Raw genomic sequence first — 60,948 nt, forward strand, 5'->3', positions numbered from 1 at the left:
TTGGGGAGTGAAAAAGGTAACCTCTAACACTCAGAGAAAATATGGAAAGCTACCCCAGAAGTACACTTGGAAAGTCAGGAATGAAGGAAGAGCATCAGAAATGGAAATATCTGTGTAAACACAATTGATTATTCTTCTCCTTTTGAGTTTTTTAAAGTATGTTTGATGTTCAAAAGCAAAAATTTTGATGAGGATTTCAGTGTATTCAGATGTAACATGTAAGACAGCTGTAACATAAAAGAAAGTTCAAAGAGACCTGTTTATTGCTGTGATGGTTTGAAGCTGTATGTTCCCCAGAGAAATATGTTCCTAAATTTAATCCATTCCTGTGTGTGTGAACTCATTTTAAGTAGGACCTTTTGATGAGATTACTTCAGTTTTTTTTCAGGTGTGTCCCACTCAACCAGGATGGGTCTTAATCCTGTTACTGGAATCCTTTATAAAATAATGAAATTCAGAAAGAGAAAGAGAGAGGGAGAGAGAGAGAGAGAGAGAGAGAGAGAGAGAAGGGAGGGAGGGAGAGCCACAGTAGGTAAAAGACTGAACCTGGAAGAGAAACGAGAGACCAGTAGACCCCGCCATTGCCTTGCCATGTGACAGAAGAGCCAAAGATGGCAGGCTGCCAGCTTCAGAAACACCACAGTTTCTGCAGAGAAAGCAATATCTTGATGATGCTTTGATTTCGACTTTGTTTTAGCCTCAAACCCATAAGCTAATAAATTGCCATTGTTTAAGCCAACCCATTTATGGTATTTATTTGAGCAGCCTAGGAAATCAAAGCAGTTGGTAAGATTTTAACATTGCCCTTATATTGGTAAAATACTGATTCTAACTGGACTGTGGAAAGTTAAGTTTGCATATTGTAATCCCTAGAGGAACCTCTAAAATCTATGCAAATAGATATAATAAAAAAATAAATTAAAATGGAATGCTAAAAGATGTTTAAATAACCAGAAAGAAGTCAGGAAAAGGCAAACAGGGACATGAAAAAGAGGGGACAAGAAGAAATAAAATACTAAAATAGCAGACGTTAAGTTCAAACATATGAACAGTTACATTATATACAAGTGGTCTAAATCCATGAATTATAAATGAGAATGTCAGAATGGATTAAAAAAGTTGTTAAACTAACTATGCTGTCTAGAAGAAATTCATTTTAAATATAATGCTGTTTCATGTACACACAATTTAAAAGAGTTGGAATGGGTATCTTTTCATCAGAGTAGGCATTAGAGAAAAAATAATTACCAGGGAAATAATTATAGGGACATTATATACTGATAAAAGGGTCAATTCATGAGGAAGACAAAAAAATTCTAAACTTGTACACAGCTAATAAAGGAGCTTTAAAATACATGAAGCAAAAACTGACAACACAGAAGGGGAAATAGATAATTACAGTTGGAGACTACAACACTCCTCTGTGATAAAGCAAGCTGATGGAAAATTAGCAGGAATATAAAAGATTGAACAACATTATCTAACAACTGAATCCAGTTGTCATCTTAAGACACACCATCCAAAAAGAGCAAATATTTATTGTTTTCAAGTGCACATAGAACATTCACCAATATAGACCATAACTTGGGTCATAAAAATAATCTTAACAAATTTATAATAATTGGACTCATTCAAAGTATATTCTTTGACCATAATGGAACCAAACTAGAATTCAATAACAGAAAGATAATAGGAAAATCTCCAAACACATGAGAACTAAACAGCATGTCATGACCCATGGATCAAAGAGGCAAGTCTTAGGGAAATTAAAAAATGTATTGAAATAAAATAAAATGAAAACTTAATGTACCTTTTAAGTGAATCAGTGCTTGGAGGGAATTTTATAGCATTAAATGTTTATTGAGAAAGAAGAAAGATCTCAAGTCAGTAATCTAAACTTCCTTCTATGAAATTAGAAAAATAAGAACAAAATAAACCAAGAGCAAGCAGAAGGAAGGTGTGTTGTTTGCAGGGATTATGTACCCTAGAAAAGCCATGTTTTAATCCTGATCCATCTTGTGAAGGCAGCAGTTTCTTTTAATCCCTGTTCAGCACTGTAGATTGGAAACTTGATTAGATTATCTCCACAGAGGTGTGTTGTGCCCAGTTGTGGGTATTAACCTTTGATTAGAGGAAGATTAGAGGGAGATGTGACTCCGTCCATTCCAGGTGGGTCCTGATTAGTTTACTGGAATCCTTTAAAAAAGAAAACATTTTGGAGAAAGCCACGAGAGAGCCAGGAGAGCCACGAGAGGCCACACAGCCAGAGACTTTTGGAGATGAAGAAGGTAAATGACCCCAGGGGAGGTTCACGAAACAAGAAGCCTGGAGAGAAAGCTAGCAGAAGTCACTATGTTCGCCATGTACCTTTCCAGTTGAGAGAGAAACCCTGAACTTCATCAGCCTTTCTTGAGTGAAGGTAATGTCTTGTTGGTGCCTTAATTTGGACATTTTTATAGACTTGTTTTAATTGGGACATTTTCACAGCCTTAGAACTGTAAACTTGCAAATTAATAAATTCCCTCTTTTGAAAGCCGTTCTGTTTCTGGTAGATCACATTCTGGCAGCTAGCAGACTAGAACATGCAGTATATTCCAAAGATATCAAAATGTCAAATGCCAAAGATAAAAAGTGCATTCTGAAAGCAGCAGGAGAAAAGTGACTCATCACGTAGAAGGGATTTTCATTAAGACTATGCTGATTTCTCATGAGAAACCATGGAGGTGAGAAGGCAATTGTGTATTGAAAGCACTGAAAAGAAAAATTGCCAGCCTTAAATTCTTTATCCAGAAAAACTGTCCTTCAAAAATGGAGGAGAGTTTAAGATATTCATGGATAAACAAAAACCAAGAGAGTTTGTACCCAAAAGACCTGTCCTACAAAAATTGCTTCAGATTGAAGGGAAAAGACAGGAGAGAGTGGCTTGGAGAAGAATGAAGAAGTGAAGATCTTCAGTAAAAGTAACTACATGGGTAAATGCACAAAGCCAATGGTACTGCTTTCTCAGGCGAAAACTCTATTCTTCATTGCCTAGACATGTTAGAATACCAATGAATAAGAAATAATATTTCCTTATAACCAACATGGACAAAATATAAAGAGGTAATGTGTGACAAAAACAATATAAAGAGGGGAAATGGAGGGATATGGGAGCAGAGGATGTAAATGCAATTGAAATTAAGTTGGTAACTTTTCAGTCTAATACGTTACAGACCTAGGTTGTTTAATTTCAAGCCTAGGGTAACCACAAAGAAAATAATTTTAAAAATACAGAAATGGAAATGAGAATGAGATCAATAAGTTACATGACAGAAGATCAATTATACGCACAAGGAGGCTGTATTAAAGAAAAAGAGTCAAAAGAGATATGACATATAAAAAACAAATGAAAAAATGGCTGAAGAAAGTCCTACTTATCAGTTACAACACTGAATGTAATGGATTAAACTCCCCAAACAAAAGACACAGAATTGCAGAAGGTATAAAAAAAGTGTGATCCAACTATATATTGTTTACAGGAGACTCACCTTAGATCCATAGACACAAATAAATGAAAGTGAAAGGATGGAAGAAGAGAATCCATGCAAAAGAGAGTTAAAGTAACTGTATTGGTATCAGACAAAATACACTCCAAGTTAAAATCTGTTGTAAGAGACAAAGAAGGATACTATATAAAAGGGTCAATCCACCCCAAATAAATAACAATCATAAACACTTATGCACCAAACCACAGTGCCCCCAAATACATGAGGCAAACACTGGCAAAACTGAAGGGAGATATATACACTACTACAATAACAGGTGGAAACGTCAATACATCACTCACACCAATGGATAGAACATCTCGACAGAAGATCAACAAAGAAACAGAGAATTTGAACAATATGATAGAGGAACTAGACCTAACATATATATATATATATATATATATATATATAAACACTGCTCCACAAAACAGCAGGATACATATTCTTCTCAAATGTACATGGATCATTCCCCAGGATGGACATATTACTTTACAAAACAAGTCTCAACAAATTTAAAAAGATTGAAATTATACAAAGAATCTTCTCTGACCACAATGGAATGAAGCTAGAAGTTCAGTAACAGACAGAAACAGGAAAATTCATAAATATATGCAAGGTAAACAATGCACTCTTTTTCAATGGGTCAAAGAAGAAATCACAAGAGAATTTAGGAAATATTTTAAGATGAATGAAAATGAGGACACAATATATAAAAACTCATGGGACACCATGAAGGCAATGGTCTGTGGGAAATTTATAGTTGTATGTGTTTACATTGAAATGAAGACAGATCTCAAATCAGAGACCTAATTGCACACCTGGAGGAACTAGACAAAGAACAGACAACTAAACCAAAGTGAACAGAAGGAAGAACATAACATTGTATAGCACAAATAAAGGAAAAAGAGAATTAACAAAACCAAAGTTGGTTCTTTGAAAAGATCAACAAAATTGGCACACCTTTAGCTAGACTGAAAAAGAAAATGAGAGGATACAATTTAAAATCAGAAATAAGAGGGGGGTCATTACTACTGACCCCACAGAAATAAAAAGGATCATAATAGGATACTACAAACTACTGTTTGCTAACATATTAGACAACCTAGATGAAATGAACAAGTTCCTAGAAACACACAAACCTACAGTGACTTTATAGAAGAAAGAGAAGATCTCAACAGACCAATTCCAAGTAAAGATATTGACTCAATAGTCAAAAACCTCCCAACAAAAAAAGTTCAAGACCAGATGGCTTCATGGGTGAATTCTACCAAACATTCCAAGAAAAATTAACACCAGTCCTGCTCAAACTCTTCAAAAAATTGAAGAGGAAGTAACAGTTCTGGCTCATTCTATAAGGTCAACACCACCCTAATACCAGAGCCAGAAAAAGAGACCAAAAGAAATGAAAATTATAGATCAAGATCATTTATGAATACCGATACAAAAGTAAATTGAATCCCAAACAACACTGGGATGGAGTGGGATTTATCCCAGGTATGCATATATCTTTGGATATGCAAAAGTTTTTAATGTTGATGAAATCAACTGCATCTATTGTTTCTTTTGTTGCTCTTGCTTTTGGTGTCATATCTAAGTGTCCATTGTTGAATCCCAGATTGTGAAGATTTGACCCTTGTTTTAGTTTGCTAGCTGCTGGAATGCGATATACCAGAAATGGAATGGCTTTTAAAAGGGGGAATTTAATAAGTTGCAAGTTTTACAGTTCTATGGCCATGTAAATGTCCTAATTAAAGCAAGTCTATAAAAATGTCCAAATTAAGGCTACCAACAAGAGGTCAACTTTCCTCAAGAAAGGCCGATGAAGTTCAGGGTTTCTCTCTCAACTGGAAAGGCACATGGCCAACATAGTGACATCTGCTAGCACTCTCTCCAGGCTTCTTGTTTCATGAAGCTCCCTCAGGGGCATTTTCCTTTTTCCTCTCCAAAGATCTCTGCTTGCCTGGGCTCTGTCATGGCTCTGATGCTGTCATTCTGCTCTGTTGCTCTCCCTCTCTATCCAAAATGCTTCCTCTTTTAAAAGATTCCTGTAAACTAATCAAGACCCACCTGGAATGGGTGCAGTCACATCTTCCTCTGATCAAGGTTAATCCCCACAATTGGGTAGGTCCTGTTTCCATGGGAACAATAAAAAAGCTCCCAACTATTAATATTGAATGAGGATTAAAGGACATGGCTTTTCTGGGGTCCACCACAGATTCAAACCAACATACCCATATATTATCTTCCTAGAGTCTTATAGTTTTAACTCTTCCCTTAAGTCTCTAGTTTCAATTTGAGTTGATTTTCATGTTTGGTAAGGTAGGGGACTTTGGTGGATTAAACCGCGTACTCCAATTGGACCCGGTCTTGGTCTTCATCTGCTTTCTGGTGGGTATTGACTCATGGGAAGTCAGACCTCTTAGAGATATTACTCCAGTTGAGGGGTGACCCAACTGAATCAGATTGGGCTTTAATCAATACTACTAGAGTCCTTTATGAGCAGAGCGAAAAAAGAAAAGCCATGAGAAGCTAGAAGCTGAAAGTCAGTGGAACGAGGAAGAGTGTTTTGGTCTGCTAAAGCTGCTGGAATGCAATATACCAGAAATGGACTGGCCTTTAGCAATGGAGATTATTAACTAACAATTTGTAGTACTTAGGCCTTGAGTTGAAAATATCCACAAGGCATCAGTGGGATGATACCTGGATTCTGAATACAGGCTGTTGGCATCTGGGACACCTCTTTCACATGGGAAGGCACATGGTTGACATCTGCTTGCCCTTTTCTCCTGGTTTTTGTTGCTTTCTGATTCTGGCTTTAGTGGCTTCCTATCTATGTCTTGTGGTTCCTCTCTTAGCTTCTCCAGGGCTTTTCTCTGTGAGCTTCTCTTAGCTTCTGTATCTGTTTCACCCTCTTATAAAGGACTTCATGGGAGGACCAGGACCCTACCCTGGGCCACTCCTCAACTGAAATAACCTAACCAAAGGGTCCCACCCAAATCAGGTTTATACCTCCCAGGAATGGATTAAAAGAACATGAGCCGTGCTTGCTTTGGCAGCACATATACTAAAATTGGAATGATACAGGGAAGATTAGCATGGTCCCTGTGCAAGGATGACATACAAATTCATGAAGTGTTCCGTATTTTTTAAAACAAAATAAAAGAAAAGAACATGAGCCTTTCTGGGGGTATATACAATCCCTAAACTACCACAAGAGAAAGAAGACATTACCATGTGATGGAAAAGCCAAGGAATCCCAGTGATCACTTACCAGCAGCAGTGTACCACTGCGGCAGAGAGAAAGCCTCACCTTTCCCCTGCCTTGGTTTTAGACTTCTCCTAGTCTCAAAGCCATGAGCTGATAAATTCCTGTTGTTTATGCCAATTCATTGTACTGTGTTTGTTTCAGAAGCCAGGAAATGAATGCACCTTTTGGTAACAAAAAGTGGATTGCAGCTATTACAAATACCTAAAAATGTGGGAAAAGTTTAGGAATTGAGTAATAGGTAGAAGCTGGAAGAATTGTGAGGAACTTAATAGAAAAAGTCCAGTTTGCTTTGAAGAGATTGTCAGTGAAAATGTGGAAATTATAGGTTCTTCCAGGGAAGCCTTGGAAGGAAAGGTGATCCTTGTTACAAAGTAGCAGAGAACTTGGTAAAATTGTTTTCTCACATCAGATGGAGGGCTGAACTTGCAAGCCAAGAACTTGGATATTTATCTGAGAAGATTTCTTAGCTAAGAGTAGAAGATGCCTCCTAGTTTCTCCTTCTAGCTTATAGTAAGATGTGAGAGGAAAGAAATAAGTTGAGAAGTACACTCTTATACACAATGGAATCTGAAATTCATGATTTTGAACATTCTCAGTCTATCTAGGTAGTGGGTTCTGAGACTGGGACCAGAAGCCACTCCATCACAGAGAGCTGAGCTTACAGGAAGTGAGTCTCCAGAGGACAGTTCTCCATGTGAGATTTAACTGAACAACCCTTTGCTAAAGAGGATGGTTTGAACATAGATTCAGTCAGCCACTGCAGTGGAAGTCAGGATTGGAAACGCAGCTACGCAGGAAGGATCTGTGGAAAGTTCTTTTGTCTGGTGATTTATACCCCCTTGTATTGCATGCAAAACTGATGAGGTTTTTTGCAATATTTTTATGAGTAGAACCACTGGCAGTTTGGACTGAAAAGGACAGAGAAGGGACAAATTGAAGGAAGAGTGACTTAAGGGCAAATACATCAAAGCAGAGGTTTGCAACAAAAAGATCTCCTGGGGCCAGTGGAGTGAGTGGTCGACTCAGATGTGTGGAGAGGGCAGATTCATCCTTGTGCTTGGTGGGAACAGGCCATCTGCCCCAGTTCAAGGAGAGTGCTGTCACCCCAGTGTGTGGAGAGTTTGCAACCTGTTACCAGGAATTCCTGGAGAGCCTGGCTACCATTCTGATGCTGAGAGAGTGTGGGGCCTGTACCTCAGTGTCTGGGGAGAGCATTGATTTGCACAAGTGCTTGGAAGGTGCAGGCTGCTGCTCCACCAGGCCCAGAAGACAAAGCAGGAAGCCGCAGGTGACTCTCAGGACTTGGGATCTAATGGGGTTTGCTCTGCATAGTTTTGGGCATTTTGGGGACCTGTGATCTGTTTTGCTTCCAATTTCTCCCTTCCTGAATGGGAACATTTATCCTATGCCTATCTTACCATTGTATATTGGAAGCAGAGACCTTGTTTTCTGGGTTTCACAGGTCCATCAAACAGAAATTTGGCCACAGGGCAGACACACTCATAAATGATTTTGATGAGAATTTGTATTTAGGATTGCTCTAAGTTGGCCTAAGGCTTTGGGGACCTTGTGATGGAATAAGTGTATTTTGTGTGTGAGAAGAACACGTCTTTTTTGGACCCAGAGGGCAGACTATGGTGAACTGAATTGTGTGCCCCCGTTTGGACATGTGCTTGGTCTTGGTCCACATTCTGGTTGATGTAGCCCCATTGTAAAAAAGATGGGCAGAATCAGTCTGGACTTTAGTACAGATTTCTAGGGTCCTTTATGAGCCTAATGAAATTCAGACATAGGAGAAAAAAGCCATGAGTAGCTAGAAGCCGGAAGTCAATGAAATACATAAGAGAAAGAAGAGGGTATAGCCGTGTGATGGAAAAAACAAGGAATAACAGAGACCTCTGGCCAGTCAGAATGCTGTGGTCTTCAGGTAGAAATTTTGGCAGAAATGGGTAAACCCATCTTCAATATTATATGGAACTGCAGGAGCCACAAATTATGGACTTCTCCTACCTTCAAAGCCATGAGCTATTAAATTTTGGACTCCTCCTACCTTCACAGCCATGGGCTATTAAATTCCCATTGTTTAAGCCAATCCATTGTATGGTATTTGTTTTAGCAACCAGGAAACTAATATAGGGTTTAACGTCTTCTTCTGCATATGGATATGCAGTTTTTCCAGCATCATTTGTTTGAAGAGGCTATTCTGTTCCCACTGCATATACTTAGCACCCTTGTCAAAAATCAATTGGCTCTAGTTGTATGTGTCAGTTTTTGGACTTTTAGTTCTATTCCATTGATCTATTTGTCTATCTCTGTGTCAGTACCAAACTCTTGATTATTGTCTCATTATACAATTTGAATTAAGAAGTGTAAGTCCTCCAACCCTGTTCCTCTTTTTCAAGATTGTTTTGGGTAATTTGCAGCTCCTGCAGTTCCATATAACATTGAAGATGGATTTCCCCATTTCTGCTAAAAAGTCTGCTAGAATTCTAATAGGGATTGCATTGAATTAGTATATTGTTTTGAGTAATAGTAACACATTAACAATGTTAACTTTTCCAATCCATGAACATGGGATGCCTTGCCATTTATTTAGGTTGTCTTTCAGCAATATTTTATAGTTTTCAGTACACAAGTATTCTTAGTTAAATTCATTCCTATATATTTTATTCTTTTAGATGCTATTGTAATGGACTTGTTTTCTTAATTTCCTCTTTGAATTGTTCATTGGTAGTTTATAGGAACACTGTTGTCTTTTCTGTGTTGATCTTGTACCCTGCCACTTTGGTGAATTCATTTATTAGCTCTATCAATTTTCCTGTGGATTCCTTTGGATTTTCCTCATATAAGCTCCTATCTTCTGCAAATAGAGATAGTCTTACTTCTTCCTTTCCAATTTTGTTATCTTTTATTTATTTTTCTTACCTACTTCCTCTTGCAAAATCAGTATGATATTAGTGAAGGGACTGAACAAATAGATCAATGGGAAACATAGAGACCCCCGAATACACCCATATACATATGGCCATTACACAAAAGTGTAAAAGCAATTCAATAGAGAAAGGATATTTTTTCAACATATGTTAGATATACATTTGCAAGAATTGATATTTTACCTAAACCTCATACCTTGTGCAAAAAATTATTTCAAAATGTATTATTGATCTAAATGTAATGCTATAAAACTTTAAGGTAAAAACATAAAAGAAAATTTTCAACATCTGAGGTTAGGCAAAGAAATTACTGAATATATGACACCTTATATATGACACAAACAGAGTTATCTGAAGAAGAAAAAGTATACGTATACTTTTTTTGTCATTTCTTCTCTTTATTTTCCATAAGTCTGGCAAATATTATTATAAGTATTATTATAATTATTATATATAATTTATATATATTAATATTATATTATTTTAATACTATAACAATATCATTATATTATTATATGTAACATATAATATAAATATAATATATATTTATTATTATTATAAGTATTATTCCTGCTTGTTGTTTATTGACCTTAAATATGTATACTTTTTGACAATAAAAGAGTTATCTGAAAAAGAAAAAGTATCAATAAATTGTACTTCATTAGAATTAAAAACTTTTGATCTGCAAAAGACATTGTTAAGAGAATGAAAAGACAAGCTGCAGACTGGTAGAAAATTTTTGCAACTCACATATCCAACAAAGGACTTGTATATAGAATATATAAAGAACTCAAACTGAATGGTAAAACAAACAATGCAATTTAAAAATGGTCCAAAAGACTCAAACAGACACTTCAGGAAAGAGAATATACAGATGGCAAATAGCACCCATCAGGATGCTGGACAGAAACAGAATCTAATTCAGATATCTCAAGAAACTATAACAAAGGGACTATTTACAGCAACAAAGTGAGAGTCAGGGCCACCAATAAGAGGCCAATAAAGATTAACTTTAGTAGGAAGTCTTTCCAACCCTACACCTGAAAAGGCAGAAGCAGGAAATGGTGTTACCAGAGTCCGGTGAGACTGGCCACAAAGGGGCCACATAGGAGGAACACGTAATGCAGATTGGGGCGGGGGAGGGGGCAGATGCGCCCAATAGGCTAAGAACCCTGGCTCTGGAGGAAACAGTATGACTTGCAGGTTGCAGGTTTAAAGTTTATACTCACATCCTGTAGGACAGCACCCAGACCTCAAAGTGATACCAGACAAAAGAGGTGGGTTCTCTGCCCAATGTGCATGTTCTAGTTTGCCAGCTGCTGGAATGCAATACACCAGAAATGGAACAGCTTTTAAAAGGGGGAATTTAATGGTTGCTAGTTTATGGTTCTAAGGCCAAGAAAATGTCCAGTTAAAACAAGTCTATAGAAATGTCCAATCTAAGGCATCCAGGGAAGATACCTTGGTTTAAGAAGGCCAATAAAGTTCAGGGTTTCTCTCTTAAGTAGAAGAGCACATGGTAAGCACAGTCAGAGTTTCTCTCTCATCTGGAAAGGCACATGGTGAACGCGGTCAGGGTTCCTCTCTTACCTGGAAGACACATGGTGAACACGGCGTCATCTGCTAGCTTCTTCTCTCCTGGCTTCCGGTTTCATGAAGCTCCCCGGGAGGCGTTTTCCTTCTTCATCTCCAAAGGTCACTGGCTTGTGGACTCTCTGCTTCGTGGTGCTGCAGCATTCTCTGCTCTCTCTGAATCTCCCATTCTCCAAAATGTTTCCTCTTTTACAGGACTTCAGGAAACCAATCAAGACCCACTCAAATGGGTGGAGACATGTCATCACCTCATCCAGTTTAACAACCACTCTTGATTAAACCACATCTCCAGGGAGATGATCTAATTACAGTTTCAAACATACAGTATTGAATAGGGATTATTCTACCTTTATGAAACAGGATTTTGATTAAAACATGGCTTTCCTAGGGAGCATACATCCTTTCAAACCAGCACAGTATGTAACAGCCAATCCATGATACTGGGGTTTCAAAGAGAGAAACCCCATACTAGGAGAGCAGATGGCTTATTGGCCCAAATATTTGTCTCCCTAGTCTAAGGAGTTCAGGGATTTCATGGATTCAAACAAGGGGGGATTGAATTGTTACCATTACAATAGTAAGTATAAACAGGACCGAGAGTAGGCTAGAATAACCAGTACAATAGTAAATATAAATGGGAGTGAGAGGAATAGAGTTTCAGTAATTTTAGATATTCTACCTATTCTATAATATAAAAAGAGAAGCATCTATGTAATAACTCAGTAATCATAATCATTTAACTCTTAATTTCTTGGTTATAAGAGAATATTGTCTCCCTGCTGGGACCTTAACTGAGCCTGCATTAAGCTATTCCCCAGGCTCTCAGCAGCCCACCTGGGTGATGGGGTATGTTGGAAACAGAAGTGAAATCCAAGGTCATGCATGAAGCCCACTGCCACAATCTCTCACTGTAAAATTAGTTCCTTGGTAGAAAGTGAGGATGGTGGGTTAAAATAATGGAAAAGGCCAGAAAATGGGTCTGGGGCAAATGGAGAGTAACAGTCAGTGGCCTTCTCAGTCTGGGCTATGCTGTCCCAAGGCCCTGCAACAGGACTGCTCGGTCAAGGTACAAAGCCTAGATGGGCTTCTCCAGCCCTGACCCTGACTCCTCCTTCTGAAGACCGAAACCCCACCCAGAGGCCAGAAGGGAGCACCAGCTATGCCCTCCTTGGCCTTTTTCTCTCTCAGTCATCTCTCCCAAGCCTCCAGGCTTTCACCCAAGCGACTAGTGAGGAACAAAAACTCCTTGGTTTCATACCAAACCTCCCCTGCATATCAGTGAAGGCAGAGATGCCGTGGGGAAAGGTAGGGCGTTGTTCTGAACTTCTGCTCAGCGAGGAGGAATGCCACGTGACTCCTCTCACCAGCAGGTCCAGAATCACACCCACAAAGCCCTGTTACCCAGCGGTGAGTCATGATGGCCTTGGGTACATGTTTAGAGCATATGAGCTCTGCAGGCAGTATTAACTGTTCCTGTCTTCACCCATGATCCTAAGAGGAAAAGAACAGCAAAGGGATGGAGAAAAGCCAGTGGTCTGAAATAGATTTTTCCGCTGCCACCATCTTTGCTGCAGCTGCCCCCCTGGGGCCCCTGCAGTGGGCATGTGGTTGACAGGGCAGATTCAGCAGGCCTTCCCCAACACACCTCCCAGAGTGCCATTTCAGTCCCTTCCTCCATTGTGGGCTTGCGCATCTGCCACCCCAAACTTAAGTTTATAGGAATATTGCCTTAGATTTTACCTAATGAGCTGATCATGTCTTTGGAATATCATGGGAAGGATTAATGCTAGAAGATGGATCCACAGAGAAAAGGACAGTAATGTATGCCTGAAGCTGAAGAAAGAATTTGCCTCATTTCTTCCAGGGATTTAAGGATAATAGTATGAACTATATATTTGCCTCGTTTCTTCCAGGGATTTAAGGATAATAGTATGAACTATATATGGAACATAACACTACAGACAGAGCATTGGTTAGGAATGTCATCTCCTGATTCTTCAGCTTTGGTGTCTTCCAGGCTCCTTTCCCCATATTGTAACTGCTGGCTACTGTGCTTATACTGGTTATTGTAATGGTTACTTTACCTTGGCTCCACTCCTTTACATGATACTATAACTATTTATAATTGTTATCCTAATGGTTACTTTCCACTCCTTTACATGATACTATAGTTGTTTATACTTGTTATTGTGTGGGCTATTTTAGCTTAGTTATTTGTTATTATAATGATAATAACCCCACCTCCCCTTATTAGAATCTACAAAAACCCTAAACTCTAGGCTGGAGGAGACAGATTTGAAATTTCTCTTACTCCTGTCTCCTTTCTTGGCAGTTATGAAATAAAGCCCCTTCTCTCTGAAGCACTGGTGTCATTATATTGATTTCAGTGTGCACCAGGCAGTAAACCTGCTATTCTGGGCAATAATATCTGCCCTGAACTTCAGAACTACAGCTCTGAAAGACTTCTGAAAAAAATTTGCCTTTGTCAACTTAGAAATAACAAACTAAGCTGTAAGGCTATAAAGACATTTATTTGGGCTCTTAGAATTAAGTTTGGGGAGCACAAATTCAGGTAGCAACCCAAATCACGTCCTACCTTGGCATTTCCAGGCAAGGGTTTCTAAAGGAAAAGAAGAAATTGTTTGTGGCTGGTGGATATTTGGGGTACTTCAATTGTCCTTCAGGTTAGATAGTTAACTGAGTTCTTTATCTTGTGGTTTCTTTATGGTGTCCGGGTGTCCATTGGGTTTTCAGGAACATTGTGGCTTGAGGCTTTGCATTCTGTGGCCATCTGTAATGTCTGCCTGCCAACTAAGAATAACCTCCATAATGACCTCCCAACTCCATTTGAAATCTCTAAGCTCTATGTGCCAGTTTGAAACTATCATGTACCCCAGAAATGCCATGTTTTGATCCTGATCCAATCTTGTGGAGCTAGACCTATTGCTAGGGTGGAAGCCTTTGATTAGATTGTTTCCACTGAGACTGACCTACTCAACTGTGGCTGTGAACTTTTGATAAGATTACTTCCATGGAGATGTGGCATAGCCAATTGTGGAGATGTGACTCCACACATTCAAGGAGGGTCTGGGTCGTTTACTAGAGTCTTTTAAAAAGGGGAAGCATTTTGGAGAAAACTAAGATGTAGACTCTTGGAGAACAGTCGCTTCAGAGTCAACATGAAACCCAGGCATTTGGAGATGCAGAAAGTAAAAGCCCTCAGGGAAGGTATTTGAAACCAGACACCAAAGACCCCTGCAGACCCCAGTCCTGTGCCTTTCTACCTGACAGAGGTGTTTCGGACCCATTGGCCTTTCTTGAGTCAAGGTATCTTTTTCTGGCTGCCTTAGTTTGGACATTTTTATGGCTTTAGAATCGTAAACTTGAAACTTAGTAAATTCCCTTTTTAAAAGTCATTCCATTTCTGGTACATTGCATTCTGGCAGCATTTACCAAACGGATGTACCACAGAAAGTCAGTTTTGTTTTATTTCTTTTTCCACCTCCATGGCCCACCTTCATATAAAATTTGGCATAACTAAAACCAAACTCTTAAGTTCCTTCCTGATGCTGTCATGAGTTTTCTTTCTTGTTAGTGGTACTGAGACTTGAAACATTAGAGAAATACAATATTTTTTCTCCCTCTTTTCTTCTCAATTTTTGTATTGCACACTTCCCTTCATTCTAGTCCTTCACCTTCACATTGAAGTTTTTCAATAATTGACTCTAAGACCTCCCTGCTTTCTTTCCCAAGTCCTTCTCTAAAACTTCCTATCCACAGCCAGATTATTCATCTAGGATATTTTATATTTTACTTGTTATCTGGGTGCTTGAAAACTTTTGGTGTTCCACTGTCCTCAGCATTAAGCATAAACTCGTTACATGAGCAATTGAAATGTTCCCAGTCTACCTCTTACTATTTGTTTACCACTAGTTGCCTGCATAAATCCTCAGCTGCTGGTAAATCTGTCCTCTCATGCCATATACATTCCCACCTCAGGCAGTCAGAGAATTCGCTGATACCTAATTATTCTCCCTGAAGAGCTGCTGGTTTTTTACTTGTCTAGATTTATCCTTCTGCAAGTCCTGTTTCTTTCATGAAGACTTTCTTGGCCACCTTAAGCCTCAGTGACCAATTACTGGAGCAATTACAAATTACTGAATTTTTGGAGTATTTATCCTATAGATCCCACATTTAAAATACTACCTTGTCTTATCTGTACACAAATGCAAAGTTTTCTTTCTAACAGAGACAGATAATGTACTAAGAATTACTAAGATTTTTTAGCCCCAAAGTTCAGGGTAGAGATTCGAGAAACATCCTAACCTATAAAAACAGCAAACAAATAAATAAGCAGATGATATTGGTCCAGATTCCTCAGGTTGACGGGGGAACGAATCATTTCAACAAATAGGTTTTGAGCCACTATGACTCTGTGGTAGGCATTCTGTTAGATGCTGGAGACACAACAATGAGCAGGACAGAAATCAATTCTTTGGTTATAGTGTAGAGCATAATGTAACTGAGAAATTAACAAACGATTATGATTACCAAATCATTATATAGATGTTTTTCTTTCTGTATTATAGAATTAGGCATGTTGATACCTAAAATTACTGAAACTCAACTAATCGTACCCTTGTTTATACTTACTATTATAATGGTCATTTTAGCCTGGTCTCAGCCTTGTTTATACTTTCTAATGTTTATTCTAACTTTGTTTATGCTTACTATTGTAAAGGTAACAACTATATCCCCTCCTTGTTTGAATCCATAAAAACCCTGAACTCCTGAGGCTTAAGGAGAAAGGTTTTTGGGCCCATAGGCCATCTGATCCTCTGCTTTGCATAACATTAAACTTTTTCTCTCTTTGAAACCCCAGTATCATGGGTTGACTGTTGTATGCATAGGGCAGAGAACCCACAGCTTTTGTTCAGTACCAGTAATCAGAGGAGAGATGCTGGGAGGCAAGAAAGCCAGTTGGGAACCTCATGTGGTAACACCCAGCAGAGAGAAGCTGGAGTTGACCTAACTCTAGTAGTGGGAGAGATGAAGAGGAGTGGATAAATGTCAGGGAGGCTTAAGAAGCAGAATTGTTAGAACTAATGTTAGCTGTGGGTAGTGTGGCGAGGGTGAATGGGTGTTGATACCATTCATTAAGAAGGAAATCAGGAGTACAAGCTAGCATAGAGAAGATCATGAAGCAATATCAGTCATGCTTCACTAGATGTCCAGGATATGCCTGTGTAAAGATGTCCAGTTGGCAGTTGTGCCTGTTGGCCTAAAGTTCAGGAGAGAAATACAAACTGAAGATAGAATTTGGGACTCTTCATGGTCAGTGGAGACCAAACATTCATGTAAGTCCAAGAAGATAACCAGGGGAAAGCGTATGTAGAGTTAGAAGATAAGAAAACCAGGCAGAAGCACCAAAGGATGTAAGTATTTAAAATATGGGCAGGATGACCTCAGGAAAAAAAAAGAGAGAGAGAGAGAAATGTCCAAGGGGCAGGAGGGAATCTGAGAGAATATGGCATTGCTGAAGTAGGTCAACAGTGTTACAGGCTGCAAGAAATGGGCCTGGATTTATTGAGGAGGAATTTTTTTTTTTAATCTTCTTGTTAACACCACAATACAGTGATTCTAAGACTTTTTGGTCTTAAAAATTATTATGTTCTCTTACAAATTATTGAGGACTTGAAAGAACTTGTGATTATGTGGACTATTTCCATTAATATTACCCTATCTGAAATTAAAATTAAGAAAAATTTAAACAAATGTATTGATTTATTTTAAAATAACAGAGAAACCTATTACAGGTTAATATAAAATCTGAAATGAAAATAACTGTATTTTCAAACAAATAGAAGAGTGGTATTGTTTTACATTTTGTAAATCTTGTCAACATCTGGCTCAATAGAAAACAATTGAATTCTCGCTTATGCTTCTGTAGTCAATCCATTTTGCTCTTACTCATCAAGTGGCCTCTGGAAAACTCCACTGTACGGTTGTGAGAGAATAAGAGTGCAAGAAGAAGTATTAATATCTCCATCGGTAAAATGGGGAAACAGGTTCGTAAGGGCAGGTAATGTAACAGGCTGGGACTAAAGCCTAGATAATCTGGCTTCAAGCATGAGGCGTTCCCCACCGTAGTGCAGCTGGGAAACAACTGATGAAACAAAAGAGCTTTACGCCCCTGGGCTCAGTCCGTTCTCGATTACAAAATGGGATGGTTAGGCTGGAACCAAAGAGAAGAAAGTGCCAGCGAAGTCACACAGTGTGCGCATGCTCTTGGATGGAGCACGCTCACCGGCGCAGCAAGCTCACCGGAAAGGCGTCTAGGAATCTAGGTCCGCGCAGACGCAGAGCTACCTCGCGGCGGAAGTGGGGCTGGCGGCCGCTCCGTGTGTAAAAAGTGGCAGCGCGGCACGGTGCGCAAGCGCGGCAGCTCTTCTGGCGGCAAGGTTAAGAGGCGGACCGTGGCGGCCCGCTGGGCTCGGAGCTGAGCTGGTCAGGATGGACGAGGACGTGCTGACCACACTTAAGATCCTCATCATCGGCGAAAGTGGGGTGGGCAAGTCGAGGTGAGGCGGATCTGGGGCGGCGGCCGGTCTGGGCGCGGTGACGAGGGCGGTGGGGCAGTGTCTGCGTCCTGGGCCGCGACGGGAACGGTCGCTGGCGGTGGCAGCCGGCCCGGCGGCTTGGCCCATGCCCTCGGCCTCTCCGCGCGGACTCGCTCCACGCGCCTTCACGGTTCCCGGCCTAGAACGGTCCCGAGTTCCCTGGAGCGCCGCTTCCGCCACCGTGAGACTAAGGAAAAACAATCCTGAGGGCCGCCGCTCGGCCCCGGCTTGCGGCCGGGAGCGCAGGGCGTGGCCGTCCGTCCTGGGCCCGAGTAAGGCCGCGGGGGACGCCGCACTCTGGGCCCTGACCTGACTAGGGGATTTCTCTCGGGGCTCCTCTGCATACGTAATGTCCCATTCTGGAAGTTTCATTGCGCCTTAGATCACAGCCCTGACCTATTTTGGCGCAACCCGTGTGGCTTCTTCAATTTTTTTCTTTAACGAGTCGGATGTGAAAGAAGTCATTGGTCTTCTAACTGCTTAAAAAAATTCACTTTAGCCCAAGATATGAGTGCTTAAACTATGGAACACCTTTGGAAGTAAAGTGTAATTGCTGCTTCTCTTTCCGCCACAAATATATGTACGTGTCTTTTATGTCCTGACACTTTCTTGGGGGAAAATAATATTGACAAGAGTTAAGAGTGGAGAATATGGGTGAGACATGGGTGCGTGTGCGTGTTGCCAGAGGGTTGTGAGTCCATCTGAGACTCGGAACAAAGTTCTCCCGGTGAAGTCATCGTTGCCACCTGGTTATGAGTAGATTATATTCTAGGCAGACTTGATCTTCCAGCAGTATTCAGATTCGAAGGGCCAGAAGCAATTTCATATCTTAGCTGTAAAAGCTGATATAGATTATCTTTCAACTCATTTTTTAAATTACGTTGTCTTACTTTCTTAGATAATTAAGAGTTTGAAAGTTTATTCTGTAACATGTTCTGAAATTTTATGTAATTTTAAAGTATGAAAATATGTTTTCATCCTTTATTGTGCTCTGCATTTACTTGGAGTCAGGGGGTGGAATAGTTTAATGAAACAATGGGGGCTAGCAAAATGGTATGATTCTCGGTTTGTGTTACTTAAAGCGCTGATAAAATCATTTTCATGGTTACCATCTGTTACACGTTTTTGAATGTTAAAAAGTTAGTCCATCTGTTGGACATTGTCCTGAGAATTCCAAAGCCTTGTCACTGTTCTATCTCTTCTTCATGACAAGCAGCCCTCGTTTAGGTTAAGGTATATGAATGAAATTGCGTTTTTGAAGTCAGGTAGGGTCTAGTGTCATTTCATCTGGTCAGCCCAATACATGGTTGGCTGGTACTTTTTCTAAATGTACTGGGTGGGTGATTGGCTAAGCTGTGTGAAAATTTCCTGGAGGGTTCACTGAAAGTACAGTGTTGATGTAATCAAAGGTCCTCCCTTTTGAGTAAGGTGTGCCAAGTGGATTTACTATTGATCTCCCTAGTTTGCTCTCCCCAAACAAGCTTACTTGGACCTGGTCTGTGCTGAATTTTTTCTCAGTACTTGGTGAATTACCAGTACTCAGTCCCAAATTTTAACTTTTAAATGACTTCTTTCAAGAAATCTATCATTTGGAGGAAAAGCTGGCTTATTTTTCTAGCTAGATAGGCATTATTTTTCTGTGTGATGTATTGTGGAAAACAATCTTGAACACTTTTCTTTCTGAGTGAGAGTAAATGACTCAGCTAAAACAGAAATGTAGGCTATTTAAGGCGGGTTAGTAGAAAAGCATTGCTCACGGATATAAATTCAAAGCATTGGTCTAACCAATAATTCATTTCTATTTCTTTAGAGATATGGACCTAGTGGAAGTGAGAATTATCACTTGTGTTGAGAAATTATTGTACAACAGAGGATAGTTTAATTAGTCCAAATTAGTGGATTATTTTTTCAATTTATTTCAGAATGTTGGTGTGTAAAGAGTATGTGTAGCAGCCAGGAGATCAGGATTGAGACTTGTGCCACCACTTGGGTGACCTTGTGTATGCTACTTTAACGCTGGGCCTTAATTTCTTTATTTGAAAAGTGAGGACATTGGAATAGGAACTTTACAAGCCCTATCTGATGTTAAATGTGTAAGGTTCTTTGCTTCTGTGGCTAGGCCTGGTCAATGTAGTAAAGTGTATCAGGAACTGGAAGGGATTATAGAGATCTTCTGATGTTTAGATTACTGTCTCTCCACCCATCTTCCAGCCTTTTGATGAATTTCATTTGTAAATTGAGAAGTACATATTAGTTATAACCACACTATCTATTATACATTTGGTCTTCTCTTAAGTGGACTGGTGGTGGTTATTCCTTCTGTCCTTAGCACTACATTGAGAATATTTTGCTCTTTAATTTTGGAAGTATAAACGCTTGAATATACAAACTTTAGATTAGTGGTTCTTAATCCTTTTGGGTTGCAGATTCCTTTCAAAATCTAATAAAGGAAATGGACTCATTTTCCCTGCTTGGGAAAATAAATCCATAAACTCTCATACATTTTGTGCCTCAAGTTCAGAGCTGCTGATTTATACTCAGTTTGTATTAAAATGTGTTGCTTGTGCCATACCAGTTCTCTGCCCTTCCTCATAAAGTGCCGTTAATGACCAGGGTTGTGTAAGGATTAGTGGTTATACAAGGAATCCCCCTGGCTTGGGGTCTGGCACATTGTCCATGCTCAAAAAATAAGAGCCAGTACCATCATTGTTTTTGTGTTGTTGTTACTACTATTCTATGAGGTTATGTTAACCTATGTTTTAGTAATAATAGTTTCTGTAGTGACCAAGTATAGATAATGTATTATCTATATAGATATGTATATTTTCTATTCTTAAATTTTTAGCTGAAGCTTCACTTTTATTAATTTAAAGTTTAATATTTAGAATTTTGAGAAGAAATTTTTAATAAATAGTCTTTTCAGATTCGTATTAGTGCTGTCACCTGCTTTGTGTGGAGGTAAATAAAAATGCTTATAGTCAAGAGAATTCAGTGTAAGTAGAAAAATCTGAAATTTGGCTCTGTTCTCTTTTGCTTTGCTCTTGTGGTACTGGTTTTATGGTAAATATAAGAAAGTAAACCAAGAACAATAGAGTTGGAATCCTTCAAATGTAATTAATAGTACTGAGTTTGGAAACTACCAGGAGGCCCTTATGTTTGGCAGTATACTCGTGGACAGGAAGAATCTGTAATGGCTGAAATTACAACCTATAGAAATGTTCATATAAAGTTTTCTGCAATTTAGATAGCTGATAGCGATTGCTTAGATTTCATTACATGGAAACAGGTCACTTCAACAGTCTTCTTCTTTTGGAGTTAATGTGAGGAAAGATTGATTAATTTGATAAATATAGAGCTTTAACGAATGTTTAGATTTTATGTTTGAAGAGCTTCTAATAATTAACACTTCTACCTTATATTACATACACTAATTCTGGGAGGTGTAAAATCTCAAGAGTACCGTTCTAATCTGTGTGTTTTACTTTTGTGCCTTATATACTAGTTTGTTTACCATTTCCTAGGTTTAGTCCTTTATCTCTCATCATAAGGCTAGCAGTTGTCTTCCTTAGATTTTCTAGCATTTCTGTCTGTATTAACTTTTCATAATACAGAGCAGTTCTTGTCATGCCTTTCTTTACATGCTCCCACTGCCGCCTTGATTCATGCACCTTCCCTACTGTTAGCCAGATGTGTGTATGCTCTTTCTGTCCATTTTTTTTTACTGTCTTTTCTTCTGACCTAGGTAATAATCATACTGCTTGCTACAAAAATGTTAGGTTTTCATGCCTTTTTGTTTGCACTTGCGTTCAGGAAGTATAATGCTGGATTTTTTAAAAAGTCAATATTTTTGTATTCTAAGAGAATCTTATATCCCCCCTTCCTCTAAGTCCGTTAAAACATGATGTATTGCTAATATTTTTTGAGAAGGACATGCCAGTACAGAAACAAACGGACAAAAACAAAACAAAACAAAACACCACCAAACCAATGCACAGACCTTTTCACACCTGGAGAGTTGTGTAGGGGAGCATGGGGAATATACTTTTTAGTAAACTACTTTGTTCTTGAGAGTCTTTGATTGCCTTTCCAGTAATTTAATTTCTCGGTGTATACCTGCACCAGGGCAGTATTTCTGGGAACAGACATACGTTAGCTGTTCTTATCTGCATCTAATAATTTGTGACAAAATGTAACATTCACGAGCATATTTATCAAATGATTGGAAAGAAAAGTCAGATTCCTAATCTGTCTTTTTACTATCTCTTCTAGCCTGCTCTTGAGATTCACAGATGATACTTTTGATCCAGAACTTGCAGCAACAATAGGTAAGCCTGTATTTAAAAATTCAGTTAAAATGCTGAATATTTTTTACCCTTTAGGCTGTTTTAGCTAACGCTTTCTACCTGCTACCTACCAGAAATGGAATGGCTTTTAAAAAGGGGAATTTAATAAGTTGCAAGTTTTCTAAGGCCTAGAAAAGGTCCCAATTAAAATAAGTCTATAGAAGTGTCCAATCTCAGGCATCCAGAGAAAGATACCTTGATTCAAGAAGGCCAATGAAATTCAGGATTTCTCTCTCATCTGGGAAGGCATGTGACGAACACGGCATCATCTGCGAGCTTTCTCTCTTGGCTTCCTGTTTCATGAAGCTCCCTGGGAAGCGCTTTCCTTCCTCGTCTCCAAAGGTCCCTGGCTGGTGGACGCTCTGATTCTTGTAGCTATGTCATTTTCTGCTCTCTCAGAATCTCATGGCTTTCTCTCTTGTCATTCTCTAGGTTTTTCCAAAGTGCTTCTTCTTTTAAAGGATTCCACTAACCCAATCAAGACCCACCTGGAGCGGGTGGAAACATGTCTCCACCTATCAAGTTGAATATCCGCACTGATTGAGTCACATCTCCATGGAGGTAAGCTAATTAAAGTTTCCAACATACAGCGCTGAATAAGGATTAGAAGAAACCATTGCTCCCATAAGGTTGAGTAGGATTAAAACATGGCTTTTCTAGGGTACATAAACCTTTTCAAACCAGCACATTCCACCCTGTGGACCCTAAAAAAGACATGTTTCTCCATATACAAAATGCATTCATTCCATAACAATATCAGAGATCCTTAAGCCATTTCAGTTAGAATACAAATACAGTGCGAGGTTAAAACTAGTACAGAGTCTCAAAGTCAGCTATAGGCATGGACAGTCCTAAGGCAAAATTTTCCTCTGGGTCTGGACCTGTAGAACGGGTGTGGACCTGTAAAACTCAAACAGGTTATTTGCTGCCAGCATACAGAGGAGGAATAGTCATAAGATACACATACCCGTTTCCACAGGGAGTAAGAAGCACAGGGGTCCCAGGACCTAAGCAGTTTCAAAAACCCACAGGGTAGAGTCCATTAGATTTCAGAGTCTGAGAGTCATTGATCTTTGGGGCTTTAGAAAGTGGCAGTCTCACCCTTTCCAAGGGCCTACACAGTGGCCTACCTCTCTGAACGCAACATTGGGGGACAGTGGAGAGACCACATTTTTCTCAGCACCACCCTCTCCAAGGATCGGGGCCTGTATCTGGGTTCTCGGCCATCTCTAGGATACATGCTCAACCCCCTAATGTGGTGGCAGCCAGACTCTCCCTAAGCCCCAGGGAGTGTGCTCCTCCTTCCCCAAGGCCTGAGGTGGCATGCCTCTTCCACTGCAATGAGGTGGAAGGCCCATCCTCTGCCTTTGGGGCAAATTTACTCTCTCCACCTGCTTGGGTGGGCCTGTTCTCCTGGCCTGAGGCATCTTTTTTTTAATTAATAAAACCAGTCAACATACAGTATCATTTTTTTCATCACATAGTTGTATATTCATCATGATCATTTCTTAGAACATTTACATCAATTCAGAAAACGAAATAGAAAGAAAACAAAAAATAATTCATACATACTGCGGTTTGGCCCAACCGCTAAGCTATCGGGGAACCTCTACTCCTCAGCTTCTCACTGCTTGCTAGACGACGCTGCCGCACGCAGAAAAGGGGCTCGAGCCGGGGGTCTGGGTCCAAGGGGCGCGCGCAGGAGACCTCGCTGCGGGTCTAAAGGACTGGAGGCCGAGTCAATTAAGGCATGAAGCGAGGTAGCTTTATTGTTGGTAGACGCTTATGCCAGGGCCGCCAGAAGCTAAAGGCTCGGTGAGCCCTGGATTATATACAGTTTGAGGAGAGGTGGAGTTAGGGCGTGGCCTCCAGGGGAAGGTAGCCAATCACACAGGGGGGACAGATGAGTGACTGTGACCATAGAGATGCTGTTCCTGAGTGTACCCATAGCAGAGGATGTTGGGTAGGTGGAGGACTAAGGAGAAGGCCAATAGGGTTAGAGAGACAAGGCTGCATCATCACTAGTCACCGGGGAGGCCTGTAATTCAGAGGCTTAGAAGAACCGGACGTGCCAAAATGGTGAGGGAGGGAGAGAAAGAGACTAAGCCACCAGGCCAAGAATAAAATTATGCCACAACATACCATACCCCCCATCCTTCCCATTCATTGATCACTAGCATTTCAATCTACTAAATTTATTTTGACATTTGTTCCTCCTATTATTTATTTATTTTTAATCCATATGTTTTACTCATATGTCCATAAGGTAGATGAAAGAAGCATCAGACACAGGGTTTTCACAGTCACACAGTCACGTTGTGAAAGCTGTATCATTATACAGTTATGTTCAAGAAACATGGTTACTGGAACACAGCTCTACATTTTTAGGTAGTTCCCTCCAGCCTCTCTGTTAAAGGTGATCTATTTAATGCGTCAGAATAACCTCCAGGATAACCTTTCGACTCTGTTTGGACTCTCTCAGCGGGGATTGATGCTTTATTTTGTCTCATTTCTCTCTTCCCCCTTTCGGTTGAGAAGTTTTTTTCAATCCCTTGGTGCTAAGTCCCAGCTCATTCTAGGATTTCTGTCCCACATTTGCCAGAAAGGTTCATACCCCTGGGAGTCGTGTCCCATGTGGGGGGGGGGAGGGCAGTGAGTTTGCTTGTCGTGTTGATTGAGAGAGAGATGGCCCGAAGCTTCTTGACTTCAGACCTCAGCCTCCATGGCTTTGCCTCTGAAGTTTTTTTTCCTCCAATGTGTCCCTTCTCTTAGCCCCCCAGTCCAAACTGGCAGTGGCCCTGTCTATACAGGTCCCACAGCACTGTCATTGGCTTTCTATGCAGTAGCCTTGGATCATGCCCATCAGACATAAGGAGTTTCCACAGATCCTTCCCGGATAACTCCATCTCCAATCTTGGCTTTCTCTGAGATGGCTGACTGGTTCCATGTTTGGTTAAATCCTCATGTGGGGCACTATTCTCTGGGGTCTCCCCTCCTGGAAGCCCAGAATTTTCCAGAGCATCAATTTCTGGTTTCTTTGTACCCAAGAGTTCAGTTCTCAGCTTATCTCTTTCCTGTCACATTGACTGTAAGCTGCGAGGAGAAACCAGGCTGCACTTTCCACGTTTAATTTGGAGATCTCTTCTGCTAAATTTCCAAGTTCACGCCTTTTAAAATCTACCTTCCAGCCAAAGCCACTGGTCAACTTTACCAGATTATCTGCTATTTTAGAACAAGGATTGCCTTCTTTACAGTTTGCAGTAACACATGCCTCATTTCTGTCTAAGGCCTTATCAACAGTATCTTCAGAGTCCACATTTCTACCAACAGTCTCTTCAGACATTCTAGGCCTTCTCTATCAAGCACTTCTGTTCTAGTTTGCTAGCTGCTGGAATGCAATATACCAGAAACAGAATGGCTTTTAAAAGGGGAGTTTAATAAGTTGCTACTTCACAGTTCTAAGGCCAAGAAAATGTTCCAATTAAAACAAGTCAATAGACATACCCAATCTAAGGCATCCCGGGAAAGATACCTTGGTTCAAGAAGGCTGATATAGTTCAGGATTTCTCTCTCAGGTAAGAAGGCACATGGTGAACACAGTCAGCATTTCTCTCTCATCTGGAAAGGCACATGGCAAACACAGCGTTATCTGTGAACTTTGTCTCCTCGCTTCCTGTTTCATGAAGCTCCCTGGGAGGTGTTTTCCTTCTTCATCTCCAAAGGTCACTGGCTGGTGGTGTCTCTCATTCTCATGGCTATGTCATTCTCTGCTCTCTCAGAATCTCATGGCTTTCTCTCTTGTCATTTTTACTTTTTCCAGAGTCCTTCTTTTAAAGGATTCCAGTGAAGCCAATCAAGACCCACCTGGAATGGGTGGAGACAGCAGCACCTGTCAAGTTTAATACCCAGACAGATTGAGTCACATCTCCATGGAGGTAAGCTAATTAAAGTTTCCAACATACAGTGCTGAATAGGGATTAGAAGAAACCGTTGCTCCCACAAGGTTGATTAGTATTAAACCATGGCTTTTCTAGGGTACGTAAATGTTTTCAACCCAGCACACTCTTAGAGTCCTTTTTATTTCTGTGGTGTCAGTATAATTTCCCTTTTTTCAGTTTTGATTTTAATTGTTTGTGTTCTCTCTTTTTTTCTTTATCAGTCGAGTAAAAGGTTTGTCCAATTTATTGATCTTTTCAAAGAACCACCTGGCTTTGTTGATTCTCCCTATTGTTTTTTTCTATCATGTAGCTCCACTCTAATTTTTGTTATTTTTTTTCCATCTTCGCTCTTTTAGTTTAGTTTTTTCTTCTTTGTTTAGCTCTTCTAGTTTTGAGGTTTGGTCCCTGACTTGAAAATTTTGTTTTCTTTTTTACTGTAAACACTTAAAACTATAGATTTCCCTTCCAGTACTGTCTTTGCTGCATCCTATAGGTTTTGCTGTATTGTATTTTCATTTTCATTCACCTCATGATATTCCTAATTTCCCCCATGATTTCCTCTTTTCGGTTGTTGAAGAGTAGTTGCTTAATTTCCATGTATTTGTGGATTTTCCATTTCTCCCTCTGTTATTTATTTCTAGCTCCATTCCTTTGTGGTCAGAGATATTTTTTTAATTTATTGAGACTTGTTTTGTGAATTAAGATCTGGCCTGTGCTGGAGATTGATCCATATGCACCAGAGTAGCCATGTATATTCTTTTCTTGCTGGGTGAAGTGTTCTTTGCATGTTTCTTTGGTCTAATTGATTTAGTGTATCACTCAAGTCTTGTATTTTCTTATTGATCTTCTGTGTAGATGTGCTTTCCATTATTGAAAGCGGTGTATTAAAATTTCCTGCTATTAATGTAAAACTGTCTCTCCCTTCAAATCTGGCAATATTTGCTTCATATATTTTGGAGCTCTTCTGTTTGGTGCATATGTATTTATCGTTATTACATCTTGTTGAATTGACCCCAGTTTTAGTTTGTTAAAGCTGCTGGATTGCAATATACCAGGAACGGAATGGCTTTTAAAAACGGGAATTTATTAAGTTGCAAGTTGATCGTTTTAAGGCTGTGAAAATATCCAAACTAAGGCATCCAGGGAAAGATACCTTGATTCAAGAAAGGCCAATGAGTCCAGAACACCTCTGTCAGCTGGGAAGGCACTTGATGACATCCACTAGCTTTCGCTTCTCATTTCATAAGACTTCCCTGGGGACGTTTTCTGTCTGTGTCTCTAAAGCTCTCTGGCTGTGTGGGCTCTGTTGGCACTAAAGCTTTTTCTGAAATGGTTCCCTCTTAAAGGGCTCCAATAAGCAACTCTGTCGTGAATGGGTGGAGACCCATCTCCATGGAAACCTAATCAAACCAACTAATCAAAAGTTACCACCCACAGGGGCGGGCCGCGGTGGCTCAGCGGGCAAGAGTGCTTGCCTGCCGTGCCGGAGGACCTCGGTTCGATTCCCGGCCCCAGCCCATGTAAAAAACAAACAAACAAACAAAATATAATAAAACAAGAAAATGTTTAAAGATGTTTCCCTTTCTTCCTTCCATCCTTCCTTCCTTCTCTGTCTTTCCTTCCCTTCCTCCCTCTCTCTTAAAAAAAAAAAAAAAAAAGTTACCACCCACAGTTGGATGGGTCACATCTGCATGGAAACAATCAAAAAGATCCCACCCATAATATTGACTGAGGATTAAGGAACATGGCTTTTCTAGGGTACGCAGCAGTTTCAAATTGGCACAACTCCTTTTATCAGTGTAATGACCGTCTTTGCTCTCGTAATGGTTATAGTGCCTTAATGTCTGTTTTATTTGATATTAGTTTAACTACACCAGCTGTCTTCTTTTTTTTCGTAACATGGGCAGGCACCGGGAATTGAACCCAGATCTCTGACATGGCAAGAACGAGCCACCGTTGCCTGCCCAAACACCAGCTGTCTTTTGCTTACTACTTTTATGATACATTTTTCCCATCTTTTTACTTTCAATCTACTTAATGCCTTTGAGTTTAAGATGTGCCTCTTCTAGACCTCGTGTGGTTGGTTCATGCTTTTTTTTTTTTTTTAATCCATTTTACCAGTCTCTGCATTTAGACTGAAGAGTTTATTTACATTTAAAGTCACTACTGGTAAGGCTGGACTTTCTTTGCCATTTTGCTATTTAGTGTTTGTAAGTCTTACACGTTTTCTGTCTCTCAGTTTTTCCATTAATGCCAACTTTCATATTTCTTTTATTTTTTGTGTTGTGCCATATTCAGTCCCTTATCATTTCTATCTGGATGTGTTTTCCATGTGGTCACCAGGAGGTTAAAAGTTCATATAGAACAATCACATTTGATTTGATACCACCTTGACTTCAATAGCATACACTACCCTGTTGGCCTACCTTTCCATCTCCCCACCTTGTTTTCACTTGTTACAAATTGATGGAGAAATCATAAAATGGCTGACCTTAAATCTGCCCTCAGCCCTAGCAACAGCGGTGACCAGCCCCAGAAATCTGTCCTCCACCTTAGCAACAATGGTGACCAGTCCCAGAAATCTGCCCTCCGCCCTAGCAACAGCGGTCACCAGTCCCAGAAATCTGCCCTCCGCCCTAGCAACAGCGGTCACCAGTCCCAGAAATCTGCCCTCCACCTTAGCAACAACGGTGACCACTCCCAGCCTGACACGTGTCCCTGCATGCTCCAGCCTATATAGTCCGGTGCACTTCCTCAATAAGGCAGATGCCTTCCGCTCTCCCCTGAGGGTTGTCTCCTGAGTCGTGTGCTGTGTGCTCTGTGTCTGTGTGACTGACTCAGTACGGCCACTTACCCCCAGCCATCAGCTACCCAACACAAATTATATCTTTGTACGTTGTATTTCCAAATCAGATTGACCATTAATTTTTCGTGTTTGCATTTGAGCACCTGTAGTAAGAAAGAATTGGAGTTACATACTAAAAAATACAATATAATAGTATGAGCATTTATAATTACTGAAGTAGTTACCTTTGTTCGAGGTCTTTGTTTCAAATTACCTTGAACCCTTTCAAGGTATTTCCCTTTACTTTCAGTTTGGAGAGCTCTCCATGTGCATTATTTGTGGGTAGGTCCCTCCACTTCTGTTTATCAGGGAATGTCTTAATCTCTTCCTCATTGTGAAAGAAAATCTCACAGGATTTAGAATTCTTGGTCGGCATTTGTTTTCTTTCAGCACTTTTAGGTATTTCAATCTACTGCTTTCTTCTCTCCATTGTTTCTGATGAGAAAATAGTACCTAATTTAATTGGGACTCTCTTGTATGTAGCACATTGCTTCTCTCCTGCAGCTTTCAGAATTCTTTCCTTGTACTTTGCTTTCAGCAGTTTAATCAGTCTGTGACTGATTTAAGTTTTTCTGTTTAGCCTTCTCTGGGATCCTTGGATGTGCACATTCATGTATTTTGATAAATCTGGGGAGGTTTCTCTCTCTCTTTTTTTTTTTTTTTAATATTCCTTCAGCCCTTTTCTTTCTTTTTTCTCCTTCTGGAACTCCCATCATGTGTATATTGGTATGCTTGATGGTGTCTCAAAGGTCTTTTAGGCTGTTTTCCCTTTTTATAATTCTTTTTCCTTTCTGGTCCTCAGCCTTTACTCACTTCAATTGTTTTGTCTTTCAGTTTGTTGATACTTTATTCTGTCAGCTCCAATCTACTGTTGAGACCCTTGGGAATTTTTCATTTCAATTATTGTGATCTTCAACTCCATTATTTCTGTTTGATTCTTTTTTTTTTTGGTGCATGATCCAGGAATTGAACCCGGGTCTCCTGCATGGAACGCGAGCATTTTACCAGTGAACTACCCATGCACCCTGATTTTTAGCATCTCTATCTTGTTATTAAGATTCTCATTGTTCATTGGTTGTTTTCTTGATACCCTTTAGTTCTGTTCCCCGACTCTCCAGCCACCAGCCTCATCCTAGCCCTTTTGTAGAAACTTCATTCTAGTCCTGCCTTTGACCAGGGAGGTACAAGAGGCTGGAAGAAAGAGCAATATCCCTGGTGTCGTCTCACTTCCAGCAGCACACTAGAGCCTGAGTGTTCTAGTTTGCTGGCTGCCAGAATGCAATATACGAGAAATGGAATGGCTTTTTAAAAGGGGAATTTAATAAGTTACAAGTTTACAGTTCTAAGGCCATGGAACTATCCCAATTAAAGCAAGTTTGTAGAGGTCAGGCCATGGGGGCTCACTGGCAGAGTTCTCACCTGCCATGCTGGTGACCCTGGTTCAATTCCCGGTGTTTGCCCATGCAAAAAAAAAAAAAAAGTCATTTTCAAGCAAGTCTGTAGAAATGTCCAATCTGAGGCATCCAGGGAATGATACCTTGATTCAAGAAGACCAATGAAGTTCAGGGTTTCTCTCTCAAATGGAAGGGCACATGGTGAACATGGGGTTCTGTGTTAGTTTCCTCTCCAGGCCTCTTGCTTCATGAAGCTCCCCAAAGGCATTTTCCTTCATCTCTAAATGTCACTGGCTGTTGGACTCTGCTTCATGGTTTCTTGTTATTTTTGTCGTTCTTCTTCGCTCTCTCAGAATCTCCAAAGGTCACTGTCTGATAGACTCTGTGGTTCTCTTGGCCTCGTGGCTCTGCTTGGCTCTGCTATGGCTTTCTCATTGTACTCAAAAGGCATTCTCTCCAAAAATGTCTCCCCTTTTATAGGATCCCAGTAAACTAATCAAGATTCACATAGAATGGCAGGAGAACGTCTCCATCTAATCAAGTTTAGTACCCACAATTGATTGAGTCACACCTCTGTAGGGATAACCTAATCAAGTTTCCAACCTATAGTGCTGAATAGGAATTAGAAGAAACCTATGCCCCTACAAGATTGATTAGGCTTAAAACATGGCTTTTCTAGGGTACGTTAATCCTTTCAAACCAGCACACTGGGCAAGGTCATCTCTTGCCTTCTGTTCTAGCCTTCTGTTCTCTGACTTCTTGGCCTTCTGTTCTCTGACTTCTTGGCCCACCCTTGCCTAGGTGCCCAGCCTGCCACCAGGGAGCCCTGCCTGCACAGCAGGAGCTCACAGTCCCACACAGCAGACAGGTGAATGATCAGGACAGTGAAGAAATGCTGCAGAGAGAACCTGTTGTCCTTCCAGAAGCTGCAAGACAAAGAGGAAGAGGATGAGGTGAGGAAAGTAGCTCAAATCTGTGTCCTTCTCAACTCCACAAGAGACACACACTCCACAGTAATGACACCTAAAACCCCCCTTTCCTTGCCCTTCAGCTCCTCTTACACTTCAGCAGCTCCAAATCCCTTACCATAGCTCCTTGGATCTCCTTCCTCCAGCCCACCCCTCGGTTCTTTCATATCTCCCCTTTCTCTATTCCCCAATTCTGTATTACAAAAGCCCAATGAATTAGGGCAGGAGAGGAGAAGAGCAGAACCTCTGCCAAAGCCAGCTTCTCCTCAGTGCACTGGAGAAGGAAAAGGCTGAGAATTCTTACTTGCTAATTAAAATTGAGTAGAGGCCCTCCCTGGATGTCCCCTGTGACTTGGTAGACTCGGAGAGAGCATGTTTTCCTTAACATACTTCAATCATAGTCTATACTTTGGAAACAGTACAACTACTCCCATAGCTTCTTTTTTGAAAAAATGTTTTATTAGAGAAGATGTGGGTTTACAGAACAATAATGCATAAAATACAGGTTTATTCCCCTGGGAGTTATGTCGGGCTCGGGATTCAAGACCTTTATTCAAGGACTATTTTGTAACAGAGTCTCATCCTTTTTTAAAAAAAAAAAAAAAATATATATATATATATATTTAATTTAATTTTTTTATGAAAAGAAGGAAGGAATGAAAGAAGTAGAGATAGAAAAAGAGAGAAAGGAAAAAAGAGTAAAGGAGGAGGGAGAGCAGAGGGAGAGAAGAAGTGGGGAAGAGGAAGGGTAATATTGGCAGGAGATTACCACATTCCCCATCTGCCCCCAAAATCTTCATCCAGATCATACTAAAGCAAAATATCAGAGGCAGTTGCATTGACTTTCCGTCTAGTTGCCGATCACTTCTTGGCCTATTTTCCAGAGCAATTCATTCGGCTTGCCCTTGACATTATTCTCTTTACCAGAGTCATTATATCAAGATCGTATACTATCTGTACTTTTGTGTCTAGAGTCTCATACTTTTATCATTAAGACTATATTTCTTTTGTTGATATAAAATTTATTTTTTCTGTGTTCCAAGAAATTATGATAGTATTCCATTATATTAATACACTACAGTTTATCTGTTCATCTGTTGAGGGACACTTGGGTTTCTTCTGCTTTTGGACTGTTTTGAATAATACTGCTTTGAATATTGGTGTGCAAATATCTGTTCAAGTCTGCTTTTAATTCTATTGAAATTAATAGTGGGGTTGCTTGGTCATATGGTAATTCTATACTTAACTGAACTGCCAGACTCTTCCACAATGGCTGGACCGTTTTATATTCACACCAACAATGAATGAATGTTTCTGTTTCTCCACATCTTCTCTAACACTTATTTTCTGTTTGTTTTGTTTTTTTAAATAGTAGCTGTTCTAGTGGGTGTGAAGTTCTATTTCATTGTGGTTTTGATTTGAAGCTTTATAATTTATACAGTGATATTATTATAAACTTGTTTGACAACACTCTCTTAAGTATAAATATTAATGAGTTTAGCTATTTTTTGAAAGATGACTTAATCCCAGAGAAAGGGTCAAATACTACTATCCTTGGCACTTGATAAATTAGGTTTTCTTGATTGTGACCTTTGGTATGGTCACTAGAGGGTGCCTTGAGATCAACTGTCTTTTATTGCTTTTCCCCTCTCCATAAAGGTGTACCTATGAGGTAGAGAAAAAGATGAACCTAGGGGCAGAGGAAAGTATAATTTAGCCTTAGGGCTGTATGGAAGACAGAAAGGGCAGGTCTTATTTACGATGCCTTGATATCAAGGTCTGGAGCTGTTCTAGTTCTTTTGGATCAAGAACTCAGCTTACCGTTCTACCCCAGAGGTTGTGTAACTTGGCATTATTTCTCAGTGCCTCATGCTTAATTTCTCTAAGGTAGTGAGAAATGAACAAAGGTGGTTTCAGCAAATGCTTGAAAATAAGCTTTCCTCATCTCTAAACTGATTTCCTTAGTACGAGTGTTTCTATTTGCATCGGGAGTCTTATCAGTGGAGCCATTCCAGAACATGGCCATCGACAACACTGAGAACCTTTTCTATCCCTTCTAGCCTTGGCTTGAATTAGTTGTGTTTGGTTCCCCCATAGAATATGTACTTCCCTAAAACAGTTTTAAGACTGTAATTGTATGCAGTAGGTATGCTCTGTCACATTTTCAGTATTAAATCACTGTTTAATGGGAAATTATTATGGCAACTTAAAAAATGTAAGTCATTGAGATTCCTTTAGGGAAAAATGAAATCCTAAGCATTTGTCTTTTATAATGGTCATAGGGCTAACGAGCAGCTTGCAGATCAGCACCAAACTTCTCATTGAAAAACAACAGAACAGATCTTTAGTCAGCACTCTTGCTGTGAGGCCAGTCCTGGAGCCATCTTGTGTTGGAAATCTTAATAATAGTTTAGTGCTCAGTAGAAATCTTCTTTCGAGAGAAAACTTAGTCATTTCTTCCTCACGCCCACGACCTTCGAATAACAGCATGGAAAACTACTTGACCAAGGTTAGTTCTGTTATCTTTTTTTCCTGGGGTTTCAGGTTTCAGACACAATTCTTGTTTTTAATTTGGTGAAATACTGTGCTGCTTAATTACTTGTGGACCTTAAGTAAATGTCATAATTATTTGTGCTAATGAAGAAAGGACATAGAAAATTTTAATTCTTTTTCAAGACCCTGGGTCTCTCATTTTTAAGAGATAGCCATTGTTAACTTCATTTAATAAATGTAACTAAACTGACACATTTTAAATTTCTTGAAAAGCTATATTTAGATTTTAGAAAGTACTGTTTAATAACCAGTACTTTGAGATGCTTTTACTTACTTTCTTGTTGATTTCAGGTTGGTTGTTATTCATAACCTTTTTACAGTTTTCCTTCATCATCCCAACTTTTCTACCCTTAAGTACAAATGAATGATTGGCATCCAAATATTTAACCAAAAATGGGTGCTGTTTTACTTACAGCGTTTTTATTTCAATTTTTATAAAATGTGTCTATTGCCAGGCAGTTGCACCATATTTTTAAATCAAGCAAATGTTTGAATTTTAAAAACGAAGTTCACTTATGTTTCTACATCTTGCCATCGCTTGAATGGCCTATGACTATTAGAGGGCATTGATAAGAAGAGTATCTTAATAGCAAAGAAAATAGCATTTGGCGATTAAAATATCTATTTCAGTATACACTGGCTCATCATTTTGATGGTGTTTTCATCTTCTACTCTAGGAACGAGTAACATAGGACAGTGTTAAATGAAACTTCGACCATTTTTTTTGGCTTCATGCCATTGCAAATCAAAGAGTTCTTCTGGAGCCTATGTTACTTTTCTCTATACTAGGAAGGTTTCTCAGCCTTGCTGCCAAATTTCCTAAAAATGAGTAAATTGACTATTTTAGTACATAAATGTAAGGTCCTAGCTAGCTTATATTTTTTCACCATTTAGTTAGCTTAATTTCATTTTATTTTTCTGAAAAAATGAGAAGGTTTCAGAGTCTACTTCAGTCATGACATTGGATTATTGGATACAGGTGAGAAAATGAGTGTCAAATACTCTTTTAAATTGTTAAGCATGATGTGAACTTAAAATGTTCTTATTAATTCTCACCAAAAAATCAGATAATGTATTATTTGAAAGAGTATGTAAATGCAGAAACAATAAAAAAGAAGGTATTTGAGGATTTTTTCCCCTTTAATTTTGTAGGGAAAGGGGTGTTTACTTTTTAGTATTTCTGCTAAGTTGGAAAGAATTTATTTTAAACTTAACATAGTAGTTTGAGGTATACATGGTTCCGTTGTGGGGCACGGGTTTGCCAGCTCATGCTAGACTTAATGAGCGAGATTAAAAAGCACTACTCTGTCAAAACAAAAAGGCATGTTCTTGGTGTCTCCATAACTGTTGTGTGATGCTGTGAAGGAGTTGCTACACAGTTGTTACCTACAGAATTCTTAGAGTTGCAGAAAGAAGGTACCTTCTAGAGTTGCTAGGAATTTATTTCCACTAGGAAAACCTAAATCAACATGATGAGAAGTGGTAGCATATTGTCTGATATGATAGAAGGGGATGGATTTTGGGTGGAGCATTACAAAACCACAAACTTTTAAAAAGGTTTTTAGCTATGACTCTAGAAATTAAAATGTTAAAGATAGCATTAATATTAAAATTGTTTATGAATCTTTACTTTGCAAGGTTTCGACATCTTGGATTATTCATACTGTGATTCCTATCATACCCAGCTTTTTTGTTTTCTCCTGGCTTTGATTATGATCAATTAGTCTCTAGTCTTGTGATTTCAGGTGTACTGCCTGTAGAAGCAAGTTTCCTCCACATTCATAATATTTACTGTATCTCTTACTTTGACATTAAGGTTGCTCATGCTGCTTGACATTTAGTGCTAATAGGAAACCACATATATATTTTGCTAATTTTTGTTTCAGATTTCACATTCTAATTTAATTCTGGGATACTTTATCCTATACATGAGAAGTAGTTTTACAGCTTTCTCCTTACTCAGTTCTATGCTAAAACTTGGGCCAGCCGCAGTGGCTCAACAGGCAGAGTTCTCACCTTCCAGGCCAGAGACCTGGGTTCGATTCCTGGTGCCTGGGCAAAAAAAAAAAAAAGAAAAGAAAAACTTAAAACTAGCCTGACAGATCACGAGCTAGATTTTAACTGAAAGAATTCTTAAGAGTTGAAAACTAAAAATATATTCCTGATAATTTTGTGAAAGAAAAATTTGGTTTAAAAATTTATGTTCAAGACTTGTCTAGTATGTTTGTTCATATCAAGTGCTGTATTCAGGGCCTGGCATGCAGGAGTTGCTTAGGACATGTTTAAATTTGCTTAAATTTTGGAAGACTAATTTTACATTGATTGCTCTTGTATTTTTGGTGCATTTTGGACACTTTTAAATAATTTCTAATGATTTATTTAAGTAAGTTCTCTGTCAAGTGATTTTTTTCTAAAGGTGGTTTTACAAACACATCAAAGTTAAAACAATTAATATTCATAAGGCTTTAACTTTTTACATGACAGAACATTGTATCTCAACAGAATATGGAATCACATTTCTTCTCAACTAAAAATAGACCCTTTTTAGACTACCAAGACAATGACTGTCTGTTCTGAATTTTAACTCTAATCAAACTATCATAATAGTTACGCTAAGTACTCATAAGTTAATAATTGAGTTTTTGTTGTTGTTTTGTTTTGGTTTTGGCTTATCCAGGAAAAAATTCAGTTTAATATTGAAAATCAATCTATGTAATTCACCTAGCAACACACTAAAAATTTTCAAATGATTATATTGATAGACTTAGAAAATATACTTGGAAAATTCCAGCATCCAACTCTTGAAAAGCCTCTCACCAAACTAGTAATAGAAGAGAACTTCTTCAATTTATAAAGGATGTCTATAGAAAACCTCTGATATCATACTCAATAGTGAATTGCTGGATGCCTTCCTCTAATATTAGAAATAAGACACATGTCTGATTTCATTACTTTTATTTAACTTTGTAATGAAGTTCTAATTGCAGTCAGGAAAGAATAATATGGGATAGGCATAGTTTGCCAAACCCCAACCAAAACTATTCCTGCCAACCCTGAAGAACACCTAGGTCTTTATATGAGATTCTACAAAGGTCCTATGCACTAGGACTACTTTCCAGAAACCAACCTCATTTTACTATGAGTTCTTTAAATACGTATATGCCTTTGTCACTTAATTTTTCAGCTCCTTGATCAACAGACTATTCTTCAGTTATTTTCTCTGTAGCGAAATATGTATTTAATATTACAAACTGATAAATGTAATTTACTTGAGACATTAATCTTTTTACTATTAGATTTTGAATTGCAGTGGTTTAAATGGAAGAATTTGTTTGATTTTATTCATTTGAGTGCATTATATTTATTTTTTAACATTTGAATCTCATTAAAATAATGATAAATTTTAATTTAAAAATATCAGTATAACTGTAGCCTGTCAATAAATACTTTTGAATGGTCATGGAAAAATTGTTCTGATATCAGATGAAGGCATAACCATGGAAGCATAGGGCTGGACCAAAGAGACCTTGAGCCAAGAGAGAAGGCCCATCCACAGTGGTTGAGGGTGGGGGAGGGGGCTCCACCCCAATGTTCCTGCAGAGTGTGGCTGTCTCCCCAGTGCTTGGAGAGGGTGGGTCTTATGCCCTTGCATTCGGGGGAACCTGGCTACCACTCAGGAAGACCCTAGTTACTGCCGTGGCACTGGTAAAGGGTGGGGCTGCTGCTTCAGCAGTCACAGAGGACAACTATCTATCCAGAGATGACTCTCAGACCTTAAAATCTATTAGAATTTGCCCTGCTGGGTTTCAGACTTGCTTGGAACCTGTGACCCCTATTTTCTTCTCCTTTCTGACCTGAGACTGTCTGTCTTATGCCTAACCTATCTTTGTATGGGAAGCAGATATCTGTTTTCTAAGTTTAATAGGTCCACAGAGAGGAACTTTGTCCCAGGAAGGACCACATGCATAGCAGATTTTGATGAGACTTTATACTTAGAGTTGTCGCTGAAATATGGCTTAAGGCTTTTGGGGATGTTGTGATGAAAGAATATATTTCATTCATAATGTCTTTTGTCGGCCCAGTGTGTGGACTCTGGTATTTGTCATAGCAGTCTGGCAAACCGAGCCATCATTGTACCCTTTTAGACAGTGTTAGATGGAAACACAGGCAATATGGTTTAAAATATTCCCACACATTTCATAATTAAGTAGATAAATGTAACCATACAGTTAATTGTTTCCTAATTTCTATAAAGGAAAACAAAGTTACAATTAAAGTTATACATTGTTGTCCTTGTTTCCAATTCTAGAAAGTCATAAATCAGAGAAACTACATTTGAAAACTAGCCCTAAAATCTAAATTTATCCTTCCTTCAAGCAAATTTTCTGAACTCTTTGTGTTCGTACGAATAACGAATGTTTGAATCATGATACAGGTAGTATAATATATTAACTTAATTTTTTGCCAGTAGGATTTTCACGTGATATTAAGACACAGTACCACTTACTTTATGATTCTGTGTTGAACAAGTAATAGCATGGATCATACTTTTAGATTTTACTTTTCTAAAAGTATAGAACGGAAAATTTTTTAAATTTTTTATTGTGGATATATATATATATATATATATATATATATAAAACACAGAATTTCCTGTTTCAACCATTTTTTATGCACTGTTGGTGTTAATTACATTCACAATTTTGTGTTACCATCACTATCATCCATTACCAGGATTTTTTTCATGATCCAAACAGAAATTCTGTACATATTGAGCATTAATGCCCCATTTCCTCCTTCTCCAAAGTATATTTTATTTTAAGGAAAAATCCATTAAAGTCAAAAAATGGTTTCAGAGTTTTGCTATGAACTGCAAAGTAATGCATTCAGTGTTAAACATGATGTGAATTGATCAACATTCTTTGTACCATTAAGATCACATACCACCTTTCTGAAATTATGTCTATTCAGTATACCAATTATTAATTGTGCTTTTTATTAGAGTAGTTTAACAACATCATATATATTTCCCCCTTTGGTTATCTAAACTTAAAATAGGTAAAAAATTTAAAAATTTTATGTATGTGATTATTTTTCTCCAAGTTAGGTTTATTCTCTAAAAATATCAAAGACTACATTTCATAAGATGTGTGTCATTCTTACTATATTGTCTCTCTTGTTTAACTTAACATCATAAATTATATTTGACTTATTGCAGATGCGGCAGGAATTGGAAAAAAATATAACTAGAGAACTAGAGGAAGAAGGTATGTTGATAAAAATTATGAATTAAATTTAGATATTGATTTTTGAAATTAACTGTAAATAGTAAATGGCATCTCTTTCTATTGTTTGGATATAAGACACAATGTTAAGTATTTTTTCTTACATATATATATCTAATGAGAGACATTAAAGCATAACATTCATAATGAAGAATATAATTGTTCTTCATTTCATCATGTTTCTGGATCTTTTAAACATCTCAAACAGTCTCTGTATCCCTAACCTTTATTATTTCTGGCTATAACCTTCCTTTACTTCTGCCATGCCTAGAGAGCTGAAACTCTTCTCAGAAAACATAAGGAAAGCTTTAGCCACTTCTCATCTTTACTGTAGTAGTAGAAGGCTGAAAAACAGATTCATCTTGTGATACCTAGTTGAACAATTACTGTTTGAAAAGTGGTTACTTGACTAGTGGCATTTTGAATCTCCAGTTATTCACTGTGTCATTGCTTTGCTTTTGCCCTCAGGATAATTTCAAATTCCTTAGCCTGGATTAAAAATGCTCATACCAGTATGGTTCTTGCTAAGTTATTCAGCCTTATCGCTTGCTCATTTGCCCCTACTCTCCCCCTTTGCTCTGGCATTTGCCCCTACTCTCCCCCTTTGCTCTGGCATAATATAGACTACTTATATCATTCCAGAAAGGTTCTTCCTCACCTGTGGCTCTTTGCAGGTGCTTCTCTCTATTTGACGTAATTTATATTTATCCTTAAATTAGCAACTTACATATCACTTGCAACAGAAGGGCCTATGATATTGAAATAAAATTGGGATAGATGTTCCTCCCATGTGTTGCAATAGTATTCTGTTTTTGTACTTGTTATCATATATATGACTTTGTATGGAAGTGGCCTGTTCATTTGGTTTTTCAGATTATAGTACTTACTGTAGAGGGGTGGACTTGGTCATTTCATCTTATAATTCCAGTTTGCTTGTCATAGAGCCTTAGCACACAGTTGTTGAATAAACCATGAATGAAGAATAAGGAAAGCAGAAGCTCTGATATTTAGTCGCAGGGTTAATTAGTTACACACAGTCCATTGTGTAAATATGGGCAAATTATACTGAATAGTAGCCTTGTAATTTTTACTGAACCTGTACAAATATTTTTCATTCTTCCTAATGCTAATAAAAATCTCAACTTTCTTGACTGTTCCTTAGTTTTAACCATGAAGTTTTTAAGATTAAGGATGTAATTTTTTCTTTTTCTTTCCAGCTGCTGCTGAGTTTGAATCTGGATCCTATAGAGCTTCTCTTCTAGGATCTACTGATGCTTTTAAAACTAGGTCTTGATTTAGATTTGACTCATCACAAGAATTTGTACAAATTTTAAATAAAAATTATTTGATCTGAAAAAAATAATTATTTACTAGGCTGTTTATATAATGTTTTAATGGTTTCCTCTTGTATGATGTGAAAATATTAAAATATTTTTGTATCATATCTGTTTGATAAAAATTTATGTATTACTTTAAGCCATGTTTCTTGGAATCTATAACTTTTAAATGGATTTTGCAAACGAAAACCATCATTATTGAGTTTTTACATAGCCACACTGCTCAAAATTCTAGCTATTTAAAGTTGTCATTAATATTTAAGTAGAGTTAATTGATGGCTTATTTGTAAGTTGTTATCACTATATAACTATAAAAAACCAGGTATCCATCATTTAATATATTGCTGCTATGTCAGTTGTCAATGCTTAGACTATTACAATTGTTATAGTGCCATCAAACTTATATAGAATTTTAACAATTGTATACATTGATTTATAGATATTTCTTCATGAAGAAGTAAGATTGGCCTAAAACTTTTCACCTTTTCTATTTATTTTTATTCACTTTTAAAAACAGAGAGAAAAAATTGCAAGTTATAATACAAAGGACTATTTCTCCCCTGAACCATTTGAAAGAATAAACTGCCCATGTGATTGATGCCAATTACTGTTGATTATTCTAGTATGTATTTCCCACAAACAAGGACGTTCTGCACAACTACAGTATAACCATCACAATCATAAAATTAACATTAATACATTCTATCATTTAATCCCCAGACCTTTTAATATTTGCCATTTGTCTCAGTGCCATTTGTTGCAAAAGGATCCATTTCTGAATTGCGGATTGAATTTCATTGTTGTATCCCTATAGTCTCTGTCAGTCTGGAATAATTTCTTAGTCTCTCCTTGAATTTCAAGACCTTGATTCTTTTGAAAATTGAATGTCAGTAATATGGAATGTTCTGCAGTGTGGGTTTTTCTGATGCTTCCTTATGATTAGATTCAGATTAAATGTTTCTGGCTGTAGAATCACAGAAAGAATCCTGCAATCTTCTCATTGCATCCTATCACGTGACCCACAATTTGATTTGCTATATTCTATTTTTTTTCAACCTTCAGCTCACGAATTGTCTCCTCTGCTATGTCCAATCTGTTCCCTGAACTGTCCATAAAATTTTTAAAAACAGTTTTATTGTACAATATAACATATATACAAAGCAAAGAAAGAAGAAACAATAATTTTCAAGTTGTACTTCAACAAGTAGTTACAGAAGAGATTCAAGAGTTTGTCATGTGCTACCATTCTACTATCTCAGAGTTTCCTTCTAGCTGCTCCAAAACATTGGAGGCTAGAAGGCATATTAATATAGTGATTCAGCAATCATACTTGCTTGTTAAATTCTGTTTCCTCTGCTATACCTTCCCATCCTCTGATCCCTCTCCCAATCTATAGGGTTCTTTACAAATTGCCCTAATCCTGACTTTTCCATGTTGAGAAAGGGTTTCAACACTATAGGATAGGGGGATGTAATCAATCGACAATATTGGAGAGGCTGGTCCCTCTGAGTTTCAGGATATATCTGACCTAGGAACCCTCCAGGAATTATAGATTTCAGGAAGGCAGACTTAGTGTATGAAACCTTCATAGAGTCTTAGTTCGAGCCCTACCTGTTCCTAAGTCGACAGGAGTGAGGTCGGTTGAAGTTTAGCAACCATGGCAATTAGCACTATCTAATTTGAAGCTTGCATAAGAGTAGCCTACACTTCTGGGAAGATGTTGTAATGGGGCAGATTGAAATCACCCCTGCTCCGTGGAATATACTAGAAGAGCATAAAGAAGAATTCAAAAAATTAAATTAAAATGTAGATCTCACAAAGATGAAAGAAAAAGTAGATCAAATTAGAAATAGACTAGGGACACATGGTAGATTTGAAGGAGCAGATGGAAGAATAAGAAGACAGAACGATTGATCTAGAATAAACAAAAGAAGAAAATGGCAAGAAAGGTGGAATAAATGGAACTGGATTTTAGGGAAATGATGGACAACAAGAGGTGCACAAGTATAAGAAACATCAGTGTCCCAGAAGGAGAAAAATTAAAGGGCTGGGAAAATTAATTGAAGATATAATCAGGGAAAATTTCCCAACCCTTATAAAAGATATAAATATGCAAATAAAAGAGCCCAATGAACTCCAAACAGTATAAATCCAAAAATATACTAATAGAACTTTCAAATGTTGAAGAGAAACAGAACATTCTGAAAGCAGGAGAAAAGTGATATAGTACATACAAGGCAAAACACATAAGATCGAGTTTGGACTACTCAACAGGCACCATGAAAGGAAGAAGGCAGTGATATGATATATTTAAGATTCTAAATGAAAAACACTTTTAGCCAAGAATTTTATATCCAGACAAGTTTCTTTCAATATTGAGGGAGAGATTAAAATTTTCAAAGACAACGACTGAGAGAACTAGTCAACAAGAGACCTACCCTACAAGGAAAGGAAAGGGAATCCTGTCAGTTAAAAAGACAAAGCAGGAGAGGGAGGTCTGGAGGGCACAGAATTGAAGACTACCAGTAAGGGTAATTTAAAGGATAAAAAGAGAGAGGGACTCTCTCTAAGCCAACTCAGCAGGTGAATTCACTACCCTTCCCCTATGGGGACATGACTCCCAGGGGTGTAAGCTCCCTAACAACATGGGACAGAAATCCCGGGATAGACCAGGACCCAGCATCAAGGAATTGAGAAAGCTTTCTTGGCCAAAAGTGGGAAGAGAGAAATGAGACAAAATAAATTTCAGTGGCTGAGAGATTTCATACAGAGTCTACAGGTTATCCTGTAGGTTATTCTTACACATTATATAGATATACCTTTTGAGTTTATGGTGTGTTGGAATAGCAAGAGGGAAGTATCTGAAACTGTTCGGCTGTGTTCCAGTAGCCTATTCTTAAAGACAATTGTACAAAGGTCTAATATTTACAATGTGACTGAGTGATTGTGAAAACCTTGTGTCTAATGCTTCTTTTTTCTAGGGTATGGACAGATGAGTAAAACTTACGGATAAAAAATAAATCATAGAGAGGACAAAGTTTAAAATAAATTGGGTAGATGGAAACACTGGTGGTCAATGAGAGGGAGGGGTAAGGTGCATGGTATGCGTGAGCTTTTTCTTTTCTCTTTTTATTTCTTTTTCTGGAGTGATGCAAATGTTCTAAAAAATGATCATGGTAATGAATACACAGGTATGTGATGATATTGTGAACCATAGATTGTACACCATGTATAGAATGTATGTGTGTGAAGATTTCTCAATAATAAAAAAAAAAAGAGGGCAGCCCATGGTGGCTCAGCATGCAGAGTTCTTGCCTGCCATGCCAGAGACCTGGGTTCGATTCCCAGTGCCTGTCCATGCAAAAAAACCCAAAAAACAAACAACAACAACAACAAAAAGATACCTATTTTTTTTCCCCCTGTGGTAGAATGCTTGCCTTCCATACCAGAGACCCGGGTTCAATTCCCAGCCCATGCACCAAGAAAAAAAAAAAAGATATCAGTTCTTCTCAAACTTTATTAAAACCCAGTTAAAAATGTTAAAATAAATTTAGTTTGAAATGCTAGTGATCAATGAAAGGGAGGGGTAAGGAGTATGGTATGTATAATTTTTTTTCTGTTTTCATTTTCTTTTTATGAATAGAGGCAAATGTTCCAAGAAACGATGATGATGATAAATATGCAACTATGTGATGATATTGTGAGTTACTGATTGTATATGTAGAATGGAATGATCAAAACAGGAATGTTTGCATTAGCTTTGTGTTTTTTGGTATTAAAAAAAATGTCCTAATTAAGGTACCAGCCAAGAGGTTACCTTCACTCAAGAATGGCCTGTGAAGTTCAGGGTTTCTCTCTCAACTTTGAAGGCACATGGCAAGCATGGTGATGTCTGTAAGCTTTTTCTCTCTAGGCTGCCCCGGGAACATAATCCTTCATCTCCAAAGGTCTCCGGTGGCATGGGCTCTCTGCTTTGTGGCACTATCATCATTCTAAAAAGGGAACTCTCCAAAATCCTTCCTCTTTTAAAGGATTTCAGTAAACTAATCAAGACCCACGTGGAATAGATGGGGTCACATCTCCCTCCAAAATTGGACAAGTCACATCTCCATGGAGATAATCTAACAAAGCTTCCAACATGCAGTGCTGAATAGGGTTTAAGAGAAAGGGTTCCTCCCACAAGATTGGATTAGGATTAAGGTGTGGCTTTTCTGGGGTACACAAATCCTTTCAAACCAGCACAGTTAATAATACACAATTACCTTGTATCCCATTTTTAATTTCTGAACAAGCATAAAATGTAATCAGTTTTGGAATGCCCTTACTTGCTTTCTCTTTAAACTATTGAAATCAACTAGCTGATAAGATGAGCCCATAAAAATAGGATCTCCCTTTCTCTTTTTAGATATTAGAGGAACTGTGTTACTTATATTTCTTCTGAAATTGAGCTTGGATGATGTATCTTGATTAATTAACATCCAATAATAAAATGACATCAGTTGAGAAAAAAAAAACCAGTTACGATCCCAAGTTGGCTTTTCTGAGAAACTGACAAGTGGTTCTAAAATTAATATGTAAATGCAAAGGACCCAGAATAGCCAAAACAATTTGGAAAAGAAGGAGAATGGACAACTCACACAACCTAATTTCAAGAATTAATATAAAGCCTCAGTAATCAAGGCAATGTGGTATTGGCCTTAGTATGTACAAACAGATCAATGCAACAGAAACAGAGCCACTATGGATGATAAATTGATTGTTTAACAAAGGTGCCAAGTTATTCTTATGTGGAAAGGGTATTCTTTCTATACATGATACTAATCAACTGGATAACTATTCCAGGAGGAACATGTAGCTCTATCCATATCCACCAACAAACACAAAAATTAGTGATGGATCATACACCAATGTGAAAGCTAACATTTTAAGCTTGGAGAAGAAAGTGAATTTCTTTGTCACTGTGGAGAATACAACGATATCTTAGGACAAAATACTAAACATAAAAAACAATTTGGTAAATTGGATTTATCAACTTTAAAATCCTCTGCTCATTCAATGACGCTGGTAAGAAAATGCACAGAAAAGCCTCAGATTGGAAGAATTTGTATCACATATATTTGCATAGAACTTGTAGCCAGAATATATAAAGAATTTAAAAATGACAATTCAATAAAAATGGTCAAAGGGCTTTAACAAAGCACTTCACAAAAAAGACCCTAAGTGAATGGTTAATAGGCACACAAAAAGTCATCAGGAAAAGAAAAATTAAGAGCACATGACATACCATTCCACCTCCGCTGGACAGCTAGACTGGCAATATCAACTATGGACAGTTGTGTGGAGCAACTCTGCTGGGTAAGTGAGCCTCATGGGGGAGTAGCTGCTCTCAGAAAGGGCCCCACCCATGGTTTAATGGTTTTGCCATCACAGTCTTGAGATGCTTAATAATTATATCTTTGAACTTTCATTTCATAAGTGAAGTCCAGTGGGCAATGGAGTATCTGCATGAGCAGAGGTGATGGCGCAAGTGTCAGTGAGTGCGGGTGTGGGCGCAGCAGGCTGAGGACAGCGTGCATGCCAACTAGGCGCCCAGGTGCACATGTGTCGTCGGATTGCCCCAGGACCCCAGGGAAGCAGCTGGGGTCAGGACCTAGGTCCAGACTGGCGCTATCAGTGGCAAGCATGCACGAGGAGTCTGGCTTGCTGGTCTGTCTGGGGCCGGTTCCTGCGGCATCGTCATGAACATTAATTCACCAGTCTGAGTGCTGAGGCTGGATTCTGGTGCTCGGGTGGAAAACCCTGTCCATAACTTGTTACAAAATAAAATCGTGGATATTGCAATAGAGCATATTAAAGGGATTAGTAGAATTCTTCAAAGAGCCTAGAACCTTCCGATTTTGAAACTACTCCAACATTACAAAGCAAATATCCACAGGCTTCGAAACAGAAATTGATGACTTGTTTGCATTCTACAGAAAAAAAAGTATTTTTATATGAAGCTTTAGATGAACCAATTACTAATGAGGAAGACAATTTTAAAATTAATTTTTCCTTATAATTGAAGATATAATATAGATAGACATTTTCAGTTATATACAAATCATAAAGACACTTTTTTTGGGCACAATCTCCATAGTTACAGGAAATGGCAGAGGAAACATTAATCATTGTATAAATTTACATTTAAAATGAAATTCAGACACATAAAACTGATTTGTATGAAGATATATATCTTTTTAGAAAAATAGGTCTGTAAGCATCATCAGCTCTTGAGGTATGCAAATTTATATTTTGAAATAACTTATCAGATATTTATCCAAAAATCACAGCTTATAAGATACTCTAAACAGCTTTGGTAACCACTGCATCAGTAGAATGATCCTTCCCAAAATTAAAAATTACTAAAAATTAACTGTAATCTTATATTTGCCAAGCATGACTAACATCTCTTTCAATGATGTCAGTTGAAAATGAAGTTGTTGAAAGTCTAGAGTTTGATGACCTAATGAATTTACATAAAAGTGAGCTAACAAAATCTTACGATCAATCAAGGTATCACATTAGTAAAATATTACTGTTTGTTGCATTATATACAATTAGGACACCAAAAATATTTTTTGCAGTCCGTAAATTTATGTTGTTACTCATGTATCACTTTTTCCCAAATTACATTTTATAAATAAATAATATTTTCAAAGAAAATGGCTTTATATCTTAGTACTTTTAACTCTCTTATTTTCCCTCTGCTTTTAAACGAGAGGCCCACATTTTCATTTTGCACTGGGTCCTACAAATCATGTTGTTGGCCCTGCTTGTGGCAGTGTAAAGTGGCTTACACACTTTTGAAAACAATTTGGCTGTTTCTTTTAAAGTGAAAGATATGCCTATCCCAAATAACCCAGCAATTGTACTCCTAGGTATTTTTATTCAAGGCAAATGAAAAGATATACCCTTAAGAATGTTCATAGCAGCTTTACTGGTAACAGTCCCAAACTGTAAATAACCTAAATGTCCATCGAGAGGTGAATGGGTAAAATAAATTGTGGTATATATTCATACATGGGATATTACCCAGAAGTAGAAAGGAATGAACTGCTGGTTTACTCAACAACACAGGATGAATCTAACTGATATTATGGACAACTGTGATGGGAAGAAAATGAACCTCTACCTATATCTCCCACCACACAAAAAAATTATTTGGGGCAGATTACAGACTTAAATATGAAAATTAAAACTACTAGCTTTGAGAAGAAAACATACATAAATTTCTTTGTAACTTTGAAATCAGCAAATATTTCTTAGAGAGGACACATTAAAGCATTAACCATAAAAAACTCGATAAGCTGGATTTTTCAGCTTTAAAAACGTTTGCTCATCAAATGACACCATTAAGAAAATGCATGGAAAAACCACAGACTGGGACAATAACTAAGTAGCATTTTCACATACTAATGCATGTAGGGAGTACAATCAAAATCATATTCCAGACTTTCGGAGAAGATGGCGGCTTAGTAAGACACGTGGGTCTTAGTTCCTCCTCCAGAACAGCTACTAGAGAAGTAGAAACGAAACAGAACAGCTCCCGGAGCCATGACAGAGACCAAGAAGACAGCGTACCCCATTCTGGAACAGCTGACTGGCTGGGTGAACCCGCTCCGGTGAGATCGCCGAGGGGTGCGGGCTTCCCCGGGCCGGGGTGGCAGGCGGCTGGAGTCCCTCCCTCCCTCCTTCCCAGGCTGGCTGGGAGAATTGGACAGGCAGTCCCCTCAAGCCGCAGCGGCTGGCGCCCCCCACCACGCGCGGCCCCCCGGGCCAGCTAGGAGAATTGAATCGGAGATCCCCAAGCCGCGGAGAACGGCGACCGGGGTCCCTTCCAAACACATGGCTTCCCGGTCTGGTTGGGAATGGTGGATAGGCACTCCCCCAAGCCGCGGCGGCTGGCGCCCCCCCACCATGCTTGGCGCCCCAGGCCAACTGGGAAATTTGGATTGGCACTCCCCCAAGCCGCTTCGGCTGGCGAACCCCCCTACAGTGAGAGTTTTCCAAAGTTAAAGAAGCCACAGCATCTTTTACTGGTGGGACCTGCAGACAGATGAGTGCCATGAGCGCCACCTACAGGGCAGGATAAGAAAAACAGAGTCCAGAGATTTCACAGAAAAATCTTTCAACCTGCAGGGTCTTACACCCAGGGAAATCTGATTAAACGGCCAGACACCAGCAGAAGCTAACGGATCACGCTTAGAAAATTGAAAATATGGCCCAGTCAAAGGAACAAACCAATACTTCAAATGAGATACAGGAACTGAGACAACTAATGCTGAATATATGAACAGAAATGGAAAACCTCTTCAAAAATCAAATCGATAAATTGAGGGAGGACATGAAGAAGACATGGGCTGAACAAAAAGAAGAAATAGAAAAACTGAAAAAACAAATCACAGAACTTATGGGAGTGAAGGACAAAGTAGAAAAGCTGGAAAAAACAATGGATACCTACAATGGTAGATTTAAAGAGACAGAAGCTAGAATTAGTGATTTGGAGGATGGAACATCTGAATTCCAAAAAGAAACAGAAACTGTAGGGAAAAGAATGGAAAAATTTGAACAGGGGATCAGGGAACTGAAGGACAATATGAAGTGCACAAATATACGTGTTGTGGGTGTCCCAGAAGGAGAAGAGAAGGGAAAAGGAGGAGAAAAACTAATGGAAGAAATTATCACTGCAAATTTCCCAACTCTTATGAAAGACCAAAAATTACAGATCCAAGAAGTGCAGCGCACCCCAAAGAGAATAGACCCAAATAGGCGTTCTCCAAGACACTTACTAGTTAGAATGTCAGAGGTCAAAGAGAAAGAGAGGATCTTGAAAGCAGGAAGAGAAAAACAATCCATCACATACAAGGGAAACCCAATAAGACTATGTGTAGATTTCTCAGCAGAAACCATGGAAGCTAGAAGACAGTGGGATGATATATTTAAATTACTAAAAGAGAAAAACTGCCAACCAAGACTCCTATATCCAGCAAAATTGTCCTTCAAAAATGAGGGAGAAATTAAAACATTCTCAGACAAAAAGTCACTGAGAGAATTTGTGACCAAGAGACCAGCTCTGCAAGAAACACTAAAGGGAGCACTAGAGTCAGATACGAAAAGACAGAAGAGAGAGGTATGGAGAAGAGTGTAGAGAGAAGGAAAATCAGGTATGATGTACATAATACAAAAGGCAAAATGGTAGAGGAAAATATTATCCAAACAGTAATAACACTAAATGTCAATGGACTGAATTCCCCAATCAAAAGACATAGATTGGCAGAATGGATTAAAAAACAGGATCCTTCTATATGCTGTCTACAGGAAACACATCTTAGACCCAAAGATAAACATAGGTTGAAAGTGAAAGGTTGGGAAAAGATATTTCATGCAAATAACAACCAGAAAAGAGCAGGAGTGGGTATACTAATATCCAAAAAATTAGACTTCAAATGTAAAACAGTTAAAGAGACAAAGAAGGACACTATCTACTAATAAAAGGAACAATTAAACAAGAAGACATAACAATCATAAATATTTATGCACCGAACCAGAATGCCCCAAAATACGTGAGGAATACACTGCAAACACTGAAAAGGGAAATAGACACATATACCATAATAGTTGGAGACTTCAATTCACCACTCTCATCAATGGACAGAACATCTAGACAGAGGATCAATAAAGAAATAGAGAATCTGAATATTACTATAAATGAGCTAGACTTAGCAGACATTTATAGGACATTACACCCCACAACAGCAGGATACACCTTTTTCTCAAATGCTCATGGATCATTCTCAAAGATAGACCATATGCTGGATCACAAAGCAAGTCTTAACAAATTTAAAAAGATTGAAATCATACACAACACTTTCTCGGATCATAAAGGAATGAAGTTGGAAATCAATAATAGGCGGAGTGCCAGAAAATTCACAAATATGTGGAGGCTCAACAACACACTCTTAAAAACGAGTGGGTCAAAGAAGAAATTGCAAGAGAAATTAGTAAATACCTCGAGGTGAATGAAAACGAAAACACAGATATCAAAACTTATGGGATGCAGCAAAGGCAGTGCTAAGAGGGAAATTTATTGCCCTAAATGCCTATATCAGAAAAGAAGAAAAGGCAAAAATGCAGGAATTAACTGTCCACTTGGAAGAACTGGAGAAAGAACAGCAAACTAATCCCAAAGGAAGCAAAAGGAAAGAAATAACAAAGATTAGAGCAGAAATAAATGAAATTGAAAACATGAAAACAATAGAGAAAATCAATAAGACCAGAAGTTGGTTCTATGAGAAAATCAACAAGATTGATGGGCCCTTAGCAAGATTGACAAAAAGAAGAAGAGAGCGGATGCAAATAAATAAGATCAGAAATGGAAGAGGAGACATAACCACTGACCTCACAGAAATAAAGGAGGTAATAACAGGATACTATGAACAACTTTACGCTTATAAATACAGCAATTTAGATGAAATGGACGGGGTCCTGGAAAGACATGAACAACCAACTTTGACTCAAGAAGAAATAGATGACCTCAACAAACCAATAACAAGTAAAGAAATTGAATCAGTCATTCAAAAGCTTCCTAAAAAGAAAAGTCCAGGACCAGACGGCTTCACATGTGAATTCTATCAAACATTCCAGAAAGAATTAGTACCAACTCTCCTCAAACTCTTCAAAAAAATCGAAGTGGAGGGAAAGCTACTTAATTCATTCTATGAAGCCAACATCACCCTCATACCAAAACCAGGCAAAGATATTACAAAAAAAGAAAACTACAGACCAATCTCTCTAATGAATATGGATGCAAAAATCCTCAATAAATTCTAGCATATCGAATCCAACAACACATTAAAAGAATTATACATCATGACCAAGTAGGATTCATCCCAGGTATGCAAGGATGGTTCAACATAAGAAAATCAATTAATGTAATACACCATATCAACAAATCAAAGCAGAAAAATCACATGATCATCTCAATTGATGCAGAGAAGGCATTCGACAAGATTCAACATCCTTTCCTGTTGAAAACACTTCAAAGGATAGGAATACAAGGGAACTTCCTTAAAATGATAGAGGGAATATATGAAAAACCCACAGCTAATATCATCCTCAATGGGGAAAAATTGAAAACTTGCCCCCTAAGATCAGGAACAAGACAAGGATGTCCATTATCACCACTATTATTCAACATCGTGTTGGAGGTTCTAGCCAGAGCAATTAGACAAGAAAAAGAAATAAAAGGCATCAAAATTGGAAAGGAAGAAGTAAAACTATCACTGTTTGCAGACGATATGATACTATACGTCGAAAACCTGGAAAAATCCACAACAAAACTACTAGAGCTAATAAATGAATACAGCAAAGTAGCAGGTTACAAGATCAACATTCAAAAATCTGTAGCATTTCTATACACTAGTAATGAACAAGCTGAGTGAGAAATCAAGAAACGAATCCCATTTACAATTGGAACTAAAAGAATAAAATACCTAGGAATAAATTTAACTAAAGAGACAAAAAACCTATACAAAGAAAACTACAAAAAACTGTTAAAAGAAATCACAGAAGACCTAAATAGATGGAAGGGCATACCGTGTTCATGGATTGGAAGACTAAATATAGTTATGATGTCGATCCTACCTAAATTGATTTACAGATTCAATGCAATAGCAATCAAAATCCCAACAACTTATTTTTCAGAAATAGAAAAACCAATAAGCAAATTTATCTGGAAGGGCAGGGTGCCCCGAATTGCTAAAAGTATCTTGAGGAAAAAAAACAAAGCTGGAGGTCTCACACTGCCGGACTTTATGGCATATTATGAAGCCACAGTGGTCAAAACAGCATGGTATTGGCATAAAGATAGATATATCGACCAATGGAATCGAATAGAGTGCTCAGATATAGACCCTCTCATCTATGGACATTTGATCTTTGATAAGGCAGTCAAGCCAACTCACCTGGGACAGAACAGTCTCTTCAATAAATGGTGCCTAGAGAACTGGATATCCATATGCAAAAGAATGAAAGAAGACCCGTATCTCACACCCTATACAAAAGTTAACTCAAAATGGATCAAAGATCTAAACATTAGGTCTAAGACCATAAAACAGTTAGAGGAAAATGTTGGGAGATATCTTATGAAACTTACAATTGGAGGCGGTTTTATGGACCTTAAACCTAAAGCAAGAGCACTGAAGAAAGAAATAAATAAATGGGAGCTCCTCAAAATTAAACACTTTTGTGCATCAAAGAACTTCATCAAGAAAGTAGAAAGACAGCCTACACAGTGGGAGACAATATTTGGAAACGACATATCAGATAAAGGTCTAGTATCCAGAATTTATAAAGAGATTGTCCAACTCAACAACAAAAAGACAGCCAACCCAATTACAAAATGGGAAAAAGACTTGAACAGACACCTCTCAGCAGAGGAAATACAAATGGCCAAAAGGCACATGAAGAGATGCTCAATGTCCCTGGCCATTAGAGAAATGCAAATCAAAACCACAATGACATATCATCTCACACCCACCAGAATGGCCATTATCAACAAAACAGAAAATGACAAGTGCTGGAAAGGATGCGGAGAAAGAGGCACACTTATCCACTGTTGGTGGGAATGTCAAATGGTGCAACCACTGTGGAAGGCAGTTTGGCGGTTCCTCAAAAAACTGAATATAGAATTGCCATACGACCCAGCAATACCATTGCTAGGTATCTACTCAAAGGACTTAAGGGCAAAGACACAAATGGACTTTTGCACACCAATGTTTATAGCAGCGTTATTTACAATTGCAAAGAGATGGCAACAGCCAAAATGTCCATCAACAGACGAGTGGCTAAACAAACTGTGGTATATACATACGATGGAATATTATGCAGCTTTAAGACAGGATAAACTTATGAAGCATGTAATAACGTGGATGGACCTAGAGAACATTATGCTGAGTGAGTCTAGCCAAAAACTAAAAGACAAATACTGTATTGTCCCACTGATGTGAACGGACATCGAGAATAAACTTGGAATATGTCATTGGTAACAGAGACCAGCAGGAGTTAGAAACAGGGTAAGGTAATGGGTAATTGGAGCTGAAGGGATACCAGACTGTGCAACAGGACTAGATACAAAAACTCAAAAATGGACAGCACAATAATACCTAATTGTAAAGTAATCATGTTAAAACACTGAATGAAGCTGCATCTGAGCTATAGGTTTTTTTGTTGTTGTTTGTCTGTTTGTTTGTTTGTCTTTTTTTTTTTACTATTATTATTATTTTTATTTTTTCCTCTATATTATTACATTCTATATCTTTTTTGTTGTTTTGCTAGGTCTTTTCCTAAATCGATGCAAATGTACTAAGAAATGATGATCATGCATCTATGTGATGATGTTAAGAATTACTGATTGCAGATGTAGAATGGAATGATTTCTAAATGTTGTAATTTCATTTTTTTCTTTAATTATAAAGAAATCATATTCCACGTATAGTATGAATAATATATTAAATACCTGAATTTCAGGCATAAGCTTCTATTGAAGAAATAAAGAAAAAAAAAACCCAAAATAGAACTGGAAAGTTTTATGTTTAGACTGGCTTGTACAGACCATAATAAATATGACACTACTTCCTAATTTAGTAAAGATATTTTAATGTAAGACTAATTTTTCTCAGGTTATTTTAGATAACATTTTTAAATGGGATTATGGAGTCAAGGAAACATGTGTTTGTTTTAAGTTTCTTGGCTATCCTTACTGGTGCATTTTTATCAGATGGGATTGGGACAATCAGGAGTTCTACAAGTGGTCTCTGATTTGTTAGTGGACATTCAAACAAACAGAAGGTTAGGAATACCGGAATAAAAATTAGGCCATGAGCAGCCCCAAATACCATAACCAGAAACACAATCTTAAAAAATGTCCTGAAGATGTAGGCTTTAGCTACAGATAAAACACACACCCCTATTACTGTTGAAATTGCACTTTGTAATACTGGATAGCCTAACAGATACAATGCCTCAATTGATTCTTGGTTGACTGAAGGCTTAGAACTACAGATAAATGCGTAGGAAATGTGTGCAGAAAAATCAAAAGAAAACCCTATACAAATGACAAGATTAATCATGAATATGGAGTCCAGATCAACGTTCCAGAATGCCATGAAACCTGTTACTCCCACGATCACAGAAGCAATAGCAAAAGTTACCCATAAAGAACAGAGTGGATGAGGAATTAACAGTAAGGAAACAACGAACATAGCTAGTGATGCAACAATGACATTTCGAACAGTGTTTTCCAATATTGCAGCATACTGATTGAAATATATGAATGCTTGGTTATAAACCATTAGGGGAATTTCACACTTTTTGGCGATGCTTCGTAGCTGGTGTAGCATTATCTTCTTATGCGCTGCAGAAGCAACACCCAGGGTCTGAATGAAGGCTGGGAAGATACGATACCATGTGATGATGAAATATTAATATCATAAACAAAATTTGGAAATTCATTTAAAAAATTGGGAATACCTGTTAACAAAAGTATTCTTATCATTTAGATCTTGTTTTTTTCTTCCATATATTGCACATATGTTTGTAACGAAAACTCTGTAAGATTTTTATCTACATAGTCATTGTATTCAAAATCACTTATACATTGTTCCAATTTTTGCCTAATATCTTTATCCCAGTATTTAATATTTTCAGTAACAACGACCATAACCCTGGGACCATAATTTGAAAAATACTGTTCATCTATATTGAAATATGGTATGATGTAGGAATCGTCACTTGCTAGATTTCGAAGGTCTAAACCCTCCTGCACTTGGAAACACCCATATATACTGCTTATGATATATAAAATGTATATCAGCACCACAAAAAACTTAGATTCTGTGCTCGTGAGAAAAGGGCCAAAATAGTCTCTAAAGAACAAATTCATTGGATGGGTCCCAGTTCCAAGTTCATCAGGAAGAGCACTGAAGGGGAGACAGCATGCCTTTTTTAATGAGGAACATTTTTGGTCAGGAGTCTCTGGCTTTTTCAGCCAGCATAGACAGACTACTTCTCTTTTGCCATCCAAGGCCAAAAATGCTCCAAAACAGGTGATGTTATAAAAATAACAAAAGAGCAGGGTCGTTCCTGTATAGATGCAAAAGTACTGTACGGATCTGAAAGAGGTCATGATCCCGGTATAGAAGGCCAGGATGTTGGTGATGGAGGTGATTGTAATGGACACTGCCACCTTTGAATAGACACTGGATAGCCGCTGTCTTATGTTGTCCATGAGGCTGGTCTTCTGCCAGGCAGAAATCATGATAAACATGTCATCGACCCCAATGCCTGTAAACAAAACCAGAATCTTCATCCATCACAATGTCCATTAAAAGGAAACCGCTCTCTCTGTCCATCTATTCAAGTCTTATTTATCCTGTCCAGTCTCTGCTTATGTAGTACCTTTGCTGTGAGCAAACAGAATCGATCACTTCTTTCTCTGCAATAACTCTGTGCTTTGTACATACTCTTATTAATTGTACACATGGTATAGTATGCTCTACTCCTAGAGGGTATTTAAAGTGTTCTTAGGAGGAGATCAAGAAACTGGAGTTGATTGGGTGGAAGCAGGATTAGTAATGTATCTTCGATTCTACTGGTTTGCTTAAGAGACCATTTTCTCTCAGAAGCCATTTTCACATGAATGCACCAACTCGTCCAGCCAACATTCCACTGCTTAAAATATAAGCTACCTTATGTGTTGTACAGTTAGCATCTATGGGGTATGAGTTGAGAGACTCTGTATAATTTATGTACACACACAAATAAACATGCACAAACATTCCTTTCCTGCTAATCTCTTCTTAATATCTAGAATGCTGTTATTGAGTTCATTTGCCCAAGTCAAGGCTTAATATCATTAAAATGCAAATACCACTAAGATCAGAAACCAAGGTAAATCTTAGGAATCTTTTACATATCAATGCCTATTAAGTCATTAGATTCTCTCCACAATGACGTTTCATGATGGGCTTGGAATAGCGAAGACAGGGGAACAGTTGAGAATACATGTCACTGAAAACTGGGAAAGAAGTATTACTAAGAGGAAACAACATGAGCCTATCACATCCCTCAAGCTTCTACTGGAGTTGACACGACCTTCACTCATCTACACATTTGTTTCTGGGTATACTGATACAGAATCAGTGCTCGGAACTGAAATGCTGATCTTAACTTCAACCTTCTGGAACGTTCTCCATGGATAACATGTTCAAGTTGGAAGGATATGGGAATTGCAACATTGTTCCCAGTTCAAATGCTCTATAGGTATGCTCAAGGCAGAAGGACCCTAACTGGCACAAGTCTGTGGCCAGGCTCCCCTAATACTGCCAGCTTCCAGGATCCCAATTTTGTGGATAAAAGGGAAGATAAAATGGAAGATTCAGAAGCACTGAGGGCCAAGAGAGAACTCACTGATATGTGTTAGGTGTGCCAAAACCTAATTTTATTATATATAGAATCTTGTTCAGAAATTGTCCTCACACATTTCTTGCTTGAGTTGCTGAAATCACATGCATACAAACACAACACACACATACTTTGTCTATTATGTATACACAGACTATACAAAAATGGTTCTTACATCATCAATTACATACACCTTAACAGTGGCTAGTTATGGCTGTGGTGTACACTGAGTGATTGACTGTGTCTGTGCTTAGAAGGTGTGTCCCAAGAGCTTGAATAAGTAAGCTGACACCCAGGACACAGCTCATCCATTATGTCTTCCTGGAAACCAAATATTAGTTCATTCCAAATTGTTCCTTTTCCAAAATATAAATGCTGTTGCTTATTTTTACTATAAAAGAAATTCTGAAAATAAAGTACAAAGGAAAAATTTAAAGTAACTATAATTCTACCATTTAAGGATGATCCCTGTAGCACTGGGGTATGTCCATCCAGGGTTTGTTTTATACAAATATATTCTTATAACTGTATCTCTCTATATATTTTAAACAATCAGTTTCATAGCCTGCTGTTTTCATATAACATGATATATCTACCTCTTTTTAAAGAATAAATGTGATTGCAACATTTTAATATGCTGTTTGATTTGCCCAATCCCATATTGATAGAGTTGTTTTTAATATTTTCCTATTCAAAAATCACACTGAAATGAACATACTTGCTCTACATTTTGAACACCTGTCTAATTATTGGACAGATTCCAATAAGTGGGATTGGTGAGTCCAAGGTATTTATTTCTTAAATCTTTTGACTTACTGTTGAAAATTGTACTAAAAAAAGTATAAATCAATTTATACCTCACCCCAGTCAAATATGAGAGTGTCTATTTGCTCACAGCTTTCCCCATACCTTCAATCTCGCTAATATTTAATGACTCACAACTTTCCCCACACCTTCAATCTTGCTAATATTTATTTAATGACAAGGTGTGTCACTGTTGGTTTAATTTATATCCCTTAATATTTGAGATGTCAAATATTTTTTCTTTTATTTTCAGTGGCTTGCATATTATTTTGTGTGTATGAATTGCCTGACCATGTCCTTTGTCCATTTTTTCCCCTGGGATACTAGATATTTTCAACTGTAACGTCATGCTTAAAATATTCAACTTGTTTTTCCAGTGTCCTGCCTCTCATTTTGGCATTCTGTAGACTCACCTAAATAGAATTATTTTCCACAGTCTAACATCAGCTCGTTCTCTCATCACTTTGTTTTACTCACCCAGAATAAGAAATGGTGAATTTGCAACTATGATCACAAACGGCACTCCAAAGTATAACATCAGGCCAAAGCCGCTCACCACTGCCAAAGCCACAGAAACCACTCCAAAGGCCGCAGCGCACATCTTGTTTCGTACACAGTCACACCTGCAAATTTGGAGGGAAAAAGCATGCAATTTGTGGTGGTCGTTTGCACATCTACATTTTGCCAATCCACAACATTCTTGATTTGGAGGCCTGTTCCAAAAATTCTAGAGCTGTAATTCCTACACTTGGCTGCTGGAGACCTTTAATTCCCAGGCCCTTTCCCAGACGAACCAGAGAAAAAAGGGGAGAGGAAGTCGGGGATCTGTACTTGAAGCTCTCCAGGTGATTCTTACGCAGCCAGTATTTATTGACTGGCATTTCGGAACTACAGAAGATAAACTAAAATGCTCTGATCTTCAAACAGTACTGCAGTACAACAGACAATGGAGGACAAGCTCTAGCAGAGAAGGAACCCTATAGTTATCCTCTCAGCCATCCCCCTACTCCAACTAGACATAAAAACAATCCTAAACAGTGCCTCTCTTTCAAAGCTATCTCAATGTATTTTGTGGTTAACAAAATGTCCTTTTTGTGAAGGTCTTCTAAAACATTTCCAGGATTTCCTTCCACTGGTGAAGACGGCTCTGTGGAAAAGTTATTACTAATTGCACAAGGATTTTAAACATACCCTAATCCAACCTAGGCCCGTTTCCTTGTGGGACCAATGGAAATGGGAACAGGCAAACAAAAATTTAAAATGTGGGTTCAGGCTCTAATTCGCCCAACAATTTTACATTTTAAAATACTGACAAACACCTCTGGTTTCAGATCTTGCCTGTTTAGAAATTGCTTCAAAACAAATGACTGAAACCGACTCTGTATATTTTTCCTAATGGAAAGAAACCAGTTGGAATTGAAGCCTAGCAGAGACAACTAAGGACCCTGAGCCGCTGATTCTAAGTGGGTACATGACTATCAACCATTGTCAGGTAAGACCAGATTTAAATAGCTAAACTTTCCGAGTATTAAAATTTATACAGTGTGGCTATATATCGCCTTTTCTCAACCTGTTAATTTTAGGGCCCCAAATCAACACACACGCACACAAACACAAATAGAAACACACACACACATATTTCAGGGCAAGAGTAAATTGCTTGTTATAGTAAAGTTTGATTATGATGAATACTTTCTGAAAACAGCAATATTCATATATAGGAGTTTAAGAAAATAAAAAAGATAGACTTTGAAATCAGGAAGATTAATGAGGATAAAAGTGATGTTGAAATGTTTGTTTCCATTTCTTCTTTCAAATTTTTGAATTTGCTTTGTGGATTTTCATGGTGGTAAATGGGGTGAGTTATGTTATTAGCTATGGTGATGGGACTTTGACTACTTGCTGTGTTGACTTTCTCTAAAGGGCTTCTCCTTTCACTTCAATAGGCAATGGAAGGAAAACCAAGATTCAAAAGCAGAACACATTAAGAGTTTGACAAAGTTTGCAGACAGTCCAGTTCCCAAGAAGGACCATTGTTTTGGCTCATCAGTTAACAAATGGTTCTTTCAAAAGAATGAGAGAGGATCTCTGGCTCACAACTTATATAAAAATTAACTCAAAGTAGATCAAAGACCTAAATAAAAGAGCCAGAGCTATAAAATGCCTAGAAGAAAATGTAGGGAACAATCTTCAAGATCTTGTGGTAGGCTGTGGTTTCTCAGACTACACCAAAAGCGCAAGCAACAAAAGAAAATTTAGATAAATGGGACCTCCTCAAAGCTGAAGACTTTTGTACTTCAAAGGACTTTGTCAAAAAGGTGAAAAGTCACTCTGCTCAATGGAGAAACTTTCTGAAAACTACATACCTGATAAGGTTTACTATCCAGAAAATATTAAGAAATCTTACAGCTCCATAATAAAAAGACAACCCAGTTAAAAAATTGTTAAAAGACTTGAACAGACATTTTTCCAAAGAGAAAATACAAATGTCAGAAAAGCACATGAAGAGATGCTCAACAATAGTTGTTAAGGAAATGCAAATGAAAACCACGATGAGATATCATTTCACACCTACTAGTAAGGCCACTGTTAAACAGGCAGAAAACTACTAGTGTTAAAGATGGTGTGGAGAAATAGAAACACTTATTCACTGCTGGTGGGAGTGTAAAATGGTAGAGCCACTGTGGAAGGCATTTTGTGGTTCCCTAGGAAGCCAAGCACAGAACTCTCATGTGATCTCGTAATCTTGCTATAGGTATACTCAGAAGAATTGCAGCAGGGATCCAAACAGACGTTTGCATACCGATTTTCATAGCACTATTCACAATTGCCAAAAGATGGATATAACCCAAGTGTCCTTTAACCAGTGAGTGGATAAACAAAATGTGATATATACATACGATGGAATATTATTCAGCAGTTAGAAGGGATGAAGTCCTAAAGCATGCGATAACATGGATAAACCTTGAGGACATTATGTTGAGTTAAATAAATGAGATACAAAAGGACAAATATTGTATGATCTCACCAATGTGAACTG

At 38.2% G+C, this 60,948-nt stretch overlaps 1 protein-coding gene, 1 long non-coding RNA gene and 1 other non-coding gene across 5 annotated transcripts; 2 read left to right on the top strand and 1 right to left on the bottom strand.

Annotated features, from left to right (window-relative positions):
• The first annotated feature begins 6,567 nt into the window (after positions 1–6,567).
• LOC143652611 (U6 spliceosomal RNA) lies at positions 6,568–6,674 on the top strand. The gene has a single exon (XR_013160791.1). It is a non-coding gene; the product is annotated as a U6 spliceosomal RNA (small nuclear RNA).
• Positions 6,675–17,694: 11,020 nt separating this feature from the next.
• On the top strand, positions 17,695–44,264 carry LOC143676839 (uncharacterized). Of its 3 annotated transcripts, XR_013172248.1 has the most exons (8): positions 17,697–17,902; positions 22,211–22,266; positions 22,717–22,845; positions 26,105–26,219; positions 31,263–31,414; positions 33,712–33,938; positions 39,201–39,249; positions 40,485–44,260. It is a non-coding gene; the product is annotated as an uncharacterized LOC143676839 (long non-coding RNA). The 3 variants fall into 3 exon arrangements; XR_013172250.1 differs by lacking the exon at positions 31,263–31,414 and having other exon boundaries at positions 17,695–17,902; positions 40,485–44,264; XR_013172249.1 differs by lacking the exon at positions 33,712–33,938 and having other exon boundaries at positions 40,485–44,264.
• Positions 44,265–46,507: 2,243 nt separating this feature from the next.
• LOC143682726 (patched domain-containing protein 3-like) lies at positions 46,508–58,789 on the bottom strand. Its single transcript, XM_077159247.1, is given in 7 exon segments — positions 46,508–46,573; positions 54,404–55,092; positions 55,095–55,173; positions 55,175–55,212; positions 55,215–55,985; positions 58,386–58,621; positions 58,740–58,789. Coding segments are annotated over 7 exon segments (1,929 nt in total).
• Between the last annotated feature and the right edge of the window lie 2,159 nt (positions 58,790–60,948).

This window comes from Tamandua tetradactyla, chromosome 1, assembly GCF_023851605.1.
Source record: "Tamandua tetradactyla isolate mTamTet1 chromosome 1, mTamTet1.pri, whole genome shotgun sequence".
In the NCBI taxonomy this organism is placed as follows: Eukaryota; Metazoa; Chordata; class Mammalia; order Pilosa; family Myrmecophagidae; genus Tamandua; species Tamandua tetradactyla.